General features: G+C 38.6%; 2 protein-coding genes across 2 annotated transcripts; both read left to right on the top strand.

The window, feature by feature from the left end:
• Nucleotides 1-27,234: 27,234 nt before the first annotated feature.
• kcnj16 (potassium inwardly rectifying channel subfamily J member 16) lies at nucleotides 27,235-39,070 on the top strand. The gene is made up of 2 exons (XM_036142041.1): nucleotides 27,235-27,307; nucleotides 37,335-39,070. Exon 2 carries the CDS (start codon nucleotides 37,345-37,347, stop codon nucleotides 38,608-38,610), a length of 1,266 nt encoding a protein of 421 aa, XP_035997934.1. The 5' UTR covers nucleotides 27,235-27,307; nucleotides 37,335-37,344; the 3' UTR covers nucleotides 38,611-39,070.
• Nucleotides 39,071-49,820: 10,750 nt separating this feature from the next.
• Nucleotides 49,821-54,188, top strand: kcnj2a (potassium inwardly rectifying channel subfamily J member 2a). The gene is made up of 2 exons (XM_012862821.3): nucleotides 49,821-49,980; nucleotides 51,594-54,188. Exon 2 carries the CDS (start codon nucleotides 51,822-51,824, stop codon nucleotides 53,103-53,105), a length of 1,284 nt encoding a protein of 427 aa, XP_012718275.2. The 5' UTR covers nucleotides 49,821-49,980; nucleotides 51,594-51,821; the 3' UTR covers nucleotides 53,106-54,188.
• Nucleotides 54,189-72,089: the final 17,901 nt, after the last annotated feature.

Genomic DNA, 72,089 nt, shown 5'->3' with positions numbered 1-72,089 from the left:
AACATGTGACTAACTTTTGGGCTAGCTAAGCATACTTTTTATTTTATTTTTTACCCCCTTAAGTATTTCCTTCCAATGCACTTCCAATGGCTAGTCTTAAGGAACACTTCAAACCAGCTGTAAATCCATGTAAATGTGGTAAGCAACAATAAGTGTCCCACCAGATCAATGAAACAAATTGAAGCTGAACCATGAGGAGATTTAATTTTATTGTTTTGTTAGTGGGCTTTTATTTGTCTTGTGACTACATGAGCAAAGTATTTGCTGTTCAGCTCTGTTCATGCCAAAAAATACATAACAACGAAGGAGAGGCTGAGCATGAGGGATCAAACAAAAAAAGAAAAAAAAAAACTAGAGGTATAAATTTCCCTAAAATACATCAAGTTAAAAAGACAGACAAAGCTCACACTTAAAGGAGTTACAAGTTCATATAAAAATGGATATGTTTTTCCATGTCATGTCTCATTTGCTTGTTCAACAATCAAAATCCGCCCAACTGGGCCAAATAATTGAGTCCAGCCCTGAAAGTGTGTGTGAGAAAAAGAAAGCTGAATTGATTTATACACCGACGCATTTATAATCTTTGAAAATGCTATTTAGCTGCAGCAGAAGGAAAGGATTTAATTAAAATGTACCCTTGTGAACTATTACTTCACACTATAATATGTCTGTGGCCTAACAAGAAACGCAACATAACAAGCGCCGCTCACTTTCTTCCCTGCAGTACTCCACCACTTTCCTCTGGTGGGTAAGATTTACAGTTTGGTCAAAGTCATACCAATAAAGGCCTTACAGGACAGACAAAGGGAACTGTACCCTTGTTATGACTTGACTCTCCTCCACTTTGGTCTTTATAGCAGCGGATTAATAGGAGAAGACTGGGAACAGCTTGACTGTTCTACCTCCCACATACAGGGAAGAGTAAGGAAATATTCAAGACCAGTGGCAGCTGGAGATAAAAATGGGGGGCAGGGCACACTAGAGGTTGAGGTTTCCAGCACAATAATAAACTGTACTTAGAAATAAATCAGTCTACAATCAATGAGTCGATTTAGTCGTATAGCCCATTTCACATCCTAAATAATGATTGTGGAAGTGCTTTGAAATCATTATTTAACTAAATAAAACAAACAAAAAAATGCATAGGGTGATAAAAGAAACAGGTTAATGGCTGTGAAGCTCTTTAAAAACAAACAAATGTTTAAAACGTATTCTAAAAAGGAAATGATGCAAAAGTAGTGCACATAAACCAGGTGTCCGCAGTTACATGCCTGCTGCTGGAGTTTTAAGTCAGGTCAGTCTGGTCTAAATTCCTTAATCTGATTCCCCCCATATACAGCATCATGAAATTATTATTTTATAAATAAATTCATATTTTTAATGACCGCCATTCTCTCCAGTCCTGTCTTGTCACTGTTGACAGTTTGCATCTGTAAGTTTGAATGACGTCTGTACCTGCACATCTAAGCAACAAGAGTTTGACTTCAAAGCATACATACATCTATCCAGCATCTCACATATTAAAATAATATGAAATACACATAAAAATTACTTCAAATAAAAAGAAAATTGAATGGAAGTACTGTAGAATCAAAGTTTATGCAACAATTTTTTGCTTTGCAATTTAGGTTTGCTGTGTCTACACTCTTTTCTTGCAATTTTGATGGGGGCGGCGCGTGAGCACCCCTTATTGACAAGCCGCCACTGTTCAAGACACATCAAGGAGCTGAAATTACTTAAACGATCTAGTAATAAACTCCAAGATCATGTTGCTGCACTACACTGAATAGTGCAGATCACAAAGTTATTTGCCACAGCTTATTTACTGACATTTTTTGAGACAGACCAACAAAAAAGTAGTACACAATTGAGCAAATTCTCGGTTTTTCAAACTTCTAAACTTTTATTTACAAATAAAAATCAGAAAAGCATGGTGTGCATCTGTATTATAGTCGAATGACATCAAAATATCAATTATTTGGCCGGCATATACTACGGTTGGCTTTAAACTAACACTGCAAGTCAACTGAACACATCATCACCATGGTGGAACATGGTGGTGGGAGGATTTCTGCTTTTCTAAAGCAGGGACAGGGAAGCAGGTCAATGTTGTTGGAGACTGAAAAAGACTTAAAACTGGAGTGCAGGTTTAAGTTCCAACAGGATGACAACATAAACATACATACAGAACTAGAATGGAAAGGCCAATTCAAAATCCATATTTAAATCCAATTGAGAATCTCAGGAATCTCCTTAAAAAAAAGGTGTTCACTAGTGTTCTCTATCTAATGATCTTGAATTATTTAGGAAATAAGAATAGGACAATATTCTACCTCTTGATGTGCAAACCTGGTAGAGATACAAGCTGAAAGACTTCCAGCCTTAATTGTCCTGAAAAGATTACTCAACAAAGTACCAGCTCTGGGGGAATGCATACAAATGCGTGTCACATTTTTCAGATTTTTACAGACCATGCATGATTTTCCTTCCACTTCAGTTATGCATTACTTTGTGTTGGTCTTTCACAGAAGATGCAACATAAAAAAAAGTTGAAGTATGTGTATGTAACAAGGAAGATTTGAAAGAATACAATGCACTGTACATATTTACTCTATGTCTGCAAACACACATACATTCTGGTAATTGTTGTACTTATTTCATCATCAGACTTTTTTAAACACCTGGTTTCAGTCATTTTGGCTACAAGGAGAATTAATTAGACAAGTTGTGCTGGTTTGATATGACGAGAAGCTGTTTCTGTGAATACTGGGTTAATTTATTCAACCATGTGGCTTTCAGTGAGTACTTTGTCACACACTGTTGGAGCTGTAACAGCCACATCTGTAAATGCTATGTTAAGTAATACTACAGACAGGCAATGTGAAGGCTATTACACTGCCAACGAGCTCTCTGAACTAATAACATTCTTCATTATGGTCTTCACAGTTTTGAGGTGTTGCTTGCTCAAACACACATTCATAAACCTGTCTTTAAACCTGCTCTTAAGTTAATAGGCACGTTATTGGGGCATTCATTTGGAATACTTGGTACAGTGAATAATTATTGTGCAAGCAAAGACTGGATACGGCGTGGATAATGTGTTGGGAGTGATTGAGCGAATGTGGGAAAATGTCATGGAAAATATTAGCAAATCGGAAAATGTTACAGGTAGTTGGAATAAGGGAGATATTATAACAATATAATGCATTCTGAGCTTGTGATGACAATTCTTCCAGAACAACGTGAAATCTCACCCTTTACGCTCTCATATGCCTGTCTGGACATACACACACAAACCAGGGTGAGTATTGTTGCACTAATGAGCTGGTTTGGCCGCGATTGAGTTATGGGCATGAGCGAATGGTGGGACGTCACCCCAAGTGCAGTCTGGGAGAGTGTACTGAGTGCAGCTAACGCCATGTGCTGCCAAGGTCCTGTACTGACTGATTTATCAGCCTACAGCTGCCTTCTAACGAGGCAGAGCTGACACTGGTGCCATGACCTGACCACAAGCAGTTTGTAGGAAATATTCACATCCGTCACTTAAAGCTATATAAACTGTAATCACACTACAGCCATTGAGGTAGAAAGTGTCCCACCAAACTTCTTAGAGGCAATACTAAACTGCCAGATCCACGAACCTTACTAAAAACATCACATAACCCAAACATTTTATTACGCTGATGTTGTTTCCAATTAGTTTTTAGTTTGGTCCGTCTACAACATGTAATATTTAAAAGAACGGCATGAAATTTTTTTGATTGTCTCTTGATGCAGTTTGTTCACTCTTTTAAGACATCAGAGAAGTGAATAACCCAATTATTTGGTAAAAAGATTAGCTGGTTTACAAATGTCACATGTGGTCTCTGGGTTCATTTTAAATGTACTATAAAAGTTTTATGGTTTCATTTTTATTGCAGTTTTGCTGTAGACCCTGCACAAAGTGTTTTTTTTTTTTTTAGTGAAGGGTAACATGTCAACACATAGGCTTCACTTTAATCAAGATGACATTATGTGTTGCAAGCCAAAACATCTTTAACATTTAGGGGAAATTATGGAGGCATCCTTTAAAACCTTGCAAAATGTAGTTTGAAGCCTTCAGCTGATTGAGAATGCTGCACTAAGAGTTGATGAAAATCAACAAGAGGGATCATATTTCTCCAATTTTAGCTTCCCTTCATTGGCTTCCTGTTAAATCAAGAATAGAATTTAAAATTATTCTTCTAACGTATAAAGCCCTTAATAATCTATCTCCATCATATATCAGAGCTCTGATTACCCCGTATATTCCTAACAGAGCACTTCACTCTCAGACTGCAGATCTGCTGGTGGTTCCTAGAGTCTCTAAAAGTAGAATGGGAGGCAGATCCTTCAGCTATCAGGCTCCTCTCCTGTGGAACCAACTCCCAGTTTTGGTCCGTGAGGCAGACACCCTGTCTATTTTTAAGACTAGGCTCAAAACTTTCCCTTTTGACAAATCTTATAGTTAGAGTGGCTCATGTTACCCTGAGCTATCTCTGTAGTTATGCTGCTATAGGCTTAGGCTACTGGAGGACATCAGGGATCTATTTTTCTCACTCTACTGATTTCTACTGTTCTCCAATTTGAGTATCCGGATTGTTACGTCATCTTTTACCTTTTCTTTCTCTGTCATTTCTTTCTTCATAGTAGTAACACCTGGTCTGGCATTCTGTTAGTTGTGACATCATCCAGGGAAGACAGATCACCCGCTATTACCATATAATGTAGAAAAGATTCCTGGATCAATGTGTGCTTCTGTGCTTTTTTGTCTCTCTTGTTGTGTTTCTGCTTTGTCTTCTCTAACCCCCAGTCGGTCGAGGCAGATGGCCGTTCATACTGAGCCTGGTTCTGCTGGAGGTTTTTCCTTCCTGTTTAAGTGGAGTTTTTCTTTCCAGTGTCACTTCATGCCTGCTCAGTTTGAGGGATTGCTGCAAAGCCATGGACAATGCAGACAACTCTCCCTGTGGCTCTACGCTCTTTCAGGAGGAGTGAATGCTGCTTGTCAAGACTTGATGCAATCTACTGGGTTTCCTTAGATAGGACATTTTTTGACCAATCTGTATATTCTGATCCAATCTGTATAATCTGATTGAATTTGACTTTGAAAAGTGCCTTGAGATTACATGTATCCTGAATTGTCGCTATATAAATAAAATTGAAATTAATCAACAGAGTCGCAGAAAGAAAGTGCCCCTTCTTGTAATTGTAGGATTTTAGATATCAGTACAAAATAAGAAAAATATCAGATGTAATTTATTCTAATACCATTTATTGACCAAAGCAAAAATGAAAAGGCAGATTTGTATTAACACAATACCAAGAAGTGAATATTTCAGCAAAGACCACTGATAAATTAATGCTGCTGCACGTCAATCTGGGGACAGACACAGGGCCATTTCCAAACTATTAAAAATTCATCATTGTTTAGTGAGAAAGATTATTTGTAAGTGTAAGACATTCCAGACCAATACTTGAATTGGACACATTGAGTTTACGTTCTGCCGGATAGTGTGCGACCATCTAGGCAAGGCAAGTCAAAATTTTCTGTATAGGACATTTCAGTGCAAGGACAATGCAAAGTGTTTTACATGTTTAAAATATTGGAAAAATAAAAACAGTATAAAAGCAAGTAAAAAAAAACAGTTGGAATAAAATGTAGGACAATTTACAAAACAAAACATAAAAATGGAAACTAAAAGCAAATGTTAATCTTGTGTAGGTTGTCCTTGCTAGCTCATTGAAGGATTGATGTGAATCTTTTCTGTTCAATAAATGAACATTATGAGTGAGCCTTTATTCGTAATTTTATGTATAAAAATGAAATTACATTTATCTTATATAAAATGGATTTTCTAGTGTGTTGGTTTATGCTAACTTATCTGTTTAATTTAAAACTGATCTAAGTCAGGTTGTATGCATCACAAAAATTTTAGGTGTGGAGCATTTTTGGTTAAAACACGCTAGTCCTTTGTTTAGTGAAATAACGTGGGGTTGGGAAGTTATGGTGATGGTGAGTATCCCCTGCATTCCCCAAGGAGAGGTAAGAGAGACACCAAATCCAGATTGTCACTATCCAGACTGGCTTTTTCAGCTCTGCTGTTTAGGTCTCACAAACCTACGTTTGTCAGGAAGTCTGGAAAACATAGAAAGAACAAGACATGAAGAGGGCAGGAACTACAGCTTGAGCAAGGCAGACGTGAGCAAAGTACTTCAGATGTATCAGTAAGCTGGATGGATGGCAGAGTGGGTTATAGATCTGTAACCACATCTGAAATTAAGTATAACATTTAGAGCTTATTAAACCCATGTGTGGGGCTCTTTAATACTTCTTAACCCACAGATCTGTCTTTTAGTTGCTTCAAAATGAAGTTGATGGCTGTCTGAAATGTAATCCCAACCACATTACAGAGTCCTGTGCTGTTAGATACATTTTTATGGGCGAGGAATTAGAGAGGAAGTATTAAGAGACAAAAACTAGAATCTACTTCAAATTCCACAAACAGACAATGATTGCATATAGAGAGTCTGTGTGATGTATCACGGATACGTTTGATTTCTTTTAATGTTTGTTGCATTTCTCAGTTTAAGCTACTCTTGTGCATAAAAAACATAAAAGAGTTACTTTTCCAATTTGGCAAATATTATTCTATTGATTCGTAATCATTTGGTTTGTCAACACTAGATGCACTTAAGGACCTTTATGGAATTTATATACATGTTTTTTATGTCATACCAGGCAATGTTTCCATCAAGCAGTCACAGTGCAGCGGTCAAATGTCCAGTTGATCCTGCAAAAGGCCCGAGTCTCAGCCTGGACGCCGCTGGTTCCTCCAGCTGGGCCTACATCCTCAGCAGCATTACACTCTCTGCACCACCTGTGACAATAAACAGCTTTATTACCACCTCCTGCCTGCTGAAGCCTTTTAATGCTCTCTGTTGGCTCATCTTGGGGACAGCAACCCCAAATATGTATTTACCACCCATGCATTTACACTGACCACCTTTTAGCTAAACGTGTACAGCGTAAGCTATGCGAGATTTACCATGACGTGTTCCACCTGCGAAATGTTCGACTGGAACTTTTATTAGCTGGGTTTATGGTGTTTTTTTATTTCCGTTCAGCTCTGCAGTGATTTTATCCAGCTGTACAGTAGTTATTTTTTTTTTCTTTTCATCTGTCTTTTCTCTACAGCTGACCATCTCAGAATCCATCAGAAATCCAAAACATGTATTCAAACAACCACGTGAGACATAGTTTCACACGGACCCACCTTGTCAACATTTCTTAATTTCGTTGTTACACAAAAAAGGAAAAAAAAGATCCGAATTTTACGCCCACTTTGAAGCTTCCAGAAGGAGAAGCTATTGCCTTTATTTTTTTGTTTTAACTTGACCGAAATTCCAAAGTGTCTGGGTTCACAGAGTTCCTTTTGCCTGTTATCCAGCTGCCTCACGCTCTGAGTCCTACTATAGCTCTCATCTTACAGTGCTTCAGTGTACAATTCCTAATCCGGACTTTGTTGTTGCTCTGCTTGTTGCACTATCCAGGGAAGATGGACAAATTCTCTTTCTGAATGTCTAACGGTCTGTTTCAATCACCAGAAGCAACAATAAGCAGCAGCAAACATTATTTGCAGATTCACAGTCAGCAGTCCTGCATGAAAGGACAGAGCGTTGACCCTTTCTCTTCATGATGGCAGAAATAAAACGCATGTATGTATCTTTAAGGTGCTGAAACAACTAAAAAGCCAGCAGATTCCATTGAAAACCCCAAATGGGTGGAAACACTCACAAGCCATTCTCCTCGGCTGTTTCAATCTACAAATAAACTCCAGAGATTTTTCCAGAGCTATGCAGAAGTGAGAAGAGGAAACGGGAACGAAACACTGACTTTTAATTTGTCTTTCTCATGCTATGTGCATTTAGGTTGATGTTCTTGGAGTGCAACAGTACATGTTAAAGCGAACAGAGAGAGACAATTTAAATCATAATTGTGAGGTACAACATTGCAGGTACAGCAAAGATGAGTAAATTAAAGGAGCAGTTTCTAAGATTATAAAACCGTAACGCAGATTCTGTGGGTTGCCATACATTCCAGCAAAGTGAAACACACATACTGAATTATTTTGGGAATGAGTCATTAAAAGATTTGAAAACAATGTTTCTTTTATTGAGATTTTATCCAGCAGACTAAGTCTTGGTAGCACAAGCATGTAATTGTGGGGTGAAAGGAAAAGGTTACATGGTTTTCAAAACCTTTCAAGAATAAAAATATGAAAAAATGTGCTGGGCACTTACCCCCTTAATTGAATATTTCAAAATAAAACCCTGTGCAAACTGCATTATCAGGAACACAGGGGACCACTTGGGATTAAGTTTTTGGAGAAGACAAGTTACAAAACAATATTTGGAGCTTGGAACATCTTCCATGATTCAATCTATCATCTGTAAAATAAAAGACTCTAGCACACCTGTAAATCTGTGGAAACATGGCAATCAATCTGAACTGACAGTGCCCAACTAAAATAAGCTTCCGCTATAGGATGACTGAGCTCTGATGTAGGGAAAAGCTAATTAGATCTGATTAGATCAGGTGGGGATGGTTGGAGGAGAGCATCCTCTTGTACACATCGACAGGATTCAGCTGTGATGGTTCAGGTTTCTGATCAGGATGTCTCCCTTTGGAGTTTTTCTGGGAACATCTGAAAGGGCGGAGACCCCAGAGTAGGTCCAAAACCTGCTGAGATGACTGTATCCCTTCTGGTCTGGGAACGCCCAAGAAATGCAGAAGGAATTGGAGAGTGTTCCTTGAGAGAGTAATGTATAGGATTTTCTAAGCTAAGAACAAGGCAAAGGAAGGCAAAGCATGCATGGATGGATGGATGGATGGATGGATGGATGGATGGATGGATGGATGGATGGATGGATGGATGGATGGATGGATGGATGGATGGATGGATGACAAGCCGGATGGCTGAAGTCTTCTTCAATTAAATGAAGAAAATATTTTAGTACTCATCTTTGCACCAGAAAAAAACAAAACATCTGCAGCTAGGCTCTTAACTAGATATTGAAAATTTTGTCACATGACTCACCTGCTATGCAACTTCATTGGCTCCTGGTTTGAACATCCTAGTTTTGACTTTGAGAGCTCTGCATGGACAGAAACCAGTCTAAATCTCTGAACTATTACATTCCTACACCCCTATTCAGGCACGGAGGCCCTGTGATCAAGAACAGCTGATTGTCCCCCATACACAAAATTGAAACCTAAAGGAGACAGCGCTCTCTCTTCTGACTCCAAGACACTGGAACTCCCTTTCTCGGTCTCTGAGCTCAGCAGACTCAGTGGTTTCCTTTAAAGGCCAGCTAAAAACACATCTGTTTAAATCTGCTCTTGCTTAATTTTGTCTTTTTGTATTTTTCTTTTTTTACCTTTGATGTTTACTCTTGTAATTTTTACCTTGAAAGGTGCTATATAAATAAACTTTTACTTATAAATGTATGTCAAAGTGATGTATCTTATTTCTTGCTTTTCATATCTATTTCAATGAAAAATCTAAGCTTTTATGAGAAAACTGGCAACTCTTTAGATAATCTATAACTTTCTTACTTGAAGGTCAGCTGGATACAACTCCAATTAATCAATCAATCAACAGAAAATAATCTTCCCTTGCCCATATGTCAGAAAACGTAATCAGTTGTGGTAGGACTTCTCTTCAAACACAACGAAGGCCAGGCAATTTCCATTGGACATTTCACTTTTTTCAAATGAAGTTCCCTCAGTCTTAGAATTTTCCAGCAGATTACTGGGTTCAAAGTCAAACAAAGTTTACTGATTTAAAAAAAAATAAAAAACTGTGCCTTTGCTCAGGCATGCCATTACGTCTTTCCTAATGATCACAATGATACGGTCTTCTGCAGGAATTAAAATACTTAAATTAAAACTAAAACAACCATAAAGAAATGTTTCATACCTTTCTTTTTGTTTTATTTTTTTACACTTGACCACAGAAATATAACTCACACTACAACAATGTGATCAAAACGATAAGAAAATACATTTGTGGTAAACTGTTTTTCCTTTCTTTGCATCAGTTTATGAATGAGCTTCAAGTCTCATTAAGCTTTCTAAACAACGTTGCCCTGACTCTAAACTCTCTGGTTGGCTATTTTTGACTTTAGGAGAGAGCTTGAAAGAAATCCAGGATTTGTGTTTTTTTCCCCCCTGATAAAGATTGTGGTTGAATCTGGGGCCAAATGAGCAAGCTGCAGTCGCATCGTAGAATGTCGACTTCGTGCGAAGATCCGAAAGCTTTCCCCTGCAGAACGCTGTCAATCTGATTGGAAACTTTGTAGCTGATGTTTAAACCAAGTGGACCTTTCCCAAAACCTCAAGATAGGGCTTGAAGTCGGTGATATTTTTAGCGCTGCTGGAATGAGATTGTTTCAACTAAAAATTTCCAAGACAGATTCTGAGAAGCTAAATCAGAGATAGAGGCTCAAATAATGGCAAAATGAAAAGTGCCTGTTATATCACCATTTTGAACATAAAACCAAGTGACAAGAAAGTGAAGCTATAAAGTAGAAAAAGGAATTGGAAAAGTTAAGTGGTGAACGCAGGATGGGAAAGCGGTAGCTCCCTAAAGTTTAGTATGAGATGAGTGAACACAGACCTATTTTTATAGAGGTAACTAAGAGGCTGTTTACACCGGCTGTATATTAGCCGGTAAACAGCACAAACAGATGAATAAAGCTTTATTTTTATTGATGCAAACTCTAAAAATGTTTCCATAAAATGGGGTTTTATAAACCATTTAATCTCTGATTAAAATCAAATATATTAACAGAGAATTTAACCTTTTAAAAGCGTGCTTGATCAAGTTTATGCCTTAAAGGAACAATAGCTGGTTCGTGAAATTTAAACTGTCTCTTCTGTGATGGAGTGTAAAGCCAGGATGATCTGGAAGTGAGTTAAAAGGCTTCTTTAGTACTCTTACACCAGGCAAGAGTGAGCTGAAATGGTATTCGATTAAAGGTTTCAGCTGTGTTGTCTGTAAAAGAACGTATTGTTACAATATCTGCTTTGGAGATTGTACTTTCAAAGATAACAGACAAATGATCCATCAGGGCGACATCAATTACGGGGACGTTGGAAATATTTACACCCTTGCTGATAATCAAATCCAGAGTGTGTCTTCGATTGTGCGTTGCTTGTTTGATATGTTGAGTCAAACCAAAGTTATGCCGGAGAATACCATGATAGTTCTGACCCTGAAGTCAGGAGATGCTCTGGGGCTGCTTTGCTGCTTCAGGATTTGGACAATTTGCCAAAGTTGATAATCCATGAATTCTGTTCTCTACCTGAAAATCCAGAAAGAGAACTACAAGCGATTAGTTCAGGACCATAAACAAACATTTGGGTAATGCAGCAGGACCATGACCCAATGCACATCAGAGATCAGATTATACAAACTTTAAATATATTTATTATTTTAAAATTGTTTTCAAAACTCTTAATGGTTGTGCTCCCAATCTCCTCTCCCTTATTTATCCAAGGCATTCACACAATTTCCATGAGGGCAGACAGTTGACATTTGACCATGTTTCCAATGACAAAGTACAGGGTGAAAGATTTTTTTTTTTCTTCTGTGGCTACTTCTTGACTCTGAAATCAGTTTCCACTAGATCTTGATGAATCAAAGGTAAATTCTTTTTTATTTAGGTTGGCTTATAACGCTTAAAAATGTGGTGGCACTTCTGGTTTAATCATCTTTGGTTTCTAACCAGCTTTCTTATTTCTTTTTCTGTATTTTTTTTTTTACATACAGATTTCCTTAAGCAATTCTGTCACAAATATTCTTGATGTGGAAAGACTATAAGAATGAATGATTGCTCCTTCTAGATCCGCAGAACAGATGAATTCCTGGAGGAGCATTGAGTCTGGATTCAATCCCTAATATCCACCATACTTGCTGGTGCCGTAAGACACTGAAAGTTCACACCTGAGGTTTTGGGCAATTCTTAGGGCTAAGGTCTAAAGGAGGTCAGTGGATTTAATACCTAAACCTAATTTAATACCTGCGGTTTATCCCCTCCCCTGAGAGCTAACCCTAACCCTAATGTTGGTGGATGAGAAACCTAAACTTAAGCTAACTGGATTTAATAGGACTTTAGCAACTTCGTGTTGGGACCAACTTACTGTTTTAACCAACTTCCAGTGGCCAGGGCCGACTACTGGTGATTTTGTTAGACTTCCAGTGTGTACTTCTGCCATTGATTGTAGAAATGGTGGTGCCCTCCCACTGCAGTATGGTACTGGTTGTAGTTAGATGGCTACCAGTTTTAGTTTTTTAATAAATCTCAAAGGAAGAGAACATGTGAATGTGTACCTGGTTTGTGTTTGTCTGTTTTCAGGTTGGGTTTTGGACTGCTCCCTCTCCTGGGGCATCTAAGGTATCCACTAGTGTAAAGCCCCCCCCCCCCCCCCATCTGGCTCCTCTCCATTAGCTGGAATCTGGACCTGCTGGCGCATTGGTGTCCAGGGCTGGGAGAATGGATGTACCGTATGCTGACTAACTCCTGGTGGCTGCTTCACAGGGCCTGGGGTCCATGGCTCTGTCGGGGCCCCACTGGGGGTGAGGGCCTCAGGCCTTTGGTTGCATAGCTGGATCTGCTATGGTGTAGATGGCTGCCGGCAGAGCCCGCGGGCTCTGTGGCTGCTGGGGGGGGTTTCCTTCACCTGGGGTTCTGGTTTCTCCAGTGCCTGCCTCGGCGCTCTGGGAGGCTGGTCTTTGGCTCTTCACAAACCACTTTAGAGCATTTTTCTTATGGATAAACCTTCCACATACATGCACTCTCTTACAAACCGATACAGGTGCTTGGATCCGGGTACTTACAGATTCACTTCTATACAGATAAACCCTATAATTAGCTTTAGCTGTCACTACATCTTGTATAAAAAAAAATACTACATATTTTAGTGATGCTGTCAAGGCATTGGTTGTTTGTACCTGTGATACTTTTTTGGTTGTTTTTTCTTTTTTTATCTCTCTCTTTGCAGGTGTAGAAGCAAACTCAAGGGATATTATTTTGTACTCTCTTTTTCTCCTACTCACCTTTTCTCCCTTTTAGAATTTTTGTCTCAACTTTTTCACCTAATTTCTTTCTCTTTTACCTTTCCATTCATGTGTTCATTGAACTTGAAATAATACTAATTAATATCTAATAATGTTTTTTTTTTACATACATATCAAGCAGAGCACTACAAAACAATGATGTTCCACTTGTGAAAGTAAATCCTTTGGGCTCTTTTTGGCATTAAGACAGCATTATTAATGCTACACTGCCAGACAAAACATGTTAAATAAAAAAAAATAGTTTATTTAGATTGATTGAATAAAGTATAAAAGGAAACCTTGCCGATTTTATTGCATTAATGCAGCAAGCCCTCATCTCGAATGAGCAGGTAGCAACAGCAGACAGTTCAAAGCAATTGGTCTTTAACTTTGCGAAATTCCTCAAACTGACCATGTATGTAGCGAATTAAGTAAGAAGAAACTTTCTTTAGCAGGAAGCCTCCATCAGAACCTGGCACAGTGTGAGCGGTCATCTGCCGCTACCAACTGGGAGTTTGAGAACATACAGATACACAAAAACACAGGAGCACTTAATCAAGAGCTATTTCATTGTTATGCAAAAAGTAAAGAGATATGGCAGCAGTTGCTTCTTTAGTGGATTCCTCTTTAAAAGAAACAGATGTAGAGATAAGCTTTGAGCCTGTTTTAAAATATATGGGATGAAAGACAATATACAGCAATAAATCAGTCACAGAAATGGTTCCTTCAGTTGCTTGTGTTTTATTACTTCAAATTCAGCCATTTACCCAAACTAAAATTGCTATGGTTTAATAGAAAATACTAAAGCTCAGTTGATGTCATGACTTTGTTAGCTAGTTCACAACATTTGAGTTAAATGGAGACACACCTATGGATGTATTTCACCACCTCAGTCACACTGCTTCCTTGTGACATCATGGGAATGTCAAACTTCTGCAAAAATATCAGGAAGATAATAGTGGACATCAACAAGTTTGGTTCGCCTTTCCAAGCTGAGGCCTTGTAACACAACCTTTTCTATTGTTTGATGGAGCAAAGCTGAGAAATTAGACAGGAAGGACTTGAAAAAGTGAGGACGGAAAGCTGCAAAGTTTGCCAACTGTTCTGGTGTGGCTGAAAGCCAGTTAAAAGTAGCAGTTTCCCCTGATGGTGCTGGGCTAGATTAATGTCACCTCCCAACCTCATAAGCCATGACAGAAGAATGCTTATGAAACTCACACATGCAGCACATAGCAGTAACTTCTGAATGAAACAGGAGACACAATGAAATTACTGGAACCTTACTGATCTGCAGCCAGTGAACCAAGTCTAAAATTTTCCTCTGAGCAATTTGTGGCATGTTTCAAAAGCGTTCATATGTGTCCGAGTAGTTATCGAAGGCCCTGCGCACACAATGTTTTTTGGTTAAAATGGAAAAGTTTCGTTGTGTTTCCACTGTTCCTGAACACCACAACAGGGCGCGTTTTCTCTGACAACAGCACGATTTGAAAACTGGTTCCAGAGTGGAAGGCTTCAGAAACATCCAGGTCTCCGTTGTCATGTACACAGAGAAAATGGAATCTGGGTGTATGGGGAAGCCCTGGCACAATGGCAGTATGACTGTAATCAGTAGAAATAAATACACAACGCACACTGCATAACTTATGCTGACCAGTTTAAAAGACCACAGTGGTGGTATCACAATTCAGTTGCCTGAAGCAACAGTTAAACCTCCTAATACATCTATATGAATATGAAACAAATATATTTTTTTAATGGTGGTGTGTTTTTAAATCGGGGAGCACACGTTGTTGCGTTTCAAAGAACATACCTCCTACTAGTGGTGTGGCATGGACATTACACATTTTCTTTCAGCGTTTCTACAAGTTTCGTGTGCACAGAGATCGCAATTAAAACATTATCATATAAATGGAAAAACAATCCAGTTTTTAATGGATCGCTGCCACGTGCACAGGGGCCTATGAACCCTGAAACCTTTCCATTGTTGTCTGTACAGATGAACATGACAACCGAGGGTGTTAAGGTTCTGCAAAGGAAGAGCCTGACTAAATATAAGGATATATTTAGTCTATAGTAAACCAGAACTGTGTATTTCTAAAAATTGTTGACCATAGACGATGAAAAATCAAAAAGTAAGCAATTGAAAAGGCAGAGAAAAAAAGACAACTGCCCGAGATTAAAAGAAAACAAGAAAAAAATAATAATAATAATAATAATTTGAGCAGTAATTATTTTTTGAAATCTTAGGATAACCTATAAACTGATAAAAGAATGAACGTCATGAGAAAGGCTTGAGCAGAATTTAGTCATACTTATGACATTGACTTTAAACCTAGAGATGTTTTGGACCTACTCAGAGACACAAGAGATTGTATTTTTTGTTTTTCTCAGTTTAATTTAACTGTAATTAGAAACAGCCCATGTCAAAACCCATGTCTAATTATTTTCATATCCAAATTTCCTGTTACCAATCTTAAGACTAGGAAAAAAGCTACAAGTATTTGCATTTTGAGCTCCTGCATTCTAACCAGGTTGGTTGAGCACCAAAATCCATAAAAAAAAAGACAAACAGTTGTCAAATAACTGAAAATTACTTCGATACTCAGTATGGTTGTACATGGGTTGATTTGTTTGAAAAAAACACAAACACAAAAAAAACTTAAGCATCAAAGAAGGACTCAGTAGTTAACATCATCCTTCTTCCTAATGACTTTAAACGTTGTTTGTGTCAAAGTTTCAGTGGACTTTACAGAGTAGATCCACAGTCTGGAACTAATGCTTGATTGTGCAAATAACGTCACTTTTTATGTTATTCAAACCATTTTCTCTTTTGCATCTCAATAATTCTGCTCGTTCAAAACCAGAACGCTTCTTTGTCCTTACCAACAGGGCCCTATTTCAGAAAGTTGTGGATATTCAGAGTAATTTCTAAGGTAGATTCCTGCATACCCTGGCTTTTCCTTTTCAGAAAGCTCAGAAGCCTTTACCATGAGTTAAATTATGACAACAAATTACTCCGTGAAACCACCCTGCTACCGAGCAAATTGTTTGGGCTAACCCTGAGTTTTTCCTCATTTTTAGCTGAGATCTAGCACAAAGAAGTGTCGGAAAAGGTGTGTCCTTTTCTGGAGGATGTGCTGGATCGCAAATACTCCACATAAATCTCTGTCAGGAGAGGCTGATCGATTAAATGACTTTTCATTTCTGGATTAATATATTTTCAAGCCTTACCATTTTTCGTCACTGTCATTGATTTATCTAAATACTCTCCGGGCGCACATCACTTTGATAACACAACGAGGGGACTTTCTCTGTATTGAACAATTCTTTGTGTTGCACTTCGTTTTTATGCCAACTGCAACTTTTTAAAATCGTGGTGATGCAGAAAATCTTTCTGAGGCGACTGTATGTCGCTTTCAGGAATTTTTCTGTTGCACTCAATTATAGTAGAGTTTAAAGGTGTTACATAGTCAGAAACCCACAAAATTAATAAAAGAACTACACAGAATGAAAGCAGTAATTTATTCTGTGTTAAATTTTGAGAGTTCCAGCACTAATTTGTTCATTCATATATTTTAGTTTCCATTCATATATTCCCATGCTACGGCACATTTCTTTACTTAAAAAGCACCACCTTTACTTCAATTTAAAATACAAATACAGCCTATATAATAAATATAAAGCGAGGTTGGCCCAAATTATACACCTACAAGAAAATCAGTGTCAGCTAAATTTTAGAAGGATGGTTGAAGCCAAACTCAGGCACAAAGATGAATGAGCATATAAGTGATTTCAATAACATAGACCATCTTATCATTAATTGCAAATGTTGATTATATCCAATTGATGCATTAGTTAATTATGGTTAAACATAAGAATAACTTCTAACTGATCTTTACCAGATTAAACTGTATTTTCATACTTTTCATACTTTCTCTGCCATGTCCTTTTTATGCCCATGGGGTTGTACCTAGAGATGCTCCCCACCCTTTCGTTTGATGAATGAGTGTAGTGTGAGAATACAGCTTTAAAACTCACATTAACACTCACATCACTCATGCACTGACCTTTTCAGAAATTCTCTGCCACTAACTTACTTTTTTCTGCAGCAACAGCATTGCTTGTTTTTGTTGATTATGTCTTCATATTTTCCTTTTGCCTTCATTAAAGATATCTAATTCCACTCGTGGGAAATGTGCACTTTGAGGCTACCACATTTCCTGCCATTGCCATGGTGAATCGTGTTATCTGCGTTCCATTGATCAGGACTTCTTTCATGCTTGGGCTTGGGCTTAACTCAGGGCTGATAAGATGCTGAGTTTAGTTACTTGATTGATACCACCTGCTCTGAAACCAAAAAGGCTGAGTATGACAGTGTGAGGTAGAACTACTCAGAGTGGCAGCTTTTTCACTCTGGGTAGCTCGGCCGTTCTTTCTGAAACGGGGCCGAGGGGGCAAAGCAGTGTGAATTTCTGACAGAAAATGACAGAAACACAAGATTTGTGTGCATATTGTGATTCCTCAAGATTGTGGGCTTAAAGTGTGGATCAGCAGAGGCACAGTTTGTGTTTAATTCTATTCTTTGCATATTTGGCTAATCTATTTGTTTAATCTCTGGCCCTAGTTTCTTTGTTTTGCATTTTGAAGCTTTATTTACAACCTGGTTACGCTCTATCAGCACAAAAAATATATATTTGTAATTTCTTCCCCAGTCAAAAGCTTTTGATTAGGAGTGCATATGTTGTTGTTTTTTTGTTTAATTTTTTTGTGGATGACCCAAATGCCAGCAGCAAGTATGCAGGAGCAGCACAGGCGAGATCCCCAATGATATATTAACATTTCTAAGCACATTTTATTTTGTACTTCAACAGGTTCAATTACATTAGGCCAAAATGTAAACTACTTATTATGTTTTCTATTTGTTGGGTCCAATGACGATGTCACAATTTTCGTAATCCTACCCTTGGGTTCAGCCTTTACTTCTGAACAATGGAGACAAAGGAGCAGTTGACAAGTTTTGGATGCTTTTTGATGCATCCAAAACTACTCAGAGTAGCAGTAAAAGAAGGGGGAACTTTCATTTTACCATAACTATATGACAAAGTAAATTTAATTACTCAGGTTCGTACAGAAATATTTGTTTCTTCCATTCTTTTTGTTCTGCCTGTTGCTCAAATTAGGCCAGTTGCTGTAATCAGGTGGAAACCCGCAGCAGGATGTGCCGCTCCGCTCCAACAGTTATCAGGCAGCTGAACTGCAGTGAACCTCAGCAGCTGTTTAAGAGCTTCCTATTGCAAAGCTGTTTGTTTGCTGGTTCTGCCTTTCAGGAAAACATACACTGAATCATTTAATGCGACTCTCATTATCGCAGACATACACACTACATGCAAGCAGTTGCTCTCACACACTATCTTTGCAGATGGTCCAAGGGATGTACACATGCAAAACTCAGGAAACAAATGTGTGTTTGAGAGATGGCCGGATTTTCCACCAGGACTTCCTGAGTGGACACGGAGAGGTTCAGGAAGGTTCAAAGAGTCTGTGAATCCCACAAGAAACAAAAGAGGTCTAAAATAAGTTGGGAGGATGTCTTTTTTTGAATGGGGTCGGTATTACAAACAGGCTCTTGATGTGGGATTAAGTTTTAACTTTCTTTAAAACAATTGGTCCCTGAGATCCTAAATATTTATTTGGCAGATTTTGTTAAAAAAAAAACGTTGGTTCCACACTTCTTGCTTTCCAGATTTCTGACATGCAGCAAAGCTAATTTGGACTGAGATTATCAACTTGCTCAGCAAGTACTTAATATGTAACCGACTTTGCTTTGACTTCAGTAAAACTCTAGCCATGTAAAGTGTTAAAACGTGTTTATTCCTTTGCACGGACTGACCATATTGCTTTCAAGTAGCTGTCTTTTAGTTGCATTTATACTGAGAATAAAAGATTAACAAATCAATGCTAGATTCCGTACCTATGGACAGACGCCTCCAGTGGGTTTCGAGCTTAACATCTCCTTGCCTAAGTGACAAGCATTGGAATCCTGTTTATTTATTGAGTTATAAGAAAACCCATTTTACCCTCATCTTCCTCAGGCATGTTTTTAGCAGCTTTTCATATCATTCATCCTCTAGATCTCATGTTACAATTCCACCTTCAAACCTATTTCTCCTCATCCCTATTTATGACTACTTTCTGTCCTACTCATCCTCCTCCACCACCTTTAAGATCCTTGTCCCCTCTTATCAGCTTCCTCCCTCCACATAGTCCATTTCCCCACCCATCAAGCATCCCTGCTCTCATCAAATCCATTCAGGGAAATAAGGGCCATTCAGCAGAATGGGAGTGTAATCTGCGTGTTAATCTGGTTTGCCAGGTTAATGCTCATCCTCCTCATTCTACTTTACAATCCCTTCTTCCCACTAATTCAACTTATCCCTCTTTATGATTCCTTCTTTATAATCATCTTCATAATTTATTTTGTAAATGTTTTTCATCCCTCTCATTCGCTTAACTATCCTATACAACCCTCATTGCACTTATCTCAATCCCACTTTTTGACATTTTTTCATTCTGCTAATTCACCCATGTTGTGGACCTCTTCCTCTCATAAGAGACTTCACTCTTTATGACCCCTTTATCATATTTATGATCCATATTTATGACTTTGTAATCTTGTCTACATTCCCAACTGGTTTAACATTAACAAATTGGTTCAGTGCATGTCTGTCCTTTCAACCAACACCCTTTTCATTTTCATTTTTCAAAAGTGTCTCTTTATATATGTATGTCATAAGGGATCCAAAGTTAGCCAACTTATTTACTTGGTCAGTAATAATGTGACTCCCCAGATAAAGTTTAATCTTCAGATTCCATCTCATCTACATAACTTAAACCAGAAACTTACCCTGGTGAGGCCTAGTTCTTGCTGGTGTTACATTTGAAATTGTTTAATGATAAATAATTTTTCCAACCGCAGCTGTGCTCTAAAAAACTTAAATGACCAAAACCTCAGCTGAACTTTTCAATTATGTAACAGGCCTGTCTATTAAAAGCCTAAGCAATCATTTGCTGCTATGAAACTTTTTATGAAACTTTTTTTTTTTCATTGTTTTATTTATTTATTTTTTTGGAAGAGTGAGCAGCCAGTGTCTGCACTTCACACCCACAAATCTTTCTGGCCTCTTTAATTTTGTGCCTTGGCTTTGCATCCAAATGCTTGATCAGAGAACTGTGCTCTGTGTGCTCATGTATTTTTGTGGATTATTTTTATTGTGGAAAAAAATATTTATTTTTCCTGGAAATGGGAAGATTCGTTATGAGTCCATATTTAGTGTGACCCCCATTAACCCACTAACGGGGTACACATGTAACATTTCCACTCACAAATGCAGCACCGCACATGCTAAAGAAGAAAATTAAGTCAGGTTCAGAAACGGCCGTTATTCAAACATATACTTTTAGACACCCAAGTAAATTTAACAATGATGGTTTAACTAGAAATATAAAACCTTTGACTCATTTCATATGCCTAGCCCTCTGACTGTGCAAACTTTCTAATGATGGTGAATAGCTCACATAACTTTTCTGTCCTGCAGGAGGAAAAAATAAACATGTGCTGTCAGAGCAGAGCTCTGCAAGAACAAGATTCACATCTAACCAAACCAAGAAATACCATTGTGCTCTTAAAACAGCACAGTGCTGCAAGAAAGTATTTGTCCAATACATACAGGATATTCTTTGACCAATCTGTATAATCTGATTGAATTTGACTTCGTAAAGTGCCTTGAGATTACATGTTTCATGAATTAGCGCTATATAAATAAAATTGAATTGAACATATTTCCTTCTATATTTGCTTATTTTAATGTCAGGCAAAGAAAATCTGAACAGATTAAATAATTTTATACTTTTTTAATTTGTAAAAGTGGAAATGTTTATGACTAGGTAAGTTTATGATTAGGTAACCCTTATGTAAAAAAAAAAAAGTGTCTGTCTTCTAAACCCAACAACTTGTTGTGTTACCCTGTTTAAGGTTGTCAACTAATTGGTCTCCTTTATTAAACAGCTCATAGAATAGCTGATACTGTTCATGTGTGCATATATATGCATTAGTGGACAAACCAGCATACTTGACATAAACCTCTACAGCAATATCTGTCTGCAAGAGGCTCTTGGATAACTTTGAAGTTAACAATGTTCTAAATAATAAAGTTACCCACCATATTTGATAGGACTCATCAACATTTTCTCTGCTCCACAATCATTTTCAGTAATAGCAGGACCAAGCACAAGATGTTGTTGGACCTTGGAAATTATCTTTCACTACCAGCTTTGTATCAGAAGTCATCAAGAAAGGAAGGTTTTATAACTTGTCTCCAAACAATCACAAATGATCTTGGAATGAAATCTGGTTATCCCAGTCTTGTCAGGTTCGGTTTATTAATTTTAACTCTGAAGGCAATAGACAAAGATGTAGGAAAGCAGTGTAAGAGTTGTATTGAAAGTAATGAAACTGTTGATGATGGAGGGAACCAGGAATGGATGGCTGGGAGGGCTCTGGTCACTGACAGTGGAGGGAAGAAAGGACAAGGTTGACCACCGACAACAAGCAGGAGGATGAAGTTGTCCAAGCAGAGGCTGACTTACGGATAAGGTGAATAGTGATATCCAAGGGGTGGTGGGGCGGCACACAGAGGTCCGCTTATGGTGCTGCATTTTGGAGGGTAGTCCGGTGGAACCAGAGATCCCAGAGGTGTTGGCGGAGGGGAGGTTGACAGGAGTGCCAGAAAGACTCTTGGGATCAGGAACTGGAACCGACACAGAAGATCTTCCCAGATGGGTACTGAGTACAGTTCAAATAGGAGTGATACCTTGGTAAGAAGTAGACACAGGAGTGTTTGTTGCTGTATTTGGTGTAGGGGTTTTATAGTATTAAAGGTATAGTGGAATATCAAATCAGTGAGGCTAGTCACTGAAGTTTTTCCCCGCTAACGCCAATGTGCGTGCTCCTTCCTTGCTAGTTTGCTCTTGCTGGCTGTGCACTTCTAGTGTTTATGCATCCAGTGTAATGATTTTAGGAATTGGACCTGATATTTCACATAACACCGAGTGAACGTTTATTAAATAAGTAGGTGTAGCCGGTGTGGCTGACTTCTGGAAATGGGACTGGCAGCACTGCAGGGGAGAGAGACAGGTTAGTGGCTGATCACTTGTAGAGGAGAGGGGTAAGTACTTCAAAGTAGCCACTAACCTTAATTGGAGTTGTAACAGGCAATGAATCCAATGAGGAACGTTCCCTCCTGAAAGGGTCAGGCGATGCGTGGGATTTGTAATACAGTCCAAGGTCATACACAGGTGATCGGGGATAGGCAGAGGCACAATTGGGGAAATCTAGCAGGCTGCATCCAGAGTCCAATTCCAGGCCCAAGAATCCGAATATCCAACAGACAGAGGTACAGGCGGGCTGGGCTGAGAGGCAGTGTCAGGCAACAGGCAAGGGTCTTTGCTCAGGAACCAAGAACCACAGGAGAGTCCGACAAGGGCAAGGCAACAGGCAGAAATCCAAAAAAACATCAAAAGTCAAAACGCAGGCAGGCAGGCAGGCTAGGAATGCTGGATAGTCTACTCACATGGCGGTTTTCAAGAATCTGGCACCAGCACTTAGGAGAAGGAAGACTTAAGTAGTGCCAGACACAGGTGAAACCCAGCCAGTAATTAGGGTAGTAACAGGTACATGCAATCAGGAGATTTAGTTGGAACCATCCAGAATGCTGAGAATGACTACAGCAGTCAACAACAGGAAAATAGTCACAGCGGTAGCATGTGAACATGGCATCCAGTGAGCTTCTGTTTCAGCTGTTTATTGTAGCTCCACTGCTCTCATTGTGCACTTTGAAAATGGTTGAGAGTCACATGAAGCAAATTGTCTCACACGTTTATGAGGAGAAAGGGAAAGACTCAGAAGACAGAAGTAAGACCAGAGTGTATTTGGAAGATTCTTTCACCTGACCCCCCTTAAGGAGCAGAACAGCAGATAGGATGGTCTTGCAGTTATTCAAAAATTTACTTGAGCGTTTCATAGCTACATTTCCGGAAAAATCATCCACAATATCTTTAAATGACAGAATTATTAAAATTCTAATGTGCACTTTGTAATAATTAAATTAGTGCTGGATTCAATTTATGTGATAAAACCTAGTCTGAGGCCCGCTTGGAATGTTTTGCTTGGGGCCCCAAGAGACACTTGCAGCACCACGGCTTCTGTATCCTGCTGCCTTAAATGCTCCTCTTGATTGAAGTAGATGGAAAGCACCTGTGGCAGTCGTCCACCTGCCGTACCCTACTGGGGAAAGTTGAGAACACACCACACAACCACCAGACAGACTGCAGAGAGCGGACCACCTGACAGGTCTAACATGGCCGTCCTCATAAACCTCTTCCATGCGCACATCCTTGCCAAATTATCTGGGGATTCATTTCAAATGATTTGATCATAAATAAATAATGATTTCCAACAAAACAGTGAAATCAATACTTTTGTTTAGAACATCACAGTTTAATGGTGGAACACCGCTCCATGTATTTCAAGGCGACACCTGAAACACAGCTCAACCTTATTGAAAGAATTTTGGATTTCAGATACCTGAGATCTTACTGAAGAATTAATTCATCTTGTTCACATCTGCATTGTTTTATATGCAGATGTAAATTTTCCATCCAACATGCTGTTCAGGAAGGAAAGAGGTTGTGTGTACCAGAGATTGATGTGTTTTGCTGACAAATGTCTGAATCAACCCAACAAAAAACAAAAAAAAAAGGCCTTGTGAAGATGTTGGGTATAGCTGGTAACAGAGGCTCATTATACACAATGAAGGAAGTCCTGCACTGACATGGACTGAAAGGTCACTCATCAAGGAAGAAGCTATTACTCTGAGAGGAAAAGAAAAAGCCAGATACCATCTGGAAATCCACACAGGATTATTGGAGACATAGACATACTCTGTGGTACAGTGGGTACGGAAAGTATTCAGACCCCTTTAAATTTTTCACTGTTTCATTGCGGCCATTTGCTGAAATAAAAAAAGTAAATTTTATTTCTCATTAATGTACACTCAGCACCCATTGATCATGATAGAATTTTTTTTTTTAGAAATGTTTGCAAATTTATTAAAAATAGAAAAACTGAAATATCACATGGTCATAAGTGTTCAGACCCTTAGGTGTGACACCCATATTTAACTCACATGCTGTCCATTCCTTCTGATCCTCCTTGAGATGGTTCTACTCCTTCATTGGAGTCTAGCTGTGTTTAAATAAACTGATTGGACTTGATTAGGACAGGCACACACCTGTCTATATAAGACATTCCAGTTCACAGTGCATGTCAGAGCAAATGAGAATCATGAGGTCGAAGGAACTGCCTGAGGAGCTCAGAGACAGAATTGTGGCAAGGCACAGATCTGGCCAAGATTACAAAAGAATGTCTGTAGCACTTAAGGTTCCTGAGAGCACAGTGGCCTCAATAATCCTTAAATGGGAGAAGTTTGGGATGACCAGAAATCTTCCTTGACCTGGCCGACCAGCCAAACTGAGCCTTGGGAGAGGAGTGGGAGAAGAGCCTTGGTGAGAGAGGTAAAGAGGAACCCAAAGATCACTGTGGCTGAGCTCCAGAGATGCAGTAGGGAGATGGGAGAAAGTTCCACAAAGTCAACTATCATTGCAGCCCTCCACCAGTCGGGGTTGATGGCAGAGTGGCCCGACGGAAGCCTCTCCTGAGTGCAAGACATATGAAAGCCTGCATAGATTTTGCCAAAAGACACATGAAGGACTCCCAGACTACGAGAAATAAGATTTTCTGGTCTGATGAGACGAAGATTGAACTTTCTGGAATCAATTCTAAGCTTTATGTGTGGAGAAAACCAGGCACTGCTCATCAACTGCCCAATACAATCCCAACAGTGAAACATGGTGGTGGCAGCATCATGCTATGGGGGTGTTTTTCAGCGGCGGGGACAGGAAGACTGGTTGCAATTGAAAGAAAGATGAATGCGGCCAAGTACAGAGATATCCTGGAAGAAAGCCTCGATCAGAGTGCTCAGGACCTCAGACTGGGCCGAAGGTTCACCTTCCAAATTGACAATGACCCTAAGCACACAGCTAAAATAACAAAGGAGTGGCTTCGGAACAACCCTGTGACCATTCTTGACTGGCCCAGCCAGAGCCCTGACCTAAACCCAATTGAGCATCTCTGGAGAGACCTGAAAATGGCTGTTCATCAACATTCCCCACCCAACCTGATGGAACTGGAGAGAATCGGCAAGGAAGAATGGCAGAGGATCCCCAAATCCAGGTGTAAAAAACTTGTTGCATCATTCTCAAGAAGACTCGTGGCTGTACTGGCTCAAACGGGTGATCTACTCAATACTGAGCAAAGGGTCTAATGACCATGTCATATTTCAGTCTTTCTTTTTCAAGAAATTTGCAAAAATATCTACATTTCTGTTTTTGTTCTGTCAAGATAGGGTGCTGAGTGTACATTGAGAAATAAAAATTACTTTTTTGATTTCAGAAAATGGCTGCAATGAAACAAAGAGTGAGAAATTTAAAGGGGTCTGAATACTTTCCGTATCCACTGTATGTCTGAAATGTCAAGATGGGACATGCGCCACAAACCAAAAGGAGGACCCAGATGTTTAAAATAAGGATATGTGTCTCTTATACAATGTAAGTAAATGTCTTACTTTGACTACAACAAAATAAAAATAAAAAACTACAGAACATGGCTTGCTAGCCAAATTTAAAGTCACTATTCAATAACTAGATCCAAGGACACAGAAGACAAAGAGAAATTACTAAAACCTCGAGCAGAACACCTGAAACATGAATGATGGCTTGAGGTTACCAATGTGGGGGTCGGAACCCCCCCAGGGGATGGTGAGGTACCTCTTGGGGTTCGGAAGATGATTTGATGCTGATGTGCTAAACCATTTACCATTTCCTTATTTGTGAAAACAAGATCCACATATACATTAAGCGCAACCCTCATTCTAACACAGGGAGAAGGCTGAACTTTTTTGTAAGAGTTCTTACAAAAATATCACTTTATTATTGTAATTTTACAACTTTAGTCTCATTATTTCAACAACAAAAAAAAATCCTACTTGCCAAAATAGTCACCAGTCTATTTTGGCTGAAAAGTTTGGGAGCCGCTGGTTTAGAGGACATATTTAGTGAAAACCTTTGCTGTTTCCCATGTTGAGATCATTTATTCTATAGGGATCACAAATATTAACAAGTGCAAATGTTCCCACAAGTGTGTTGCCATCTTCTTGCACTTGGACCAGAAATCACGTTGCGGCCTTCTCCGTCTCCCGTTTCAATCGTCCCAGATCAGTTTGTGGCCCTGCAGTTTTCACAATATGTCGGGCCCCTGAGTCTCTTCCCACAGCAACAAACAGAGTGAAAGATCTCTAGGTTAGAAACTACAGTAGGGCTTTATGTCTTGGACAATAAGCAGCGTTTTGTTGCACAGCAGTTTGAAGGTAAGCAAGCAGATATACGAGTGTTGACCTCTCTAAGGAGTTTCAGACAGGGAATAAGGGATTGCTTTAAAGGCACTAAAGGCGGGGCAGTGTTCATCAGTTCAGATGGTGTGAATGGAGGTATTTAAACAGAAAGAATGAACAAAACAGGCACAACTAATTCCTTATTCTCATATTCTGTTTACTTTTACAATGACAAGCCTTATTTTATTCAAATAAGGCTTATGTAATATAAATAGTCCATAAAAGCAATTAAAATCTGGGCAAAGTCTCCTATTCCGTTGGGTCATTATCATCTGTCTATGTTATATGACTAAACTGGCATGATTATGGTCATTTGGAACAGATTAAATGCCATAAACTTGTCATATCGCAAAGGCCTTTTGATAAGGTGAGCCTGCATGATCCCAGACCCATAACACACACTCCTGAAGGCTGACATTTATCCTCACACACACTGACTGACACCTGCCTCACAGACACCATGTGATGCTGAGGGAGGCGTTAATCTTTAGTTTTTGCTGTGACGTGTGGGACGGCTCATTCCTGCAGGTGACTGCGCGGAGAACCTCTGAAACCAAGGACACAAAGTCCTGCAGCCGGCTCAGCATTTGCCTATGCAACACGGTAAGAAGCGATGCAGGAAATTCTATTGAATTGAGGCTATCTTTACAGTTTAGCATTTTAAGGGAGGGAAAACACAACTGCTAAGAGAGAGAGAGAACATAAATGCTGATGACAGGTTAACTTATTGTGTTGGAATAGAAACATTCCCACACACACTAAAGACTAGATGTTACTGGTTTGAATGTAGTCGTTGGGTTGGAGGGGAAAAAAATCTGACACGAAACGGTGAGCAGAACAATCAGTAATCTGAGCTACTGTATTAACAGCAGGAACACAAAACGAACAAGATGTGGTCAAGGTGATAAGTACAGCTCAAGTGATCATGTTTCACTGAGAAGTCTGATCTTATCCAGAAAAAAAGATTATGTTAGCTTTAAGTTGCATTTATTTAAAAAAAAAAAAGCATATCTGTAGATTCGGTCTTCATAATGTGATCTAACTTTTACGGTGTTGGAATTTGATTTGAGACAAGTCTTGCAGACACTAGAATGAGTGGGTAGGTGAGGAAGTGTAGTTACAAGAACAGCAAAACTGTATTTCTATATGTTTGTCTGCTGGTATTCCAAGCAGTGTGTTTTAATATAAAAATTAAAAAAAAATTAAAAATCAGAAAATTATGTGAAAAAGGTTTACAGTGCAATGGAAATGCGTTTCAAACAAATTGAAATGGTTAAACCCTGCATCTGTAAAAGCAAATCTTAGCTGTTTCTGATGAAGCAAAACAAAACTAAGCAGGATCTGGTTCGCTTAGTCCCTTGAAGCTTGGATAAACCATTAACTCCCAGGAACACGCTGCCAAAACATAATCAAAACACTTCAGTCTGCTGACCTTTAAACCTTATTAAAAAGACCTCCGCCACCGGACCTCCAGAGCACAGTCAACAAGTCTGACATGTCTTTAGATAGGGAGGCGTTATCTCCTTGCTGCCGTTCATCTGGTGGCAAAGCTTCAGGTGAAACAGCACGACCATGTCGAGGTTCTGAAGGTCATCGAATGTGGCAGATAACCTCGGGGGAAAGCTCCGACCTGCCGCTTGTGTACTCGGTTCTGTTCCAGTGAACCACATGAGGGTAGCACGGTGTCATTTGCAGTAAGTGAGCATGTAATGGGGTTGTAAGTGCCCCGAGCGGCAGAGGAAACACGAAAAAATTTTCAAGTTCTTTCCAGAGTTCATTTCTTCATTCTCAGTCAGCTCTGGACGTAAGACCTTCAGTCTGACTTTAGCAGACAAAAGGAAACTTTGAGAGAGTGTTGTGGTGAAAAACAAAGACGCAGCACCCACAAATGAACGCTATTCCACTTTGGAGTACAGTGGAAACTTTATACTAAAGGTCAGGAAGTGTTTTTGTTGTAAGCGTTTGTCCCGTGTGGTGTTTAGTACAAACAGAGGCTAGCTGTATGTCTTGATCTCCGTAAATACATCAGTGGATGTGGTGACAACAGTTCCCTCTGGACGCATGTAAAATAAAACCTGTTTTTGTTCGAAATGTTCTGATTTGGCTCTCACAGGTCACTGTTCTGCATGGTGCATTTGGTGGAAACTCCTCTTTCCTATTTTGAACTGGTCAGAAACACATAGGGTTAACTCTTTTCATGTTTAACAATGCTCAAAATTACCATATAATACTACAAACGTCAAATTAAAAATGGGTGGCAGTCTCAGTGCTCTCACATCTTGCTTCCAAGTTGAGTTTCTCTGCCTTTGTTCTGTTATTGAATAAGTGGGCTCTTGTTTGATAATTTGTTTGTTTATTTGAGGAAATTTTTGATTGACTGAGATTTCAAGCTTAATATTCTGTGGTGTCTTTACAGCAAACAATACATAAAAAAAAAAATCACACATCAATGAACAACTATTTGATGTTACCTTTTATTAATTAATTCAGCGAGGCCACGGTTCAGTATAGACAATTTTAGTGTAGTACGCATCACTAATTTAATTACATTAGAAAGGTCATTGCTAAGCATGCAAACGATACACATACTCAGACAAATCTCAATGTTCCACAAAATGTGATTTATTTCTTCAAGGTTGAGCTCACGTAAAACACTTTTTATGTGTTGCCTGTATTGAAAAAGAGTGTACATGAAACAGCATTTTGCTCTCTGATCATGTCTTCATTCATTATAACAAGCCAACGGTTTTGTAAGTTGCCGCAGTACGTTAAGAATAAAACAACTTCTCAGTTTCCCAACAGTATTTACCGCAGTAAAACAAAATAGACTAAATGCTTCAACGGGAAAGCTTAGCTGACACAAACACGTAAACATGCAGAGAAGACAAGAGAAGGGAAAATAAAATGACCTTTGTGCAAACACAGGGTTTCTTGGAAGTCTGCTTGCAGCTTTTATTCTGCTGCTCGCCACACTACCGTCACACACTAAACAAACAGAAAGAAAACATTTGGATTACTTGCACTAAACTGTGACCGAGTGGCTCATTTCAGTCATAAAACGAGATCCTACCTGCTGAATAATGATTTGTGGAGCGGATGACGTCAACCCACAAACATTCGGGGACGGCAGCTTAAATATTGCCCGTGATGGTTTCTAGACGGAAATCTTGAAAGACCAGAAACATAAGCTGTGACTGTGAGAAACATTATGTCAACGGTTGTTCCAAATAGGAAAATCAAGTAATTATAGAAATTATGATGCATATTTTTTAATTCCCAAACTTTTAAACCACTAAGTCTTAAGTTTTTGTTTTAATATCATGTTAATTTTCATGTTGGAAATTTGCAGTTTTTTATATTTAAAATTTGATTCCTCTGGGGTAGACAACCAAATGATCGATAACAATACACGTTCGTTTCAGTCACAAACATGAAAAAGAGGACAAATGATGCCTCGTTTAACCACTTCACATCTTTCACAATTAAATTCCCGCAAAGGAACAGCAGGTTTAAAAGCAGTTAACTGCAGAAAGGACATTACTTTGGTGCAGGAAATACAAATAACTAGTTAAATAGTTCTTGCCGATTCAGCCTCGAAAAGCCTGTGTATTTCCTTTAACATTGTGCCACGTTTGTAAAAAATAAAAAATGCATTTCTGGTCACTGACTGTGGGAGACCAGGATTGCCCGTAGTTGCAAGATCTCTTCTTGATACTTGATACCATCTACCCTGCACCAACTGACAGGGGGACAAACAATTACAGCCTTGACTGTAATTTGGTGAATTAACACGTGTATTATTTAAAATGTTCATTAATGCACAATTTTCAGAAAATAAAACACATTTAATGAAATGACATATTTCTCTAAAGTGAGACTGACTCCAGTGATGAAAAATCTTGTTTTTCCTGTGAGGGAGATGCCCTCCCACACCATCACACTGCCTCCAACAAAAGCTGTTTACTACTGACAGAACATACTTGGCAGGTTTTTCATGGGCACAGCCCACATAATCAAATCAGCTGTTCAATCCACAAAGGCATTTAGTGGGGATGTGAGGGTACACAAATACCAACTGGACATTTTCAGTGCAGCCCTTTTCATTTGGCACGCATGTGTAACTGACTGAACACAGCCTTGCTTTAGAGCTGAACACATGCAGAAAGTTTATGCGCAGAACTAAGCGCACAAAGCTACAGTCCATTGTGTAACACCAGAGCAAAACTGTGTGGACTCCCAGTTGTTGCTAAAGTCTGGTATTTCAGAAAAGTTAAGGTTTCTTATTCAGTGACAATTAAGGACAAGTAAAAGGTCAGAACCTAGAATTTGTCAGCATTTTAACGCTTTCTCACCTGAAGTAGCTTCAAGCCAAACATATACAACACCTGGTACTGGACGATGATTAGCTAAGGGCAAAATCCTGCTGCCTGCAGTAGCAATCAAACAGCCTAAAATGCTGTAATGTAGGCAGGAGACAGGATCTTTAAGGTGCATTTAGGGACAACTCGTAAAATGGACAGCCTAATTATAAAAACAACTATAAAGTTTTTTTAAACATATTTTATTCTGAAATATCTGTGCAGGCTAATTAATAAAATCTTGATAACAACCTTTACCATTTTCAGATGGTTTCACTGTGTAAGTAATCCAAGCATTGCTATGCCTGATTACCCTTAATTGATTGAAAATAATCTAACCAAATCTCCTATCAGTTCTTTACTAACTATTCTTTATAGTTCTAAAACACTATGAAATAGAGTATTTACACAAAATGTAACTATTATTTGTTTTCTGCTAAATAAAGTAAGAATTATTTATTTGATGAGGCGTATTAAAAACTCAGTGAATAATTATTTTAAAACCAAAGCATGCACTGGACAGAGATTATAATGTACTTTACACCCTTATATTCACTTTTTAAATGTGGAACCATTAAAGGGAAAATAAAAAGTTTTTCAAAAAACATAACATTTATAGTCAAGAGGTGAAAAAAAGGGGAAAAAAACTGACAAAACAATTTTACCTACTTTTTGTGCTAAATTTATATTAGGCCTAAAGGCAATTTTTTTTTTATAAAAATCAACTCATTAACAGACAGAACAATTGGTTTGCATGATTTGAAATTTTACAAAGACACAGCTTTTAATCTGATTATATTGATTTTAGAGGGAAGAAGACAGTCATGAGAAATAATCATTTCAAATGACTTGTACCCCTCCTTTAAATTTAAAAAGTGTGTTTAAATCATACTGATTCCTCAAAGTACTTTACATTAGACCCAGACTCTTCCAGTCTCAATCTTAAATGTGAATACATTTGTACGCCTATCAGTAGGAAGCTTGGGGTTATGTGCCTTACGCAGAAGAACATCGACATGTGACGGTGAAGGAAGCTGGAATCAAACCAACAACTTTCAAATTAACAAACAACAACAAATTTGTCAAATGTCCTCCATACACATCCCATCAATGTTCTACATGTGGACCAAAATAAAACCAAATGAGCTCATTCATTCCTTCAGGTGCTTAACCATTTTTTGTTAATCAGCGTATGTTGTAGTCTCTCATTCTGCACTTATAAACTGTCTCTGTTTGCTGTAATATAGCTCATCATAAAGCATTTTAGCCACTTTGGAAGTGTGGCTATTGCTAGAAATAGCAGTAGCAGGTTTGGACACATAAAAAAAACAGTAACTCAGCTTCTGTAGGTTTTCCATTTGGATAATCTGATTCTTTTCATACATATCAGGACATTTAGGAGGGGATTATAGGAAGCTAACAGCAATATATTTCCATGACCTCATGGAATGAGCTCCAAAGTCTGGCAGTCTGGATGTTGGCTGTTGCCAGAAGAGAGTGGAGTCCCAGTTCACTCAGTCAGATAGCGGTGATTCAAACCCCATTTGTTTTGGGCGTGGAGGATGCTCTCAGTGGTTTGGCTGTGATTGATCCTTCCTCTGCCTGTGATTGCAACGTGACACCATTCCAGTTTCCACTTTGTCTTTTCCACTGCTCGCTTAGACCCGTTAAGGTTTGGTGTTAGTTTTGTGTATTTATTTATTTATTTATTTTATTGGGCCCCTGACAATTCTCTGAACTCCACCCAAAGAAAAGAAAAAGGCCTGGATTATTGCTTTTGGACAACAAATATTTGCATCTGAGAATTGTTATATCTAGATTAATACAAAATGTATCAAGTTTGTATATAATACAAGATATTTATTTTTCTTTGACAATAGAAACCCACTGTTTAATTTAATCTAAGTTATTTAATCAGATAAATTAGATAATTTATTAATGCATTTATTTATTATTTAATCTGTCATAAACATCCATCCATCCATTATATATGCTATCCAGGACTTTGCTCAAAGGCAACAGTGCTGCCAAATGCACCATCATGCAGACCAATATAATTCACTATTTATTTATTTATTTTCATTCATCAATCAACTGGTTCCTTAAATGTAATTCCCTCTATTTTTTTTTTCAAATGTCTATTTCTTCTGATGCCATTTCTGTTTGATAATTTTCCAAAGTAAAGTTAACAATACAGGCATTAAATGAGAAATTTCTGATGTTGCTCAGTTATTTTTCTTTGATCACAAAGAAACATTGCTTGCGAAGAAATTAGCAGAAATCCAAACACGGACTGTTATGGTGCGTTTGTCATCTCCAGGCAACTGCCCTATTAAGATCAAACTTATTAATGTAAAACCAGGAAGGAAAAGGAGAATTACTCATGTAAACATTTCCAGATCACAGTCTTGAAAATAAAAGCACTATGTGGGGAAAAACATGACAGCAAAACATGTGGATGACTTGTGAGAAAAATAAATTATCCTTGTCAGATGGTCTTATTGTCAAAAACCTTTTTTAAGGAGTAATAGTGTTATGCTTTGTTTGAAAGTAAACTGTTGGACTTGCCTGTGTTTTTATCAAACAACTGTTCTATTTGTATTTTTATGTATTTGTTAAAGGGACAATGCATATTAATTTGAAAATGTAAACAAGTGATATTATAGCCAAATTCTACCTCAAATCCCAGGTAAAGCCAGATACCCAAAACAACACAGTACAAAGACAAAAACAACAGCAAAACAATACTGTGAACTAGAAATGTTAAAAGCACAATTAGTTCAGGCCAAAAATAATATATAATGATTGTCCCTAGTTGTTAAAGTGTAAAAATGCAAAAATGTATCACACAGTCTACAAAATATTCACATGGTAATGCATCACAATCCAGTTTTCCTTAACCATTGGATATAAATATAATTCATAAAAATCATAAAAAGGGCAAAAGCTTTTAAATGATTAACATGTTTACAATGGTAAAAAAAAAAGATATATCTAATTGAATATTAACCCATATGAGTTCTTGTCAGGTTGTGGGAGCAGCTTTTCACTAACCAAATTTTTAAGTGTTTAGTAAGTAATTTAAGAGTTGACTGCTGTATAACAGCTGGTATTGTATTCCATGTTTGTGAAACATAATAGGAGAATACCATCTTTCCGAAGGTACTCCACCTGAAAGGAACGGCACAGTCACCTTTCACTTTCCCTGGTTGACCTATTATGATTTTCCTTCTTCTTAATAAATTCTTGCTGTGCATGAGGAGCTAGTTCATCAAATATTTTAAACACCAGAACAAAGTGTGCATATTTATTCAAATTCTCACAACTCATGTACTACTTCAAGTTGATTGTTTTCATTCATCACTACAGGATCTGCAACTTAAGCGCTTGATTTAACCAGATTTAAATTTTCAGAGAAAAGCGGAAAGCTATTTTAGTTGAATTGTGTTTTTTGAAGCCAAATTGCATTAGGTGAAGGTAAAATATACTATTATTGCAATATTTAATAATCTGCTCTGCTGTGCTTTTTTTTAGCTATTTTAGAGACTCTTATTGGATCTAAGGATTCTTATTGTTCTGTCATTACAGGGTTCTACTGGATACTAGTCTTATGGATTGGCGTAATTACTGAGCATTTTCATGAGTTTGAATAAAAAACATTTCTCTTATGGATTGGTTTATGATCCATTTTAATTAACAAGATGCAGGAATTATTTACATAGGAACATACTCAGTTGAAAAATCACACACCATGTTTTGACTTGTAGCATTTGTACTATCAAGATTTATTTAGATATGGGTAAGTATTGTTCCTTTTGCACAACACATCAATAAGCAGACAAAACTATAGATGGTAGTTTTCAGGTGTAGAAGATCCATAAAGTCAGGACAAAAACATAGATTTGCATGTCCCATTTGCAGATGCCTTATTTGGGTCAGAGGTCAGACAGCTAGTCTGCAGAGTCTGTCTGCTGTTGTGCTCATGACCTGCATTACTCTTACTTTAACTTTGACAAGGCTTTGGGGTCAGTTAAACTGTAATCCAACAAAGCAAACAGCTGTAAGTCAAAACAGACAGAATGATAATCTGTAGAGTGACTGACTTTTATCTTCTATCCATGACTGTCTGATCTTGGTCTACAAATGAAACAACTGAGGGCATCTATCTATCTATCTATCTATCTATCTATCTATCTATCTATCTATCTATCTATCTATCTATCTATCTATCTATCTATCTATCTATCTATCTATCTATCTATCTATCTCTGTCCGTCCGTCCGTCCGTCCGTCCGTCCGTCCGTCCGTCCGTCCGCGGCCTGTCTGTCTATTTATACACTGAATATATATATATATATATATATATATATATATATATATATATATATATATATATATATATATATATTGGTGTATTTATTTATTTTTTTCTTTTTGTATATAGGTCTGTATTCTGTGGCATATAGCGGTAGCTATCCAACAAAGAGTCTCAGTCTCACTTTTTTCAATGCTATTTCACACCATTATAAAGTATTGAAAAGTGCCCCCTGTGCCTTTTACAACTTTGTGCCCCCTATACTTTTCAATCCTATTGAACACTTTCTCGTTATAAATCTCCCATACCATTATAAATCACTGAAAAGTGCTTTAACCACTTCGTGCCCCCTATATTTTTCAATACTATTTCTCACCATGAAAAAGTATTGAAAAGTGCCCCCTACACATTGTACCACTTTGTGCCCCCTATACTTTTCTATGCTAGTACAGGGTTGACGGCGGACCGAACAGTCTTGTTAATGAAAGACCCCCAGAAGGGCTTTGACCTGTCTCTGCACAACATGGAAGCTTCAGTCAGGCATCATACTGGCTACAATAAGCAAATGGAAATTAGATGGAGGGAAGAATCCCCAAGGAAAGCAACAACAGCCAAATACCTGCAACAAGTAAGGCAGGTTAGCTCAATGGGAAGAACAACGTTTGGGCAATCAACAGCTGTTCTGTGACAGTAATTAGATACACAGCTGGGATAATAAGTTGGCCAAAGGAGGAAATTCAGACCACAGATGTTAAAATGTAAAAACTGCTAAGCACATGTGGGGGATCTACCACTCTAGACAAGATCCCAGGTGCAGGCTCTGCAAAGAGGCCCCTTAAACAATCCAACATCTCACAGTAGTTTATAAGATACTGGAAGAAAATGAATACCATTACCAATAGCCGGTACAGTGTGCTGAAACATCTGTGAAGAATACCAACTGGTGACCCCCCGGTCATAGTGTGGATTATCACACAAAATGGTGTAAAATGACTGTGCTAAGTCGTAGACTCCCAGATACAATCCAACAAAATGGTAACAGGTAAACAACTGGATATTGTGATCATTGCTAAGAGGAGAGTCAGTGTGGTCGATGTGGCCATCCCATACAATGGAAACATCAGGAAAAAGGACCACAAGAACATGGAGAAATACCAATGGCTCAGGGTAGAGCTGGAGAGGACCTGGCAGGTTAAGGCAACCGTGCGACACATGGGCATTGGAGTACTCAAGACAGTGGCTCCACACTGGAGAGGACGTTCCATCAGAAAACCGGATAGACATAGAAAATTTCAGTCCAGAAAAGCGTAGTTCAAGGAAAGGCAAGGATACGGCTAAGGCTTTTGGTTTAGGACCCAAGTTTGAGATAAATAGCAAACCCCCCCACTGCCACCACCACCAAGGGCAACAGTGGTGGGTGAGAGAGAAGTTTATTTAGTCATATATATTAAACTAAAATATGCACTCAGATGAGGCTTGGTTCTCAGATTAAAAGTATATTTTGAAAATTATACCTAAAATAATAAGATATTAAACATTCTTTTCATTTAACGCACATTTCAGTATCTTAATTGTTTTGTATTGGTCTGATCTAATATTCTTAACTTAAATGTTGTGTTTTCATTAGCTATAATCAACAAATCATAATTAACAGAAATAATGGCTTGAAAACAGTCAGTAATTAATCTATATAAGGGTTTTCACTTAGTGAACTGAGTTACAGAAATAAATAATATTCTATTTATTGAGTACAACTGTACACAAACCTATATGTAATTAAATATGTTTTTATGCAATGTTTAATGCTCATTTTTTGTTATTTTTTCCCCGATGATGTGCTGGAAAAGCACTTTGGATTTCCTTGTGTATGAATGGTGCTAAATAAGAAAACTTATTTTTTACAATATTATGTACAACTCAGCCAAATCAACTAACACTTTTTCTGTATTCTCCGCAGACCCTGAAAGATGCCTAAATACCTATCAGTGAACCCCTTCGAAGAAATAAGTGTGAGCACTGAGAATGGACCTCACGCAAAAGTACAACGATACGTACGTAAAGAAGGCAGTTGCAGCGTGGTGTTTCGCCATGTCCCAGAAGAATGGCTGCTGTTTGTCAACGACATCTTTACCAGCTTAGTTGAGATCAGGTGGAGGGTGATGTTTCTGATCTTTGCGTTGTCTTATATCCTTTCCTGGCTCTTCTTTGGGATTCTTTTCTTTATCATTGCTTTGGTTCATGGAGATGTCAGAGACCCCAATAATGACCCATGCGTATTTGAGGTGCGCAGCTTCACAGCCAGTTTCCTCTTTTCTCTGGAAACCCAGACCACCATCGGTTATGGCTTCAGAGGAATGTCTGAGAATTGCATGAGCGCCATAATCATTGTCACCATTCAGGACGTCATCAGCTGCTTCATTGACACTTTTGTCATCGGAATTGTGGTGGCCAAAATGGCCTCGGCCAGAAAGAGGGCGCAGACGGTTGGCTTCAGCAACTGTGCAGTCATCAACCTTCGAGATGGGTATCTGTGTCTTTCCTGGAGGATTGGGGATTTCCGCAGGCACCACATGGTGGAGGGAACCGCCTGTGCTCAGATCCTCCGCACCACAGTGCACGCTACCGGCAAGGTGGAGGTGACCTACGAAGACTTGGCCATTATGCAAAAGGACCTTATCTTGATCACACCTTCAACCATTTTCCACCGGATTGAACCTGGAAGCCCGCTGTACAAGATGAGTTTGGAAGATCTGCGAAAAGCAGACTTTGAATTGTTGGTGTCGTTCACCTACACAGATGACTCCACCGGCATGCTGCATCAGACCCGGACGTCATACGTACCAAAGGAGATCCTCTGGGGTCATCTTTTTCAGGAGATGATCAGGGTAACAAAGAAACACTACAAGGTGGATTACAATCTGTTCAATAACACTGCTAAAGTGCTGGTACCTCTAGTCAGCGCTGAGGAGTATGAGCAGAAGAAGAGAGAGAGGGAGGAGCAGCGGCAGCTTCGGCTCTTAGCTCGAGCTTCTCCGAGACATTCCCCCAGATGTTCCCCGAGGGTATCTTCACGACCACTGCAGCAAAGTCATCCAGAGAATCATCTGAGCCCTCCAACAGTAAGGGTTGAACTTATGGGAGACTGCCAGCCAGAACCAAATGTTCCAGCAACGGCAACTGAAAATCAGCATCAAGAAACTTTGACTGTGCCAAAAGACCCCACAATTACATAAAATAATAAATAAGATAAGATAGTCTTTATTGATCTCACATTGGAGAAATTCACTAATAGAACCTTCGTGTCTGAGATTTTATCTAAACACTTAACATCAACTGCAGACGAATGTGAAATAGTGCTAACAGCAAGACTGAGGACATCCCTGAAGCTCAAAATATATTTTAGCTCCAACAAAATATGTTTTTGGAGCAACGGACATTCTTCATATTTTTTCAGATCACAAACACAACCAACACACTACAGGACAGAGCTTGATCTAGACAATTACAGACATTTGGGGCTTTGAAATATGAAGCTTTTCTTGGTTAGAGTCCAAAATGTCTGGAGTTTTACCTTATGCTATTTCTCACCACTGATCCAGTAATACAGTGCCACACTAGTTGCCACCACTGGTAAAAAATGTGTAAAACGCCTCAAACAAAAGTGCAGTAGTTCAAAAAAACTTTTTAAAAAATCCAGTCTTTAATGATTACAATAATTCAGATGGAGGGGGGGGGGTGAGATTAAAATTTATGTTCATCAAGGTATGTTTTCCACAGTTATTGGTAACTTGCAGTTACTACCTCACACAACCCTGCCTTTGCCAATAACACAACACTTCTCACTATTTCTTCTTCTCACATAACATTTCCTAAGGTCGGAGCATACGCGGAGAGAGATTTTTTTCAACCATTCCTATTGGCACAGTCTCTCTAGATCCTTTGTCCTCTGGAATGTTCTCTTCACTTTACTTCACAAGTTTTGCATGGGATTAAAGTTCTGGGTACTGATATTGCCATGGAAGAAGGTTGAGGTTGTGTCTGATGAACCATTTCTGTGCCAGATATTTGTTTTAACCCCTCTGGTATCTGAAAGAGTTAATGGTACCATGCATTCAAACAATTTTAGTGTTTGTTGCTGAAAAACTCCAACTTATTCACATCTGATCAAAGGATTCTGGCTCTTCTGATTGTCCTGAAAACATTATTTCTTGACATGGAATTTGTTCCCCTCTGACCAAAGGTTTGAAGGTGAAATCATGCTACAGGGGTTTTGAAGCTCATTATTATTATAATTTTTTCCAAGTGTGCCAATGGCCTTGTTACTGATGCTATTTTCTTTCGTTTTTTTCATCAACTACTTAAAAAAGGCACCTAGTTGTGATGCCATACTGTATGATAAAGCCATGCATGTTTCATTTGCTTGTTTCTATTAATAAATAAATGTACAAAGTGAGAGTAAACATAATACTTTTGTTAAAAAAAAAATCTGTTCTGCATTATTGCTGTATGCACAATCCACATGGAGTAGTTTCCAGTTTTAATAAATATCACGGAACCAGTTTAAGAAGTTTTTGAACACACCATCTGTCATATAGCGCAATTGCCTAAAACTGCTTTTGAAAAATACTACGGACACTGCTCCTCTCCCCTCCTACCTGTATCTGTAGGCTGTCAGTCAGCTGTGTATGTTGGCCAAAAATCCTCCAAATGTTTACTTTTCTAAGAAAAAGGATGAAGCAGTTTCTAAGAAACCTCAGGTAGTGAATAATACAGAAAGGCGCTCTTCAGTCTTTTTGAAGTTGTCCTGTTTTGAAACAAACATTTTCAACAACTGAGGAGAAGATCCATGTCGGCTTTGGGTTACTTTGCTTACACTTGTCACACCAAGTTGTTGCTTTTTCTTTCTGACTCACTCTCATTTTGTGTCCCTGCACTCTCTATTGTATATATGGTTATTTCTCTTGGTAGTTAGTTACTCAAAGCAGTTATTTAGATTACATTTTATGAACTAAAAGGTTAGACGTTTCTAAGGTTTCAATTTGATCAATTTTGTAGATAATACATCCTTTGCCCATTATGGTTCTAAATCCATATTGGTTTTGGCAAAAAAATAATATTATAATGGCCTCTTATTACACCCAAATAGCTGACCTCCAGCTGACAGATTGTTGTTGTACAGAACCTATTTTCATCCAGTGGACTATGATTAAGTAGATAATTATAAATCATTGGACATCATGTGTAAAATATATTCAAAAGATTGTATGAGGGGATGGAAGACCAAAACTGGAAATAACCTGATATGAACCTTGACAGTTGGCCAACTGCAGGTGCTTTCTGTATGTTAAAAACGTAGTCAATTACCAAACACACATAAACTTTTCAGGCCCCCAGATTATTTTACAGAGAGCAGAACATATCGGTCAGAACATTTAAAATACATCCACAGATGAATTAAGTTGGGGATTGTTCAATATTTTCATTTAGGTCTTTAATTACTGTGTATATTTTCCTTTGTTTTTTTAATCACGGTATCTTTTAAAACAGGTAGCTGGATTTCTCATATCTTAGCTGACATGAACTTTAAATGTAATTTCTGTACTTCATCAATGTTATTCATAAAAACTTCTAGAGCAGTCTGAAATAAAGTGTTACTTTTAACACTTTCCCAATGCCTCTGTGTCTCTGTGTTCCTTAACTATAAACACATCTAAATCCTATTTATTTGCGCGCAGGTAGGTAGGTTGATTTAAAGCTTCATTTTAACAACACGTTTTTTCTGATGTGTGGCATCTCTGCATTTGGGGCCAGTGGGGCTTGGCCCCACCAGATGTTGCTGTGGAGCTCTATGTTCACAATAATCAGTCGACCAGGATCGTTCAGAGTAATATTGTAAAAAAGACGATTCCCTTACTAATAAAATTATAGTTATAGACATTTGTGACAATATATCTAAGTCTGCCAGAATACTAACAAGCTCAGTACGCTAAATCCTGTTGAGGGACCTTGATATTCGGGCCGGCCCACCAACGTTTGTTTAAAAAACGAAAATCTGAAATCGCAGTGCGCATGCTCAACACGCTCTCAGTAGACAGTCGTGGAGCACAAATCATAAGGCCCCAAGCTTGTATCGTCCAATCAAAATACTGGAAACACACACGTTATGTTTCCGTTCTTCAAGAAAGTGTGCGAGAATCTAGTGTTGGCTGTTCTTGCTAGCTCATTGAAGGATTGATGTGAATCTTTTCTGTTTGATAAATGAACATTATTAGTGAGCCTTTATTTGTAATTTTACGTAGAAAAATTAAATAACATTTAGCTTATATAAAATGCCATTTCTAGTGTGTTGGTTTATGCTATTTTATCTTTCTCATTTGAAACTGATCAAAGTCAATTTATAAGCATCACAAAAAAATGAGTTGCTGCTAGTAGGTGTTGAGTTTCTGTGCCCCACTTAACTTGTGGCACAGAACTCATGCCAGAGACGCCACTGTTTCTGATTAGAATTGATACTTGCATTTTTGGAGTGGCCCAGCTGGAGTCCTGACTTCAATATCATGGTGAAACTCTGGAGAAAACTGAAGACTAAGGTGATGGCAAAGAGGCCGTCCAGGCTCAGAGACTCTGAACTCATCGAAAATAAAACATAATTCCAGTGCAAATATGCAAAACCTGGTCAGTGATCATAATGAGTCTTTGATTGTCGATGTGCCCCTGGGCAAGGCCCATAACCCTAAATTGCCTACTGAGCTGCGTATTGGTGTATGAATGTGTGTGCGTTAGTGAGTGCGATTGGGTGAATGTGGCTCTACTGTACAGTGCATTGGGTGGTCAGTATGACTGAAAAGCGCTATATAAGTTCAGTCCATCTACCATTTGATTGTTGAAATGCCAATAAAGAGCTTGCCATTGATTATTCAAAAGTGTTTGATTAATTTCTAACACACATTGTTTTTAATAACATGTAAATAAAAGCACATGTAATTTTTTAATGGATTATCCTTTTACATGTTTATCATCTTTTGAGAGATGTATGCTTTTTTTCCTGTCAGTTGAGTGGCCCTAATTTTAAACCATAATCTGAAACAGGTATGCATAATTCTGTTCTTTACTGTACAATGGATGCTAAAAAAAAATGTCCCTGATGTCTTGTTATTTTCTCCTTTTTGTTGGATGTTCCTTCACCTCAGTATTATTTACATTCAGCATTAAAGCAGCTAGAGAATAGCAAGTGACCAGAAAGGCAACAGCACACAACCAGAAATCAGATGATGACGTTCCCCAAAGCACTCAAAAAAAAAAAAATGCAATAAAGGAAAACAGAGCTCAGATCATAAGGTGCATGTGAGCCAGACCAGAGCAGCCAGAAGCAGGACATTATATTCTTTATTTTATGCAATGAGGTCAGATTTACAATTGATTCCGCTGCTCATAAACATTTTTATAAATTATAAAACCACACTTTATGAAAAATGGCATGTTATTTTGTACGTTTTACTTGTGTTTTGTGTTACATTATAATCTATAACCTCACACAAATATAAAAAAGAAACGGATGATGGTTTGCATCAGAATAGTATTCAACTGGTGTCATGTTTAGAAAATATGAGTGGTTTTAAGGAATACATGAGTTTATTTGTTTGCATCTTAACGCCCACTAATCATCTGAGATTGATTTAAATTCTTGTTCAGGAATCAAAGCACTAAGCTGGAAGGTCATGTCGACGTCAAACAACCAGACACAACCTTGATCTTTGTTTTGCACATTTTTATAATTAGTTTAAAACATCAGTGAAGAGCTTGTGATGTTACACAGGGCCGGCTTAGTGACACGATCATGTTATATTTATTTGTTTCATCTGTCTACCAGTTCAGGAGACCACATATTTTCCGCCAACACATCTTCATTTGAAAAATGTTGAAAAATTATTGGAAGTATCAAGGTTTGACACTTTGCATTCCAATATATAGGAATTAACAGGAATTTATGAGGAGAAATGGGAATAAAACTTTAACTGGTATTTTAGATAAATTTGGGGAAAATATTTTAGCATAATTGGGACTAAAACAACCATGAGGCATGAGGTGGTGCCCATCACAGAGGCAAAACATCATTACAAAACAACAATTTCATGCAGAAGAAACACACATTTCCAAATTGTTCTAAGGGTACAAAGTCAAACAAATTTAGGTTGCAAAAAAGAGAAATTAAGTAAGAGACGTCCATATCATTAAGCAAGGGGCATATACAAACAAGCAATAGGAAAAAAGATTTTCAATGTAAGTTTTCAGGTGGGATATTTCCACAGCTGCAAAATGAAACTAATTGTTCAGTGCATGATGAGGATTAGTTTGATCATGGTGACATTTATAGAATTGCAATCAATAACACTGCTGATTAATATGTTCTCTTGCACTTCCAACACTGTAGTTTGTACTGGAATCCCACACTGCCAAGCGCAGGTCCGCAGGCTGCTTGCAGCAGGAGATGATCGGCAGTACGACAAACATCCAAGGATCATCAGAGGCTTGGATCAGATCTGTAGGACAGGTGTGGGTCATAAACGTAGGGCTGGACAGGGCAGACAGACCCGAAGGACTAGGCAAGGCTCGTAGTGGTGAGATCAGTCCAGGTTATGTCCAGAATAGAGAGGGCAGCGTGGCTGTTCGACAGGGGCATGGCAAAACTCAAATGGCAAAAAAAAAAAACGTGGAGACTTGTTCAAATTTAGAACCCAGAACCAGGCAGGGAATGACAGCGGCCATCTACTGGCTTAAGACGTCCAGTGATCTGGCACTGCCTGTGTGCTGAAGTCTGTATTCGTTATTCATCAGTGAGGTAAAAACAGAACCTAGTCCCTGAAAAGACAAATAGGCAGTAAGGGATTTTAGATTTGCAACAATGAACACAAACTAAGAGCAAACTGCAGTAGCAGTTTTTAAAGACTTCTTTTTCCTCTCTTCGGTAAAGATGCTTTTTGATTGTGTCTCATATTTCGTACAAGACATGTCAAGCCTGTGTTCAACAAGATGACTAAAGCTGCTCTTCTCATGATGAGCAGCAGACGGTCCTGCACAAATATAGATGATTTTGGTTTGCAAACGTAAATGTTTAGGTGAAGATGCTGTTAGCAGGTGGAAATTATTTTTTTAAATTCACTGTTAAAGTCACGTTTGGGGTAAGAGAAGAAGCTGGGACTGCAGCAAGTGGTGGGATCAATGCTGAATCAGTTACAGTTTACATTCCTGTAAGGATTTCCATCTTGTTGTCTCTCTCTCTTTCTTTTTGATGCTTCCATCATTCTCTGTTCACCACTTCAAAACATCCTGCCAGCAGCGAAAACAGAGGCATGCTGAAATGCACTCATTGTGCACATACTGATCAAGAACACCTTCAGAGGGCAAAAAGAATTATGAAGCTGAGCTGATATTGAAAACCTTTATAGGGAAAATTGCTGAACTGAAACACGATTGAATAAAACACCATAGCCAAATTGCCATTGTAACAAGTAAAAGAAAACAAAGTGAACAAAAATAAGTTATAACAATTATTCTGCAACTGTTACACCTAAAAGAAAATATTTCAGAATCAGCTTTTTTGCCAGATATGTGTACATATACGAGGACTTTGCATTGTAAAATTCTCATGATATGGCTGCTTATACAATAAAATCAAACACAGTCTGAAGTACAGAAAATACATATTACAGTTTAGGTGGCATTTGTTGGCCTGACAGCTCTTGGAAAATACTTGCCCTAATGTCTCCTGTCTGGTGGCAGCAACTGGGACAGGTTGTATGAAGAGTCTTTTCTAATTGTTCCAGCTTTCCTGCAGCAGCAGGAAGAGCGTAGCAGACAGCCAATCATCTTAAGTGATTCCATCTATCTCACAGTGCATCTGGAAAACCACAAACGGAGGGCAGCAACACAATAGACGGCCGCCACCAAAGTTTTGAGGGATGTTATTTTGTCTGAGGACTCGGAGGAAGTCCTCTTCACCAGATCTGCTGTGCTCACACACCAGGTCAAACCCTCTGGGATGCAGTCTCCCAGAAAACAGAAGTTCAGCACCCTCTTCACCCTGAACCCTTTGATATGTATCACCGGGACGTTTTTTTCTGAAATCCACAGCTAGCTTTCCAGTCCGTGGTAGTGTTCAGGAGGAGCCTGTCAAGAGTAGAAGAAATTTGCATTTGTATTTATATTTAGAAATTAAAAGAATGGCACACACAATGAAAACCTCTACATACAGATATATGTAGCTATATCAATGACAACATACATCGTCACTGAAATAGAGATTTGGCATTGTAAAATTGAGCATTGAAAACTAAAACACTGAAATAAATCATCCCATAAAACATCTTTTTTTTTCCAGCATTGTGTTGTTTAATGTCATCTGATTTAGTTCAACACAAATCTACTTACTAAACAAAGCCAACAACACACATTAAAGCTAGTGAAAGCAGCCAAAACTGCTCACACACAGAAAAATGCAGACAGTTCATATTTGTACCTGAATTCAGCTTGTTTGTGTCTCAGTGTGGCAATTTTTTTGGCTTTTTGCTGCACCCTGTGCCCCAGGGTTGTAATATCGCAGTCTGCTGGTGGAAATTCACTGTTGCAGGAGAGTAAGTTGATGGAAATATTATAATATAAAATTTCAGATTACATGTAAACACACACTATTAAGATTGACATAGATAAAGCATTTTTCTTGAATATATTTGGATAATATTTACCCCCTCTTCAGGTTGAAATCGGATTTTGTCGGGTCGGCCGTTCATACTACTATTAAATGCGTCCGCCATCAGACTACTGTCTGAATTCAAGACCGCAGAGCTACCCGCATGTGCAGATAACGGAAGGAGACATTACACAGCAGCGCTATGTTTACAGAAGTAATGGTGAATGTAATTGTTTCTAGGAGTCTTTAATATAGTTTTAATAAAAGAAACCCTCGACAAAATTACAAAAGCGCAGATACCGACCGGTGTCTCTCCTTGTTATTATTAGGAAGCTGTTGAGCAATGGGAGCCGACTATATTAAAACATCATACGGAGATGAAGTAAGGTAAGGAGAAAGCAGCACAGATATTAACAACGGCCTCTTATGGAGCACCAACTGCTACTACTGTGTGTGGATGTGTTGTTGGAGCAAAGAGAATGATGTGACCCTGCAGCCACTCTGTTTAACTGAAACTTTCCAAAATGCCAGTTTCACTATCTTTTCATTTCCCCCTCAGTCACCCGGTGGCACAAAAAAAATGGCCTCCGTTGGACACTTTGATCCATGAAACCTATATTTTGTGTCTGGTTAGTCACAAAGTCATTTATAAGGAGGTGTAGGCAGGACGCTGGAGACTCACATTCTCCTCTTTTGTAGAGAAGGATGCTATTAAAAGTAGAGATAAAGTCAGTGAAGAGAATGCATGCATAGCTCTCTTGGTCCTCCAGGTGAGAGAGAAGAGGGTGAGTAGCAACAGCAATAGCATTCTCAGGATACCAATAAATTATCTAACCAATTTGGTATGCAGTAAGGTTCTTTATTTTATCTTGAACTCTTGTTCTGATGATGATACTGGACTAATTTCTTTATGGGGCTAGAAGGGATCAGCTTTGACTTCGCTTAACCGATTACCTAATTCACCAGCCGTGAAGTAGCTGGAGCAAGACGACCTATAAAACAATAATGAGCCAAATATTACCAAAACTTTGAGCAAATAAAACTAACTATATCTCATTCGGATTCCTTGGCTGCAGCTTCTTGTAAATAAAGAGTGACTTCACATTTGGTCCGGAGCCCTGGTTTGCTTTTTTTTTTAAAAAAAATGAATATTTTCTAACAACAGATGCTGCCAGAAGACCAGTGTTTCAGTTTTCCAGGTCTGTCTGACCTCTCCGAGCAAACAGTGATGCAACAATGAGTAGCTCACATGCGCTGGGTCCTGCTAATGTACTGAAAAACTGACCTCAGTCTGGAAGGAAACGTTTCTCCCAAATAACAGAAGGATGTTTAATCATCAGTGGTGATTGTCTTCAATTAGTTTTGCACGTGCTTTGTAAACAACCTGTTTTTGTCACCAGACTTTGAGGTTGCGCCGCTTTGTTGTCTGAAACCAGTCGAGCCGAACGTGATGAGCAGACCCAAAAGGTCGGTGTGGATTTCTGAAGTTTATGCTGGAGCCGGTTAAAAACAAAGAACAGCACAGCAGATGGATGTTTTTGCTACTGTAAGCAGAGATAAATCTGTTTTATTTCGTGCATTCAGGGTTTAGCACGGCTAACAGAGATGTTGGACCTAAAGATTTCTGCCCCAGATCTCTGTTGTTCTTATCATTTTGGACACCTTCAGCTAAGTACTAGGTGATTTTGGGACTGCATCTTTAGGATAATGTGGCTGTAGGGGAGGAAACAAGATTTTCTTTTATTTAATTTTAACCTTTATGGCTCTGGATGTATGTTTAGAATCATTGTCCTGCTCCATCTCAGTCAAAGATCTTCTGCGGCCTCTAACAGGTTTTCTTCAAGGATTGACCTGTTTTTAGCTCTCTCCATCTTCCCAATAGCAAGAGTAAACAACATATGGTGTATGCAGATTATATAAGAATATTGTAAATACCTTTTTCCACCACTATTTGCTCCTTTTATTATTTTTTTTAAATGAAATAGCTTTGACCAAAGACACATAAAAGTACAAATAGGTGCATTTTATTTGTTGATATTCATACACATCTGGGTTTTGATGAAAAAGAGGTGGGAAACCCTTAAGAAACAAAATTTTAGTTTGCAACTAGCTCTTATTTAAACATTTCCAGCTGCTCTCTCTCTCTTTCTCTCTCTCTCTCTCTCTCTCTCTCTCTCTCTCTCTCTCTCTCTCTCTCTCTCTCCTTTTACATATTTGTGTTTTTTAGACATAGTGATGAATACAGCCATAATTAGCTAAAAGGAACAAGAAAGCCGAAAAGGAAAGTTTGCAACAACGGTGATCGTCTTTAAAACCCTAGAACCCCAGATATGCACTAGGACTGTACTTATTGCATGATTCATCCCTCAGTATGTGTTTACACATCTTAATCCTCTAGATGCTGCTGCTGCTGCAGCCTGAAAATTCCGACTGAGAATCCTCCTCCTGTTTCATGCAGTGCTCACACTTCAGAGCGTGCGTGTGTGTTGTTGTATTTACAGCTGAGCAAGAGCATTTTTTGCTCATTTTACTATTAAAGTGAGGACTTTGATGCAAAGTGAGGACCTTCTTTTAGGGCCTCACTTTTTTTTTACTGGGCTAGGGGTTTGGGTTAGCACCAAGGTGTCAGTTAGGTTTAGGGTTTGGTATATACAGGTAAAGGTTAGGGTTAGGGCATAGAAAGGCTTGGAAATGAATTGAAGTCTATGAAAGTCAAAGCACGGTCCTCACTTTGTATTCGTGTGTGCGTGTGTGTCCGTGGGAGAAAAATCCCTGGTTAAATCCAGCCTCCAGTCCTCCACCTTGTGGTCCACACGCAGCACTAGATCGCCGCACGCATTGCTGGAAATTGAGCATGGAAAACAAACACACACACACACACACACACACACACACACACACACACACACACACACACACACACACACACACACACACACACACACACACACACACACACACACTGACACAGGTGGTTTGGGCTAAATATATGTGCTGCTATAAATAAATCCGACCTAAAACTAGCCTGACATGGGGGGAAAAAAATCAAGGCTGTGTGTGTGAAAAAAACATGAAGCCTGTGGGGTTAATGTTTGTGATGAATTAGTGAGCAGGAAGAATGGTTCAGCTGGAAGACAACATGGTTAAGGGCTGACCTTAAATTACAGGGCAACAGATGCACAGTCTAAACATCTGAAGCAACCCGATAGCTCAGTGGAGAAAGACAGTCATATCATAATGCAGGCATGTATTGAGTGAGTCAGTCTTTCCGACAGAACACTTTTTCCAAAGCCCAATTTGAACAAACCAGAACTGAAAATAGAAAATAAATCGCCAAAAAATTATATCTTGTTTGTTACCTGTATTTGACATATTAATTTTAATAAATGAGTTTCTATTATGACAAAGGAACAACAGCTGTGCTTTTCCATGTTAAATTCGTGTTAACAAAATAACCAACAGGTGGTGTTGCCCGGCTTTTAAAGCCTGCTCTCCTGGTAATTATTCTCTTCTCTCGGTTTCCTTTAAACCCCTGATTTGGGTTTAATTTGTCGTCGCCTAATTTGCTTCCCTTTCCGCGCTGCGTCCGGCACACATGAGCGGTGTCGGTCAAACGTGAAAACACGGTCACTCAGCCCTGCTGCGCCACGGTGCGCGCTCCCCCGGTCCCCGTCTGTCATTGGCCGGGCGCGAAGCGGAGGGGGCGGGACGCGGCGGTGCAGGCGGTTTAAAAACGCTTTGTGGGGACTCAGCGCGAAGCACATTATCAGTACCGGTCCTCCAGAGACATGCGGGACTTTTCAACTCGTTAGTGCCAAAGTAAATAACAAGCGGAGTGGATAAACGGAGGCCCCCAGGAGCGTCTGGATTATATTTCACAGAACTTGGTCCAAGGCGGTCCGCGGATGAGCAACAGGTAGGAGAAATTCACTGCGCACAGACAGAGCAACTGCTTTTTGTTTAATTACAATGCGATGCCTAAATAACAGGGTAAATAGTCAGAGTAGTTTTAGTTTAATACGCCGCTGGCTTTAATGCGCTCAGCTGTTTCTCGATGACGCTCAGGCTTCCTTCCTTTTAGACGTCAACTGCGCGGTCATGTCTTTCAACCAGCCCGCCAATTTTTTATATATATACATATATATAAATATATATATTTCTATTGATCACTCACTTCTTATTTATGGGTGAAATTAACACGTGGCTCTGTGTGTGCGGGATTGCATCCGATTACAGCTCATTTTTCACCCCTGCACCTGTTAAAGTCTGTCCTCGGCGTTTCTCTTCGGACACATACTCACCAGTAATAAACGTTTAAAATAATGTACAATTAGTATTGACTTGATCAGGGAGTATTATGCAAGTTCCTAACACTCTTTATGTAAAATCAATCAGACCCAAATATGGGGGGAAAAAAATCTTAGATTTGCATGCATTTAATTCATCCTCAAGAAGGGTTAAAGCGATAATAAGCAGCCAACTGTAAAATTTTAGAGATCTTCTATTAAACAGTGCTGCCTGCAATGCATTTTGCCGTGTGCATGCACATTAAATTGCATTTAAATTGCCCACTGACATCTTATCCAGCTGCAGCTTTTGATGTTTAACCCTGCAGAGAAGTTGCATCAGCCAGCCTTGTTTTCCGCAGATGTGAAACTTAACTATGAATCAGCAGTAGTTATGTAGGCTACAGTCTATAAGTAAGGTACCCGCCTACATCTGAAGAAGTTTCTAGTTTTCTCTATCTGCTTCCTTTTCAACTTGGTTACCATGAAGCCGAGAGAAAATCTGTACGAGTGCAACTGGCCGATTAGGACTTTGTTGCCAGGACAGCCATACCTAATGAGAGATGCTTTGGTTCTGCTGGGAGAACCAGCAGAACTCCCAGCGGGAGTTTGTTGTGAGTCAACAAACTGTGCATCATAGCTGGAGCTCATGCTTCTCCCCCAAAGAGCAAGTGCACAAACCTCGAGAGTGACATAAGGTCATGTGTAAACTTCTGAAAGCTCACAAAAAGTGCAGCTGTGGATGCCGGCTAGACACACGCTTTATAAATCTTACTGGTCATGCACAAAATGTAATCCATCCACAGTAATTTGCAAAATCATTAGCATTATAAGGTATTTATAGTGTGACTTTAAAAAAAAAGAAGTTGTATTTTGTTGCATAATCTGCCCAAGGTGACCGAGAATGATACAGATATGTGAGATGTAGGAGAAAAAAAAAAAAAAAAAACAATCAAACCTGCAGATGCCATAAAAGCACTGTATCTCTTGAGCTAGACATGGTCAGGTCATTAGGGGCAGCCAAGAAAAATAAGACAGCTTTGTAAATGGACAATAACTGGACTTAAGTGCAATTAATGTGCAATCTCTCTCAGTGCAAACTCAAATGTCAACTTGTGTTAAATAAAAACAAATCCATGTCTGATGATGTAATCATGTTTTATGTTTTAGCTTTTTTGGGTTAAATGATTCTCTTGTACCTGGCTTATCTAACAGACCTCTCCGTTTCCCTGTGCTTCTGCAGCAGATGATGTTGAAGAGGTCCAATCCCCAAATGAAAGAGGAGTGACCACTTCATCCTCCTCCTGTTGCACTTCAAACCTGAGGCGTCACTCCTGCCGCCTCGATTTGCCACCATTTCCTCCCTTAGTTGGTCCCCCCAAGCGTTTCAAAACTGTTTCTCCAACGCTTTTTCCAGAAACTCAGACTGTTTTCTAAAGCAGAAGCAGCACAGCCCTCCCAGATTGAGGTGATGGGAAGTGTGCGAGCCAGCCGCTACAGCACCGTGTCATCAGAAGAGGACAGCATGAAGCTCGCCGCCACGGGGGTACCAAACGGCTACGGCAACGGCAAGACTAAGGTGCAAACGAGGCACCAGCCGCAGAGCCGTTTCGTGAAGAAGGACGGTCACTGCAATGTGCAGTTCATCAACGTGAGCGAGAAAGGTCAGCGCTACCTGGCCGACATTTTCACTACATGTGTGGACATCCGCTGGAGGTGGATGTTCCTCATCTTCTGTCTCGCCTTCCTCCTGTCATGGTTGTTCTTTGGCTGCATCTTCTGGCTGTTGGCCATCTTTCACGGGGACTTGGAAAGTGGTACCAAGATGTGCATCTCCAACGTGAGCAGCTTCACGGCTGCCTTCCTGTTCTCCATTGAGACTCAGACTACCATTGGCTATGGCTACAGATACGTGACAGAGGAATGCCCCGTCGCCGTCTTCATGGTGGTTTTCCAAAGCATCGTCGGCTGCATCATTGACGCCTTTATCATTGGCGCGGTCATGGCCAAAATGGCAAAACCCAAAAAGAGAAACGAAACTCTGGTGTTTAGCCATAACGCCGCAGTGGCCATGAGGGACAACAAGCTCTGTCTGATGTGGCGCGTGGGCAACTTGCGGAAGAGCCACCTGGTTGAGGCACATGTTCGAGCTCAGCTTCTGAAATCCAGAACAACAGCGGAGGGCGAGTATATCCCTCTTGACCAAATGGACATAGATGTGGGCTTTGACAGTGGAGTTGACCGAATCTTTCTGGTCACCCCGATCACCATCGTCCATGAGATCAATGAGGACAGCCCCTTTTACAACATGAGCAAGCGAGATATTGAGAACTCAGACTTTGAAATCGTGGTGATCCTCGAGGGCATGGTGGAGGCAACAGCCATGACCACGCAGTGCCGCAGTTCCTACATCGCCAGTGAGATCCTTTGGGGCCACCGCTTCGAGCCTGTGCTCTTCGAGGAGAAGAACTACTACAAAGTGGACTACTCTCGCTTCCACAAGACGTACGAAGTGCTAAACACTCCCCTATGCAGCGCCAGAGATCTGGCGGAGAAGAAATACATCCTGTCTAACACCAATACTTTCTGCTATGAAAATGAGATGGCACTGGAAAAAAAGGAGGACACGGACGAGGGGAATGGGGGCAGCGTTGGTCCCGACGGCACCCAGATGGACAGCATCTCAGAGACTGAACACAGCCAAGCCGTGGTGCCGCTGGAGCCACGCCCTCTGAGGCGAGAATCAGAAATATGACGACTCAGACTTCACATGAGCGATTTAAAAGGAAGAAAAAAAAATCCCCTATCTACTCCGAAGGCTCGAGAAGCCATGCCAGGAACGAGGGGAAGCCAAGCGGTACTGCTGTGGGAAGCCGTAAAAGGTTCAGGGCTCTATGTAAGGGTCTGTCTTAAGTTTGACTACAGACAGTATGACGAAACAAAGCACTATGAAGCATGTGGTCAATGCTGAACTAATTCTCCTCCAAGAACTCACCACTAACGTGCGCTCAGTCTCTGCGAAGAGGAAGCAGGTTGTTGTAATGACCTCAGAAGTAAAGAAACGTACCCGGTGTGTCCTGTTTAGCACGAAAAAAGGCGCTTTTCTGAGTTTTCTTTTGATTTTTTTTTTTAGTGCTGCTACCGAATAGAGAAGTTACACACATCTCTTTCATTTTGACACTTTTACCTAGAACCAAAGAGTAAAGAAAGTCGGAACAAAGAAGGTACAAAGCAGAGTATTTGTTCATGAGCTGGTCTCAGAGCAAGGAGATGTCACAGATCACCGTCTCTATATGCAATAATAAAAATAAAAAAATGACACGATATGACATGACTTTGCTGATTCCCTGAGCTTTGTTTTACAGCAGCTGGTCATAACATCTGCTAGTAGCTGCTCAGACCAACTGAAACCTCTGAGCAGAGCTGTGTTATTCACTCCAAACTGACAAGAAATCATTAATTTAAAGAGAATTAAAGTGTTTAATTATGTGGGGGTGTGAATGTTCGAAAAGAAGTGCTGCTATGATGTTGCTTCTGTTGTTTTCTTCTTTGCAATTTGTTACAGACAAATGCCAAAGAGTATTATCATAGTTATTTTTTCCTTAAACCAACACCTGATTAGATTTGGTACAGAGTATAATATTTTAGGGAGTTTTAATACTATTTGTTTTTAAAGAATGTGTGTACAGTTTCTTTTATTATTTTTCTTTTTTTTTTTCGTTACAGTGATCATCCTTAACTTGAGCCACTTCATCAAGCCTTAATCTGAGCGGTCAGAATGAGGAAATTATTTTCTTTTTTTTAATTTAGTTTCCAGAACTAAAATAATGTTTTTTTTTTAAATGATTCTTTTCACTATTCTACGCTTCAACTTGAATCAAAAATGTTGATTACTAAAGACAAACGTGCTTCATAGGTTTTGAAATATAATGAAGCAATGTCAGAAGACATCAGAAATCGCAATCTCTGAATGAAGATTGTGTCATAACCTCTAACTGAATCCACTTCTTAGTGCTGTGAGAAGACTACAGATGACCTTTCAATATCAACACTACCTGAGTCTTCATTCTCTGTTGAGAATATACGTTCAAAGTCAAGTGTACTGTAAATCCCAGCACGCAAAGGTCTGTTGCACAAAGGAAAACATGTTAATATCATATATGTTTTGTTTAAAAAAAAAAAAAAACAGACGGAAAGCCGCTTGGCTCCACATGTAAATACTTCTCCTCCCTTGTTTTTTAGCAGTCTTCCAAATGTACTGCAAAGTCACAGAATGTACAGATTTTTGTATTATTGTTATTATTATTATTATTATTATTATTGTTGTATATTATATTGCTATTTTTCAATAAAATGTCAATGGACAAATGGAATCAGTGTTGTCATCAATAATTTCTCTCATTTCCTTTATCAGTTTATTTTCATAGGCACAAGTGTTCAGTGTCAACAAATATCCAACACTTTTATTTACATAAGATAATAGCATATTAGGTTTAAAATACAACACAGAGTAAAAACATACGACTCAGCATTAGAAAACAAATAAAAAAAACTGCAACAAATTATATTCATTAAAATGCATCACAATTTCACAAAGCTTTCACTAAAATAAATTCTGCATACCCTCGCAAATACAATAAAAGATAAAAGCCATGAAAGAGGATTGCAGAAACTAATTTAGCATAGCATGCCCTATTTAGTCAACAGCTACTGAAGACAGATCCGTTCTTAAATGACATTTCAACGAAAGGTGAATTCATGACATGGCATGAAGAAAACGATTCAACAATTAACCCCTGCATACACACTTTGCCCCTGGAAAGCTTTATACATAAGGTTTCAACCTAAATGCTCCATAAGTTATTGAACCAGACAATCTTAGAAAGATCACTGAGAGCCGAAGGAGCATGTTCATGTTAGTGTAGGGAAAAATCTATTTGCGGTTTGAAAATTTTATTAAGCTTTCAAGTTTCATCATGTTTGGTTTCTTAAGGAATGGGAGTGCCTATCTGTTCAAGATGTTAATCACCTGATTAATCTATTAGCTGTAGTGTCTTAGTGACCAACAGATTAAACTGGTATTAAAAGCAGAAAAAACAAACAAATTGAGTGCATGAAAAAGTTGCACTTGAAACGGTCGTTTCTAATTAGTCAAAAGCTTTCCAAAATTGGAGTGCAACTCTTATTAATATTTTGTAATGTTTGTCAAATTTATCTGGGAATCCAAAATAACCTGAAGAGGTTTTACTTCTCAAATATTTTTGATAATAGGCCCATTGTTTTTTGTTTAAATATTTTTTGTTAAATAAACCCTTGAAAAAAAAAACAAATTCACACAGTTCTGATCACATTTAACGTAAGACACAGTCTCTTACACAATTGCAAGGTCTTTGTCAGCTACAAATAAAATAGCTTCATCACTAAACATGGTTAATATAATTAAATTTTTATTGATGAAATCATCAATAAAAAAATAAAAAAGTAAATCATATTGTTACAAAATAACAATTTGGCCAGAAAAAAACATTTCCAAATGTCAGTTTTCCACAACATGAAATGTAAGCATTAGTTTCACATTAAACATTGTCATAAAGCATGTGTTTTTTTTCATGAGTACTCTAATGAGTAAATATTGACATTTTCTAAATGTCTAAGTCCCTTTCAATGATAGTCTAAGTAATTAAAATATATTTTTCCACATAACAAAGCAGGACTTCCATCTTGTGCATGCAAAATTCAACTTTGCGGAGGGGATGATTTATTATTACAGCCAGGGTGTATCGTCAATTATGAGCAACATTGATTCTGTTTAAAGAAAAATATTTTTGTGCAATAATTTACAGTCTATCACAACCATTAAAGATTACATATCAATATATATTTCTTACTAATTTTTTATAAATGCTATTTTTAGCTTTAATACTCCCCACACATAACACATATTTATTACTTTTATTAATTTAATAACCTTAAATACCACTTGAAAGGACTTTTTCTTTTTAGGATGAAATAGAGTCATTGTTTTTTCATTTGATGATAAATTGGAATATTTTCTGTGGGTATTATCCAAGATATAGAGCATGTAAAATGTTTTATTTAAAGTTATGGTTGATAAGCCTGTTCAGATACCCGTTTGTTATACTGGGTAAAATCATCCTTCCAACCGGAAAGTAGTTAGTACATTATGTATTCATAAAAAGCAGGTTAAAAAAATAATTGTCTGTGGAAGCTGCAGGTCTGTAAAAACCGAAGAGTTTTGTTCCTGCTCCCACCCATAGACATTATATACTCACCCCCTCTGTCCCTCAGGTTCTGGGGGAATCGCCTTATCGATTAGTTGTCCCACATGCCAATCATTCTGAAGCCCTCATGTAACACCAGGTTGCCTGCTCCTTCCTTCCTAGTTTCTGCTTGCTGGCTGTGTATGCGCACTTGTGGTGTTTATGTATCCGGTTAGCTTTGTGGCTAGGTTAACGGTTAGCTTTGTGGTTAGCTCCACTGCCTAAGATGGTCTTGTGCATTTGTGTAAGGGGCTTGGAGAAACTTCTGTAAAAATCAACGATCCTAGCTTTAAGAACAATTCAATTTGTGAGTAAAAGTTTAGTTGCAATTAAAAACAATAAAGTCTTCATCTGGGCTTGCAAGCTAAATATGTGCCACTTCTTTAATTGTGGTTGGGGTTGCACAAAATTAACCACAGGGTCTGCAAGTGGCCCCTCGGTTGCACTTTTGACATTTATGTGTATATATTAGGTGCTTTTCTTAAAGCTCTTTAGAGAAACCACTCAAAACTTCATCACCAAGATGAAAAAAACTTTTGAAGAACAGATCCAGGCCACATTTTTCCTACTAACATCTATGAAAAGATAAAGTGCATTTTTCATTGCATAACCCCCTAAAACTTTACTTGTGACATAGTTCTTCTCATGAGCAGTGAGCTGCAGAGATCGTACTGATGAGCACTGTGACACTAACCAGAAGGCTCGGCTACCTTTACACTGTGCAGGAGGGATTAACACCCTCTTTTTTTTCTTCTTCTGCTTCCAGAAATGCGTCACCTTCATCTTTCTCCCATTCCACCTTATACTGTTTCTGTCGTCTTTTTTCCGGAGTTATGTAATGACTGCATCAGAGCCCTACAGTGATGAAGGCGGACAATAAAGTAGAGAGCAGAGTTGATATCTACATTTAATATTGAGGGTAAAAGAACAATTTCTGTTCATTATTTAGGGCATTATTGTTAAGGTCCTTGGGTGTTTGAGTTTTGGTTTGTTTTTGGGCTTTGATCACTTCTGAGTTCTTTATTATTGTTGTGCCTCTTTAGCCCAAAGTGGTTTAGGAGAAATTTCCACGTGAAATTACATACCTGATATAAATCAAGCACAGCTTCACAACCATAAAGTGTAATTGCTAACTTTTGGTACATGTATGAAGCTAAGGCAATATATATATATATATATATATATATATATATATATATATATATATATATATATATATAAATATATATAAATATATATATATATATATAAATATATATATATATATATATTTTTTTTTTTTTTTTTTTCTAGTAGAACCACTATTACAAATGTCAATGTGTCTGATTTCTAGGTGAACAAAAAATGAAATAATATTTTTTTTTTGAGCCTCACCTAAATTTCTTTCAAAGTCAACATTGTAAAACACAATGAAAACTCTTTTGAAAAATATAGGTGAAGCTTCAGACTTCTTGGCTATAACTGCAGAAAAATCTGCACTGAATCGGCTAAAGCATATTTGTTTTAGAAAGGTTTTAGTGGGCAGTGTATTGGCAGTGTACATTTAGCCAAATGTACCAAAAGTTTGCCAAATGTGTTTTTCAACTCATAAAAGGGAATCGGGTCAAATAAAACTGCTGATTTCTATTGTAGAACTCCTTCTGCATATAGCAAAGCCTTTCGTCATAAGCAGGGATGGCTGGTATAAGTTGGCTAGTAGGGCTAAGCCCTCCCTGGTGTTTACAAAAAAAAATAAAAAAAATACCTAATAAACACAAATTAAAAATATAGACTATCGCATTTTGCCTAATTTACAACAAAACCGCTGCCAAACAGTTTTGAGAAAATCCCAGGGTCTTTCCATAGGGCTCATTTTTCACAACCCCGCTCATGTAATGTGTCTCTTGGTTCAGAAGGCTTGACAGACGTCTCGCCATGCCCCCTCAGTTTGCAGCTTATTGGGGCTGATTTTGTTCAACCCAGGCTCAGCCCAAGGCCACAATTTAGCCAACGAAGGCGAACATGTGGTAACGCGCATGTGGATGTGATTTGGTGTAGACAGAGTAGATACGATGGGCGAGCAAGATTAACATAAACAAGGTGGTATATTTATTTTCTCGCCCGTTTTTGTTAATGTCTAATGAAGAAAAACTGGAGCTGAAGAGGTCCGGGGGGGGGGGGGGGGGGGGGCATAGACCAAAGGATATTCACATCCAGCTAAAGGAAAAGCAGAAAAACCGGATTATTCTTTGTGACTTGGTTTCAGTGAGGAGTGCCTTACGGCAAGTATAGCGCAAGTATAGCTAGAAAATCTCTTTACTTCTTTCAAGTTGCATGCTTCTGCCAAGTCCTGGAGCACTCCAGAATGGGAGCGGGGTTTTCCTATCTCTGACTCTTATCAAGAACTTTCCTGAGAGTTTATCTGTGTTTTTGACCCTGGTCTTCCTTATAATGAGGCTGCTGTCTCCTTTCTACATGGTTTATGGTTATCAACCACCCTTTATTCTTCATTGAAGGGAGACAAGCTAAGGTTCCTTTGGCCCAAGCTGCAGCATTAAGATGTCGAAGGATTTGGAGGAGGGCTAGGAGAACTATGTTGAACATGTCCCAGTGCTATGTCAGATCTGACAATCATCGTCGTATTCCTGCTCCTGTTACCAGGCTGCACAGAAGGTGTGATTGTCCACAAAACACACGCCCCTCCGTGGGGACTGTAGGAAACTGGCTCCTCGCTTTGTGACCACTTCCCATCACCAAGTAGATTAATCCTGTGGCTGTCCACCTGCAGCTTCCACATACGATGAGGATTCACCCCATGTTCCACGTGTCCTGAGTCAAGCTTTCATCCAGTCTTGTTTCCTGTTAATTGTTCTGAGTGATTACACCTGTGGCAACTTTACTTGGAGTTGTTGCACCTGGGAGAAGCACTATTTATACCTGGCTCTCCCAGTGGGTAACCACCAGATTCTCGAAAGGTGAGTAGACCTTCCAAGCCTTCCTTGTTTTGCCTTCGTGGGATTGACCCTGATTGCTCTGAAGACTTCTGCCTGTTTGCCTCACCTATGTCAGATTCTCCAGTTTGGCCTGCTGATTCTGGACACCGGACCATTTCTGGTACCTCTGACCAAGCCTCTCTGCCTGATCCTCTGATTACCTCTACCTGTGTGTGTGTGTTTTGTGGACCAACACCTCAGACCTGGACATCACTCTCTGTCTCACCCTCAGGTACCTTTGCCTGCTTCTGATCATTGTATGACATCTTACTATTCTTTGGATTTCCCTAGCCCTGTTACACAGCTCTCTAGCTATCACCAGCCCAGAGAACAATCTCTAAGTGAACTATCAGCAAGCCTTTAGGACCCACTGCTTGGATTCTGTGCCTTTCCCTGGATTTAAGAAAGGTTAGTGGCTTCATCTCAGTGTGCACAACAAACCACTGTGTGGTTACCGTTCCAATGAAGACTTAATGTTGATAGTTTGCAGAGAACCAATCTACTCTGAGAGTATTTTAATGAACATAATGCATTGAACAAAATAAAAAATACCAAAAATTGAATTTTCCTCAAATCAGTGAGTTATAAACAAAAAATCAATTTCGAACAAAGAACATAACATCTTGCATCTATACCTATCTAGGAAGAGTTATTTACATGCAATATTGTTTCTCCACAGAAAATGAAAATGTAAATAACAGAACTCAAAGAAAAACTTATAAGTTTGCTGAGATGGAAGTTTGGCATCAATGCCAAGGCGCAACAGCAGATTTTTAGTTTAAAAGGTGAAGGACTTGTGTGAGTGCATGAGTTGGGTTATGTGTGACCTGTTCATCTTTTATATTCCAAATTTAGAGTAAATAAATCAGAATATTATTGAAAAGTTTAATTGTTTCAGTAACTCAGTTCATGAAGGGAAACACAAAATAGGGATTAACACAGACTAATAATGTTTTAAAGCCTTTATTTCTGTTAATTATAAAAAAAATGTCCATCTCCAGTTAATAAAAACACAGCATTTACAATTAGAATATTGCATCAAAAAGCATTTTTTTCATGCAGAAATGGGAGCTTAGTGAAAAGTATGTCTAAAGTATTTTAATCGAACATGACTGTTTCCTATTTTAAATACCAATGCTATTTTATTAAATCATTGCATTTTTTTGTTTGCAAATTTTTTTTTTCTTCGTAAACAAAGGTACTTTTTTTTTTTTCAAAACCAAAACTTGGCTTGATTTTATCAATGCAGGGTGGGAAAGTAAGGAGGCACTTTCCGGTCACACCATTTAATATTGCTTTTATTTATTGGATTATTAATATAAAGTTGAGCGCAGGAAAGGCCCATCCTGTTGGGAAGGAAGAATAGTAGCACATTGTTGAGGTGAGAGCAGAAACCCTTTCTGCTGTAGGTGAACGTCCGTTTCTATTGTGCTGCTCTTCTGACTCCCTGTTTATGTGAGAACAGTAACTATGTGTATCGGCTCAGTAAACATCCAAAAGCAAATGTTAAGTCAGCTTCCATTATTTCTGTGTAAATGCCTGACGTATCAAGAATCCAAGCTGATTACTTGTTTTATCACTATTTATTTGTGCTTCACACTCAATTGAGTCCCGTTCAAGATTTCAGAGCAGCAAGTGTAATTTAGAAGCAACAATGTAGAAGTAGCACACCCGGCCCAGCAATACAAACACAATCTGCGCTCCTGAACTATAACCGGAACCCATGGCCATTGAGGCTTCTGGGAAAGCTGCCGTTCAAACAGACTCAGCTACCCAGTAGACCTGTGATCCTTGGTGTTTTGTCTGCGCCTGTAGCAAAGTCTTCCTGCTTCACACGGACCCCTGCCTGCAGGCGACATCACATGAGGTGGATGGCTTGAAGAAGCTGAACAGCAACTTTTGGAGATTCAATGAGGTCACTGACTGATGACCCGTTTGAAGAGAAATAAATTCAAACCTCGTAATGCAAAATTATAGCATTACCTACCTCTTACTTTTGAACGGTGGCGAGTTAGGGAGTTCGTCCTGCAATTGGCAGGTTACTGGTTCAATCCCCTGCTCTGACTGTGTCCGTTGCTGTGTCCTTGGGCAAGACACTTCACCTGCATTGCCTGCTGGCAGTGGTCAGAGGGTCCAGTGGCACCAGTGCATGGCAGCCTCGCCTCTGTCAGTCTGCCCCAGGGCAGCTGTGGCTACTAACATAGCTCACCACCGTCAGGGTGTGAATGGGTGAATGACTAAACTGTAGTGTGAAGCGCTTTGGAGGTCACCAGACTGGTTAAAGCGCCATACAAGTACAAGCCATTTATCATTTTACTTAAAAAGACTCTTTGTTCTACTGCCCACTTAAGTTAAAAAGCTGAGTTTAATTATTTAAAACAGACCTTTCGTTTCCCAAAATAATACGCTTTTTTAAATCGTAAATGCTTCTGACAAACTGTTTTACCTCAATCACAAAAAATCAGTTTATTTGATTCCATCAACAGCAGACAATAACAAACACAAAAAGAAAACAACAAAAGGTCAAAAGAATGAAGTCCATGTTTGATAATATATGGTTTTCAGCCTCAACTCAGTGCCCTAAATGCGCACTGCCCATTAGAATCCAGTTCTAATGGGCAGAACAGTCCCATGTGAGGGCTCCTCTATGAAAATGTTCTGCTGCCATGAGGAGGTAACGTATTCAAACAGACGCAAACAGCAAAAGAAACCTTTGTGTGTTGAATGATATAGACCAGTCTAGTCAGAACAGGGACTGATTACAATGTTTTGTCTTGCAGGGCTAGACAGATTGTCATGCACAACGAGCATTTTTATAATTCTCAGATAGGCATCACAAAATATAATCCTCTTTTCAGTAAATCTTGTGTTTTTGTTTATATTATTTTTTACACATGTGCTAACATTTTTCTTGTAAATTAGAACTTGTGTTTCAACGAGACTACCTGTATAAATAAAGGTTTGATAATAATAATAAGCAATAATTTGCAGAGCCTTTTAAGTCTGCCAGCAGGAAAATTAACTTTTTAACAGGAGTCAGACAGCTGTAAAGAAGTTACCTGAGCCTGTGCTGCAAGTTCCACCTCTACTTAAAGCTCTAGTTGGTAATCCTGTTCAAAAACACTTTTCATTATACTGTGCAAAATTGTCCTTCCATCCTGGGAGGAACCAATACATTATGAATTCAGAAAATAGAACAAAAAAAATCAGCACGTTCCTTGCCAGTTTCCACTTCCTGGCTGTGCATGCACACTTCTAGTGTTTAGGTATACAGTTAGCTTAGGTGTTAACCATTTGTTGTGCTTTCACCATATACATTTAAAGTAGCTGAGAGTGGCAAGAAGCAAACTATCTTACAAGTTTGTGAGAAGACAAGGAAGGCCTCAGAAGAAAGAAATAAGACCAGTGTATTTAGGAGATTTTTTTCACGCGATCTCCCTGAGGAGTGGAAGAGCAGGTAAGATGGTCTTGTGCATGCCCAGTTATTCAAAATGGGACTTGGGTGTTTCTTACTTACGTTTCAGGAAAAATTGCCTTCTCTACCTTTAAGTGCCAATTCTCAGTGGACAAAAATCCTGAAGGTCTTCATTGGGCTCTATGATCTGTTTGAATGTGGCTGAATTGCAACAGATTTTGAAAACATCCTTCAATGTGAAGACAGTAATCAATCACCATGCGCGCCATCAACATTGCCACCCATCACTGCACCACTCATTGCCACCACTAGAGCACAAACCTCTTGACTTATGGAAGGCTGCAGCTACATTCTAGAAGATCAAGTCTGTCATATTTATTGTGTTAGTTGATGGACTAAAATGCAGACAAGAGCCTGGAAGCCACATGATGGAGTGAATGATAATTTTAAGAAAGAACAAAATGCCAAAGTTGCAGACTGTTTAGGTGGGGACAAGGACCAGGAAATACAAGGAGCAAACCAGAACAGGGGTAGCATAATGGAGGACCTGACAATGAGTGTGAGTGAGCTGGCTGAATAAATAGGAGAGGAGACAGAGGGAAAGGTAGGTGAGGTAATTAGCAGAGGGGACAAATATGAGGGTAATTTGGCTGAGGGGAGCAATGATATGACTGTGCCAGGAGGAAAACAGAACCTAACAATGGTCAATGAATACATATGACAAAATCACAGAGTCACAGACTGAACTGAACACAGCAGGCGGGATAATAAGTATCTAACTGGAATAAAAAGCAGAATATAAAATGAGGACAGGAAAGAACCGAATCAGACTAACGAACAATACTAAAATTGAACACACAAACGGAATTGCACAATCCCCAGGAACCTAAACACCTGGGGATTGTGACAAAGCCATGCTTACATGGTGCCAATGCATTTAATACCCCTTTTTTTTCCCATGATCTTGTCACAGTCCATGGGGTTTCCTATCTACATTTGTATAGGAAGTTTCTGGGCCTCTGCCATCAGTTTTATGCTTGCTATGTATGAGAAAACTCCAACAATACCTTAATGACTTAATTAAGTTACCAGCAGTGTAAGATGATGCTATATATACAAGGTCTTCTGATTGAACTCTGACACCTCTGCTTACATTGAAAATACTTTATTTCTGACATACAAAACAATAGTGCTATATTTAGTGTGATGCTAAATCTCTGTTCTACCTAATACCTCAATAATGCTAAGCAGTTGCCCCCTCTCCCACAGTGATGCCCCCCTCGGATTTGCTGCCACTACAATAATCAACCACAACCTTGCTGCACAAGTTTTGTGAATTTTCGAGACTCCCGCTTACACTGTATGCATTGTGTGCATGGAAGTCTGTTCTTATCAAGCTCCTGAATACCACACTAAGACCCTTGAAAGACCGTCCATGCCTAGGCAAATTTTCCTCCTGTAGTGCAGTTTTTATTGTGTATGAAGAAACGTCAGTATAGTATTTTCATCCAAAAAGATGATTGCCCTTAATAAAAGGTGGAAGTTTGATGTCAGATGGTATTTGTCTCTTTAAAAACCTGTTAAGGCTTCATTCAGACAGCCTCTGTCAGTTTTTATTGATGCATATATTGTTCCTGTTATTCAGCCCAGCATCGCCATACCACACATTTATTAAAATTTTCTTACAAATTACAATTACAACCAAACCCATTGCCTGCGAAACCTCCGATAAACAGAAGACGTATGTTTCTAACTAAAAGATGTGCTGTATACATGAAATCTTTGAGAGGTTGCAGCAGGATGTTAATGTTGAAAGGGCAACGTTTCCCCACATTTACATAATCTCTGAGTTTTGTACAAATTTACACATGAGCGTATCAATTCTTAAGCAATATTTCATATTGTCCTAGTACAACAATTTCCTGTGAGAAAACAGGAACCACATGTTCAGATTTGTCTACAGCAGGGGTGTCCAATGTGTAGCCCAGGGTCAATGTAGGGCCCCTGAATGCTTTTGTGGGGCCCCCAACTTCAATTCTGCAATGCAGCAAATTTGGTCTAAAATAAAAGCAGGTCCAAAAGCTTACTAATATAAAGTCCAAAAGAAAAACTTTCAGCTAAAACACAATTCATCTCAATATTGATCTGTAATCCATAGTCAGTTACATTCTTATTTATACGGACTGAGATTAAATGTTAAAATGTCCAGACAAAAACAGTAAAGTCCAAGAATATTTTACTAATGTAAAATCTGTTGTAAAGAACAGGACCTCTTTGATTACAGTGGAAAAAACACAGCCTCTTGTTTAAGCCTTACATTTGCAATCTTCCAGTAAAGTTAAGCAACAATGCTACCTTGCTCATGTTCATCTCAAGCATGAAATTTTCCAACACATTTTCTCACTCCTCCACCATCTTCCAAACAGTACTCAGAACTCCCTTTTTCAGAACACCGACCTATAGTAATTTGAAATACATTTACAGTAATTCCGTGAATCCCAACCCCCGGGCTCACAAAGAGACTTTGGAATGCTCCTCAGAACCAACAAGTTGAAACATCTGGAACGCCATTTTGTCTCTTGCTGAAACTTTACCTTAAATAACAACTAGCTGTAGTTGACATTTTCTTGGATGTCTTCCAACAATTATCACCTTAAAAAAAAAATCTAACTTTCATCAAAAACCACAACTGTTTTCTCCAGAACCATGACCTGCTCTATGTTGCCAGAATAAAAAAACAAATTCTCAATATTGATATCTTTGACATCAAAAAAGTCACTGACTTCTAATATATCTTCCTCAGGTTTGTAGACGGCTGAATACAGTACAGTTCACCACACATTGATGGCACATTTCCAGGATTAAAGGACTAATGTCTCAGCAGGATCAGGAAAAACTAATCCATGTGTTTATTTTTAGTTGAATTGATTACTGCAACGGTGTTTTCACAGGTCTGCCAAAAATGTTGATCAAACAACAGCAGCTGATCCAAAATGCTGCTGCCTGTGTCCTCACTAAGACTAAGAAAGTAGAGCACATCACCCCAGTTCTAAAGTCCTTACACTGGCTCCCTGTATCTCAGAGAATAGACTTTAAAATACTTCTGTTAGTCTATAAATCCCTGAATGGCTTAGCACCTAAATACATCACAGACTTGTTATCAGTGCATTAACCCTCCAGACCACTCAGGTCTTCTGGCTCCAGCCTACTCTGCATACCCAGAACCAGAACCAGACGTGGAGAAGCTGCATTTAGTTCCTATGCTCCACATATCTGGAACAAACTTCCAGAAAACTGTAAAAGTGCTGAAAGCCTGAGTTCCTTTTAAATCAAGATTAAATACATATTTGTTTAGGATTGCCTTTGACTGTTCTAGTTAAACTGTTTCACAGAAACATCATTATTTCTAGTTTGTAGTTCAACTGTTTTTAATATTTGCTTTTAGTTTCTATTTTCCCATGTTCTATTTTGTTGATTTTTTTTTCTACATTTTATACCAACTTGCTTTTATTCTGTTTTTATTTCCCTATATTTTAATCACGTAAAGCACTTTGCATTGTCTTTTTAATGAAATGTGCTATTCAAGTAAATTTGCCTTGCCTTGCCTTTCAAGTTTTTATTGATCACAAATGGATCACAACCAGCATCAACACAAGCTCTTTTCAGGAGTTGGAGACCTGAATAAAATTAAAAACTGCAGTCTTCTGCTAGGTTTCTACTCATAAACTGATTTAAATGAAGGGTTGTAAACACAATTTTACCTTTTCATAATTTACATAATCATCAAAATAATAGAAAATATATCACAATCTGGTTTAATTAATTACTGCAATTAATTAACTTTTTGTGTTCTCATTAAAAAGGTTTTAGAATATATTGCTGTTTTTACCCAATACACTGCAAGGAACAGCAGTTGTAATCACACTACAACAATAAAGCCTTTTTGCTGATATTTACATTTGCGACTTTCCAAAAGGAAAGGTTTTAGTAACAATGCTACCTTTTATGACGTTAAGTTCATTTTCTTTTCCGGGATCAAATTTCCTGACGTATTTTCATCCTCAAACAATAATTTTCAAAACAGGTTTGAACAGTACGCAGAACACCCTTATCTGGGAAACCAACCTACAGTAAACTGAAAAGACGTTACCGGTAATAATGCGAACCCTAACCTGGAGGCATGCTGAGAGTCACGTTAATGTTCTGCAGAACCAACTACTTGGAAGAAAGATCTTATTGCCTCTTGCTCTAAGTTTCCTATAAAGGCCAACCGGCTGCAGACGACACCTTTTGGGTTGACTTCCTGTGAATGGAAAGATGACAACCACCAGGTTGTAAATTACTGAACAATCATATCCAATAAGAAACAAAACATCCATCAACGTCCAACAAATAACTGTTTTCTCCTGAACTGTGACATACTTCACATTCAGTTTAAAAAAACTGCTGTTGCATTAGAGCAAACAGGTCACTTACTGTCAATAACTCTTCCTTGTGTGCCAGTACAGCTGATTATAGAAGAAGTCACTTTGCATTGATCGCATGATTTGTCATAAAGAGTGGTTCACAGATTGGAATTTTGTCATATTTCCAGTTTGTTTATGATAAACTGCCCACAACCAGTGTCACAAGACGACTACTGACAATGGAGGGGTGAACAAAATGAAAACATGTTCTTCTAGTACCTTGCATTTCTAGTGCAACACATTTGCCTATTTAGGAACTGATTTAACAGAAGGCTCATAAACAGCATGTTGCTGTGTTGAAACATCCTTTATAATTCATCAGCCTTCTTGATACCGCTTTGCCTTGTTGTGTCCTCTTTGAAGGAAAAGTTCGATTTTACACAGCTGCTGGCCAGATGATTAATTTCCCTAAAGAGGTGTTACTATTTCCTGCATATGTGAGCTGGCACCTTCCCCAAGGAAAGAAGGGACCGAAGATATTCACGATTTACACTTATATTGCCAATAAAACAAGTATGATAGTATTTAAATAAATAAAAACAATAGCTATGACTTTGTAGTTCTGGAGCCACATTGGTCCTGACAGCAATACACCTAGTGTGGTAGACGCAAGGTTTTTATATTTACTGTATCATGTCATTATTGTGGGGGGGGGGAAAGTTTGCAAATCCCAGAAAGTCACTGCGTTGTCTGGATTGTTACATTAGCTAAGCCTGATTTCATACAAGAGCACCAACAAATAATTAAAATATGATTGAGTACAATTATTGCATTTTCTTTATTGGTGAAATTGCTTTACTAAATTTAACTGGTGCACATAAGTAGCCTATTTGATGGTGATTGAATTGTAGTATTAGTGTTTGTGGAGCTTTTACTGTCTGTAGTGACAGGTAGATCGCCAAAAACACTGTGACCAGTTTTTCCAACAATTTTTATTGTCATTCTTATCATTTTTGTAATAAACACCCCTAAATATTTCAATGCAATTTCAGGTAGGCATATTTTATATATACATCTTTTATACATTTCCTGTCCTTTTAGGGTTTGCACTGTGGAATCTCTCTTAAGTTTAAAATAATTTTAGGACCTTGTAAAGGCCATTATTATTTTATTATTATTTTTATTTATTTTTTTACAAAGGAAAGCTTTAAAACTTTGCTGCCTTTTTCATGATTGTCTTATGTTCTGACTAGTTGTGAGATGTGATATATAAAATAATTTCATGAAATAGAGAGTATGAAATAGATCAATGCAATTAATCCTATTTTTTTTAATCAAATAACAACATATGACACCATAATAATATATTTTCTTTCAATTAAATGTTTGGTTGACAACTGAATCAATAAAAAGGAACATCTGAGAAGTTAAACCATCATGGTTATGAATCTGTTGTAGCTAACCTTAGCTCTGATGTCTGTGCCTACAGCAACATGTTATTGAAAGATGTGATACCGTGTACTGAAAGTATTTGGATTCACTGCATCCTGTGCATCGTATTTGCAGCTGGCAAGCAAACATTATGCGCATTATCATCCTCCACTGGGCAGAAGTGTGCACATCAGTGCTACCAGTGGGCTAGAAATATGTGAGCTGAGAAAGTTGTTACAATAAGTTATATCTTGTATGTTTTTATCTGATTACTCAACTCAAATTAGCACATAAAGAAAAAAAATAGCCCCAGTTTTTACACAGTTCTAGATTCCATCCAACTCCAGTATCCAAATTGAGATAAAGAAAAGTTTATATCTAAGAAAAAAAAAGTCTATTTTCTATTTTTATAATGTGGAACAGTGTCCAAATATTTATACGACCAGGGATTGATCAACTTTAAATTTCAGCTCAAGCCAACAATGTGTTTTTATCAAATTGATGTGTTTTAGAGGTGATATTGACCTTGCAGCAGAAAATTCTAATTTCCCTGTGCTTTTTTGATTAATTTGACACATACCTTCAGTTTTTACCTCTTCACTATGAATATTTAGTCAGAGATAATTATATAACATATGAAAGTTTCCACTGTTTCCACTAAGTAAAGAGACTTTAGCCTTAAACACAGTTAACAGCATTTAAAAAGGTTTGAAAGTCGGAGCGCGGCAGTTTGTTTAACAAATTCCAGCTCTGATCCTCCTATTATATCAAACCCAGCAGAATGCAATGTTGGCAGAAAAGCTAAAGAATGTGAGTGACGTGAGAGGCCGTATGATGTAGTTCCGTAATGCCACAGTCATTCGGCCTTTTGTTGCCGATCACAACAGGATGACAATGTACAGTGCAGGTTGGTACACCTTGTGGTACAGTGCAAATCTGCTGCCTCATCTGATAACGACACATACATAAACACATGAGTAGCAGGCAATTAGGAAGGGTTCCCGTCATCATCACTATCATCATTGTGAGGCCGAATCGTTTTGTTAATCCAATCTGGCTTCACTCGTTCTTTTTTTAGAGCATGACACATACAGCTCAAACATCACCGAGCAAGCAGCATGGACAAATCAAATCTAAGATTTTACTTTCCTTTACAGGTCTATGGCTGACGAGAACAGAGGACCAAAACATAACAAAACCATAGGAACCCACATTACCATCAGGCTCACACAGGCTTTTGTGTTGTAGGCCATATTTCAAAGGCGCTCCACTTCTACTCTGTACCCAATAATTTACTGATGTAACTGGTCAGTCAACTATACCCACATAAAACAAGTGACAGTATTTAAATATTTCAGCGGGCTATTCTAATGACTGCCCAAACAACACAGCGAATCACACATCTCCGTATCTGTAGTTTGATTTCCATCTGTGTTCACATCCCTACAAGAATTGTTGCAGCCACTGCCCGTGAGATGACACATAGAGTTGAATCTTAAAAAAAATCAACATGACCTATCATTAAGACTAGAAGCCTGAGAGGTAATTCACCAGTGATTTTAAATGTTCTGATTTCAATTTTATTAAATTTGGTTTATTTATACAACGCTAATTCACAGCCCATGTCATCATAAGGCCGTGTACAAAAAAAGTCAATGCAATCAAATCATACAGACAGATTCAAAGTCAAGCACATTCATTCCAGTTCAACCTAGCTGTCAAACAATGTAATCAAGTTAAGTTAATTATACAAACGTTTTTTTTTTTTTTTTTGTAAAGAAACCCAGCAGTTTGCATCAGGTCATTGACTTGTAGCATTCCTCGATGAACACGTAGCGACAGTGGACAGCCCCTTGCACTGTGTCGTTGACTTTGCAGCAATCCCTCATATTGAGCATTAATTTACTGACAGTGGAGAGAAAAACTCCTATTTAACAGGAAGAAACCTCCAGCAGAACCAGGGTCGGCTGCATTTCCTTTTGCCATCAAATTGTGCAATTTGTTTGGTGGAAAACTAGAAATAATACCTAAGTGAGAAAATGTGAACTACAGCAGCATAACTAAAGAGAGATATCATGATAACCAAACCCACTCTAAGTATAAGCTTTAATAAAATGGAAAATTTAAGCTTAGTTTTAAAGTAGAAATAAGTTTTTTCCACCAACGTGGCTTAGAGCCCATTCAGGTTCCCACACGTGTTTTCAAACTGCAGTCGCAGTTTTGGTGTCACAGCACGAAAAGTGGAATTGCAAAATAGCCGGTTCTTCTGCGGAACCGTGATGCCAGAAAATGCTAAACATAGAAACGCAGTAAGTGAATTACACAACTTATTTGTATTTTTATTGAGCTGGTAAAAAAAGTGATATATTAATGTAGAAATACAATAGGAAAACACTTTAATACACTGTACATGTATTAAAATATTATCCTTTTAATACAGATTCTATCCTTAAATGTGTTCATTTCCTGATCAGCCAATATGGATCAACATTAGTTTGAATTAGTTTTAATTGATAAAGCAGAGTAATTATTTATAGACGTATGGTCATAACCATAACTGTCTTCTTCTTTGGCAGGTCCTTTTTTTTAAGGAGATACCTCCATCTACCTTTCAGTCTCCCAAAAGCGGCAGCCCTTCACCTTCTCATTATGTTCAACAGTGCCTATAATGTTAAAAATACATATATATTATTACATTTAATGCATAGCATTGGTGTCATTGGTGCCCCAAACGGGCAGAAAAGGACGTTCTCCACAAAACATTGAAGTTCTGAGAACGACAGTGCTTCCGGTGGAAAAGCACAGGGTGTTTCATGGACACCTCATGGACTAAAACTGGGAGCTAGATCCAAAGGCTATTCTACTTTTACAAACTCTAGGAACCACCAGAAAACATGCTGTCTGAGAGTCACATGCTCTGTTAGTATCATATGGAGAGATTAAATCTTTAATGGCTATTGAAGCTTGATTATAAGAGCTTTATTTGTGATAAGAGGAGTTTTAAATTAGATTATGGATTTAACACGGAACTAATGAAGGGAAGCTAAAAAAGGGAAATACAATCTCTCTCTTTTTTAATTTTCATCAGAACTCTTACAGCAGCATTTTGTATAAGCTGGAAGCTTTGAAGGGCACTTTGTGAGGTTCCTGATGGTAAAGAATTATAATAGTCCAACCTTGAAGTAGCAAATGCATGGACTAGTTTTTCGATGTCACTCCAGGACAGGATATTTC

This window comes from Fundulus heteroclitus, chromosome 10, assembly GCF_011125445.2.
Source record: "Fundulus heteroclitus isolate FHET01 chromosome 10, MU-UCD_Fhet_4.1, whole genome shotgun sequence".
Classification (NCBI taxonomy): domain Eukaryota; kingdom Metazoa; phylum Chordata; class Actinopteri; order Cyprinodontiformes; family Fundulidae; genus Fundulus; species Fundulus heteroclitus.
The sequence above is the reverse complement of the archived record's forward strand: the minus strand, read 5'-3'. Positions and strand labels throughout refer to the sequence as shown.

Excerpts from the sequence above, each read along its gene's own strand:
- kcnj16 (XM_036142041.1), top strand. The coding sequence starts at position 37,345 with ATGCCTAAATACCTATCAGTGAACCCCTTCGAAGAAATAAGTGTGAGC.
- kcnj2a (XM_012862821.3), top strand. The coding sequence starts at position 51,822 with ATGGGAAGTGTGCGAGCCAGCCGCTACAGCACCGTGTCATCAGAAGAG.